Source organism: Neophocaena asiaeorientalis, unplaced genomic scaffold, assembly GCF_003031525.2.
Source record: "Neophocaena asiaeorientalis asiaeorientalis breed wild unplaced genomic scaffold, Neophocaena_asiaeorientalis_V1.1 scaffold742, whole genome shotgun sequence".
Lineage (NCBI taxonomy): Eukaryota > Metazoa > Chordata > Mammalia > Artiodactyla > Phocoenidae > Neophocaena > Neophocaena asiaeorientalis.
In genome coordinates this window covers 60840-125000 of record NW_020173724.1, presented here as the reverse complement: position 1 = coordinate 125000, position 64161 = coordinate 60840, and the positions used below count along the sequence as shown (strand labels likewise).

The window sequence follows — 64161 nt, the reverse complement described above, 5'->3', positions numbered from 1 at the left end:
TTCTCCCAGTTTAATACAATTACGTCATACCCGTTTTTACCCTACCACATTTTTCTACAACTCCATTCTTCACCAAACCTAGTTCAAAAATGCTAGGTGTTTTTTTAAATCAGTTTAGCTCTATTGATAGGACTTCACTTTAATATAAAGACTCCCAATCACATATACCACATAATAAATATTTACATTATTTTCTCTTGTTATTGTGTCTTTGTTTACAGGGACCCCAGCCAAGAACTTAGAAGAGTAAAAAGAAATGATACTTATCCTCCCCTACACATACATTACAGTTTTCTTTTTTCTGTCTCTCACTTAGTGTAATTTAGCTTTGCAAGGCATGAAAACAACCATTTTATATAAAGCACAAATAGTTTACGTGCATAAAATATTTCAAACAAGGAAAACATCCAAAGTTAATTATTACTTAAAACCAATTAATTATTAAAAATTAAGATGTCTTAAATGAACAATCTGAAATTTGGAGATGACAATCTTCAGAATAATATACATTCCTCTTGCAAATATAAGTTGCTACAACCATTTTGGAAAATATTTGGCATTATACAATAACCTTGACCATTTTAATACACTATGAACCAGCAACTTCACTCATATATGTATATCCAATATAAACTCTTGTACATGGGAAACAGGAGGTATATACATAAATATTTATAAATGCACCACATGTAACTGGAAGAAAACTGGAAAACTGGAAAAAGTCAAGCATCGATTTACAAAAAAACAAACAAAAAGAAGTGTTTGATAATATAATAAAATAGAATGCTATCTAACAATGAAAAGTATAGATTGCAGTTATAGCTAGCTCTATAAATATAGCAAAATAATGTCAAGTTAAAAAACATAAGTTCTAAAAAACATGACCTACAGCACAAGAAATTTTTATAAAGTTCAAAATTCTAATGGTAAAAATTCTATAAACTTCCAAGAATACATATATTTGGTAATATTATAAATATTGCAAGGGAATAATACTCTAGAAAATCAGAATAATGGGGGAGGCATGAGATAGGATAGGTGAAACTCTGAAGAGCTCTAACAATTTTACTGTTGTATTTATTTATTTATTTTGGCTGCATCGGGTCTTGCTTGCAGCAGGTGGGATCTTCATTGAGACATGCAGGATCTTTTGCTGCAGCATGCGGGCTTTTCATTGTGCTGCGCAGGCTTCTCTCTAGTTGTGGCTTGCAGGTTTCCTCTCTCTAGTTGTGGTGCGTGGGCTCCAAGGAGCGTGGGCTCTGTAGTCGTGGTGCATGGACTCCAGAGTGCATGGGGTCTGTAGTTTGCGGAACACGGGCTCTCTAGTTGAGGCACGTGAGCTCAGTAGTGGTGTGCAGGGGCTTAGCTGCCCCATGGCATGTGGGATCTTGGTTTCCCGACCAGGGATTGAACCCACATACCCTGCATTGGAATATGGATTCTCTACCACTGGACCACCAGGGAAGTCCCCAATTTTACTGTTTCAATTCTTGGGTTGGTGGTGGGCTTATGGGTGCACATTATATTGTAAACAAATAAGCTAACTAAAGAAAATCCAATTTACTGGATTTATTTAATAATCCTAAGATTATTAAAATTGTAATTAAACATATTGACAATGGACACAAAGTTGTTGTCAGTGATTCTCTAACATATTTCACAGGAAATATACTTTAAATTTAGCACCAATTCATTGCATTACCTACACAAAAACTTAGGTGCTAAGAAGTTTTCATATACGCCTAGTTGGAATATTAGATACCAATACCACAATTTAAATGTTTTTTTAAACTTAAACGTATAACTTACCTATGGTCAAACAATTTCATCTCTAGGTATATAATTAAGAGAACTGAGTGCATATGCCCATAAGAAAATATTTGTATAGGAACGGTTATAGCAGCTTTATTCATAATAGCTAAAAATATCCAACATTCCAATAGAAGCATTAGCCATGTATGTATACAATGGAAAGCTAGTCATCAATAAAAATGACATCATCACTGAGTCCTTACCGAGGCAAAAATATGGTTGAATTTCATAAGCACTGAGAAAAAAAGTCAGACACAAGATAAATTCCTCTTTGATTCCATTAATAAGGGCTTCTACTCAACATTGATGGAAGTCGTAATAATGACCACTACAGGGACAAAGGTGCTAACAGTGAAAGAGCACAAAGATACTGGACGACGGAAATGTTTCTCCTGTGGTTTTCCTGAAAAGTAATGACATTTTTTTTTAACTTCCAGTTGACTAGTCCAAGATCTTAAATCAATTCTGCACGCTTTTAATTGCCCTTCAATTCACATCATATCTGTTCTTAAGCCATAAATTTTGCCTTATACTAATCTCCAGAGATTGGTGATTTCATGCTCCTCCACTGTTACCACCTTGGTCCAAGGCAGTATCTAGTCACAACTGTACTAATGCAATGACTTCCCAATTGCCCGTTTCAATTCTCTCTGCAAACACGATAATGGTTGCCAATTATTGGATTAAAAGCCCAAATCCTCACAATGGTCATCCTTATATTTAAAATTCTGGCTCCATTACCTCTACTCACTTTCTACAACCCACCAATGTAATCCTTGATTTTCTTTGAACTGCCAGGCATGCTCTCTCTTCAGGACATTTTCACTTGCTTCTTTCTGTGCCCAGAACATTCTTCACCAGAACTCCATTTGACTTATTAACTCCTCTCATTTCAATCTTTGACCAAATATCACCCTCATATTTGCCCTTTCATGGACAATTTTATGTAAAATTATAAAACTGTCAGGCTTTTCCTATCCCAATTTCCGGCCCTTTTCATTACAATTATTAGGGTTTTTTGTATATTTTCTCAATTTTTCTCTCTTATTTTATTAATTTTATGTGTCCCCACTCTGGGGACCTTCATGAGATCAGAGATTTCTGTCAGTTCTTTATTTTCTCCCCTATCCCCAGTGCCTATACTAGTGCCACACAGAGTAAAGCAATAAATCAGTTGTTGAGTGAATGCACAAATGAATGAATGATGTATTTTGCTCTATACTGCAGTTTACCTCAATGTTACAAAGATTATCTTAATGTTATGTGGTCGGATAGATTGGATTTCCTGTGTGTTGCATTTCAGGTGATAAGGAGGACATTACAAAATGTGTTGTGAGATGTGAAGACTGAATTGACAGGGGTGGAATCTATTGCTTCAGAAGACAAACAAGGTTAACAACACTCTTTTTCCAGATTCCAGATTTCAGATTGTAAATCCATCTAGTTCCAATAACAATGTTTAAGTAAATTCTGAAACCCCCCAAAATCAAGACATTTATCAATTTTTATTTTATTTATATTGCTTAGCTTTTATATATTCTAAAACAGTATTCTAAGGACAGGTTTTACTTGTGCTTAATCTCAATCAGTAAGGGGTTCTTAAAGTCACAGTTCCTGTATAAATATGCATGCCTCCAACAATCTCTTCGTGACCCCAATAACCCCTTTATTCCTCAGGGTATAAATAAATGCATTCAAAACAAGGCGTGATAATGATGTAAAACTCTGCTGCTCCCTCGTCCTTTTATAAGCCTGCCACAATCAGGTGAGAAGAACAAGTGGAGATAGCTTTTTTCTGTCCTTTTCCTGAACTCATCTGGAATACTACAGTAAGTACACAGGCATAGGAAGCTAGAATGGCCATGAAAGGTAACAACAGTATAATAAGGTCACTCAGGAGAACTGTATATCCATACTGGGAAGTACCCTGAGACACCAATAGCAAGCACCAGCGATGGAACTTCACAGAAAAAGACATTAATGAGTCAAGAGCTACAGAAGGGAAGTTGAAATGCCAACAGCATATGTATTAAAGAGTTGACAGAACACATGGCCCATGCACATGTGACCACGAACCAACAGATCATCTTGCTCATGAGTAAAGTGTAACGTAAAGGATGACAGATGGCTACATAGTGATCATAAGACACGAAACCAAGAAGAAGGGCTTCAGTTCCACCAAGTGTCAAGAACAAAAATGTTTGAATCTTACAACCTAAAAAAGTAATGGTCTTACTATTGGACAGAAAATTAATTGCCATCTTGGGCATGGTGGTGGAGAAGTACATCATGTCAATGAAAGAGAGCTGAGTAGAAAGTACATTGGACTGTAGAGTCAGATGTATTGATACAGTTGGATGGGAAGTATCACTATATTTCCCCTTCAGAGTCACTGAAAAGAAGTTTGCAATGACAACAAAATGGCAAGTGTTTATTTGTCCCAATTGGAAAAGACAGAAATATAAAATCTGGATATTTTGCAATTATCTTTTCTTGTAGTGTTCTTACCAAATCTGCTATTTTTTGGAAGAATTTGAGAAAGTTTGGCTTTAATTCTTATTTAAATGTTTAGTAGAATTCACCCATGAAGACATCTAGTCCTTGGCTTTTATTTGTTGAGATTATTTTGATTATTACTTCAATATCCTTACTAGTTATTGATCTATTCAGATTTTCTATTTCTTCATGATTTCAGTCTTGGAAGATTGCATGTTCCTAGGAATTTATCCTGTTCAGGATATTCTTTTCTGGGTTATCCAATCTGCTTTCAAATAATTGTTCACAATATTTTCTTATGATCCTTAATATTTCTGTACAATCAGAGTAATATCACTTTTTCCATTAATAATATTATTTATTTGATTTCTTCCTTTTTTATGGTTGTCTAGCTAAAGTTTCTTTCTATTGTGTTCCCTAATCTCCATTTTATTTATTTTTGTTGTGATTCTTTTAAAAATATTTATTTCTGGTAATGTTGGGGTTAGTTTGTTCTTCTTTTCCTATGTCATTAAAATGCAAACAAAGGGTGTTTAATTTCTTTCTTTTCTTAACATCAGTGTTCATCACTATAAACTTTCCCCTTAGAACTGCTTTTGCTGTGTCCCATATGTGGTTTTTTAAAATATATTTTTATTTGTCTCGAGAGACTTTTTGATTTCCCACTTGTTTTCTTCTTCCTAGGCCCACTGGTGAAATTTTAATTTTCCACATATTTGTAAAATTTCTCATTTTCATTCTATTTCCTACCATTGTAATTAAAATAGATATTTGATATGATTTCAATTTTCTTAAATTGGTTCATACTTATTTTGTGACCATATATAAGAGCTATCCTGGAGAATGCTTCATGAGAACTTCAGAAGAATGATTTGTGTTTAGTTGCTGTTGTATGTCAGTACACGTCTGTTAGGTTCATTGGTCTAAAGATCAGTTTAAGTCAGTCATTTCCTCAGTCTGTGTTTATGATCTATTGTTTATTGTTGCAAGTGGGTGTTGCAGTCCTTGACTGTTACTGTACTGTGTATATTTCTCCCTTCAATTCTCTTAATATTTGTTCAACATTAGGACATTAGTGTTCTAATGTTGAATACATACATATTTACTATTGTTTTATATCTTGATGAATTGGCTACCTTTTCATTATATAATGACTTTATTTGTCCATTGTGACAGATTTTGTCTTAAAGACTATTTGGTCTGCTATATGTATAGCCAATACTGCTCTAATTTGGTTAATATTTGCATAGAATATCTTTTTCCAACCATTCACTTTTAGCCTAAATATGATCTTAAAGTGTGTCTCTTGTATGCAGCATATAGTTGAGTCTTAGGTTTTTGCCACTCAGAAACTCTATGTGTTTTGATTCTAAAATTTAATGTGTTTAGAGTTAAAGTGATTATTGATAGGCAAGGGAAAACTATTGCCATTATGGTCATTGTTTTTCGTTGTTTTTTTTTTTTTGCGGTATGTGGGCCTCTCACTGTTGTGGCGTCTCCCGTTGTGGAGCACAGGCTCCGGACGCGCAGGCTCAGCGGCCATGGCTCACGGGCCCAGCTGCTCCGCGACACGTGGGATCTTCCCGGACTGGGGCACGAACCCGTGTCCCCTGCATCGGCAGGCAGACTCTCAACCAATGCGCCACCAGGGAAGCCCATGGTCATTGTTTTCTGTTTTGTTGTTCTTACATTCCTTTCTTTTTCTTTACTGTCTTCCTTTTGTAATATGTTTATTTTTTGTACTGGTATGCTTTGATTCCTTTCTCTTCATCTTTTGTATATCTACTATAAGATTTTGCTTTGTGGTTACCATGAGGCTTATATAAAGTATCTTATAGTCATAACAGCCTATTTCAATCTAATATAACTTGAACTTCAGTAGCAGACAAAAATTCAACAGTTTTACTCCCCACTTGTGTTTTATTTATGCTACACTTTACATCTTCTTATATTGTCTATACATTATGGACTTTATTTATCTCTAGTTATTTTTAATACTGTTTTGGTCAGGCCAGTTACCAAGGTCTGAGGCAAGTGTGGATCTTCTGAGGTCTCTGGATGAATGGGACTCCCTCAGGTCCTTGGTCAGTAGGGCTGTCGCTGGTACAAGGATTATCCTCATGGTACACAGATAAGCCTACAGAAAGCAGGTCTGTTACAAGGTTTGTGGGTAGGTGTGGCTCCCACCAAGTCCCTGGAAGGGCTCCTCTTCGGAAACTGTGCAGTTTTTCAAGAGGTGAGACTGGCTCTCTACCACAATAGAGTAGGGCAGGAACTAAGTCACAGGGCTGCTTCAGTGTCCACAGTGAGGACAGGGCTCTGTAGACCTGCTTCATTGGGAATGGATGTGTGGCTTTTCCGAGAGCTCTTTGTGGAGAGTGCTGGTGACAGGACCAAGGTTAACAGGGCTGTAGCTAATCCACAGGGGATTGGGGTTTTTTCTGAGTCCATAATGAGGACCACTGTCAAAGACCTTGACAAGTGGGTCAGGCATGCCCTCTCAAAGATGTCTTTCTTGGTCTTGGGCTCCGCTGGAGTTTCACAATTTCCTACTGGGCTTACGAAACTCCTCTAAAGCCATTTTTGTTCTTGGATGGCTGCCACGTTCTTGTTGCTGTGGGAAATGCAAACAGAGGAAACTCTTATTCTCTCATCTTGCTCAATCATAATTCTTGTCAATTATAAAACTGTGCTTTTTTTGAGAGAGAAAATATTTACAAATGAGAATAACTTTGGAAAGGAGATAAGTAGAAAAGAGATTGTGAACTAAAATCACTAATTAAGGAGTTAACCTTTTTTGATTACCAAATGTTTGGTGAGCTAATTCACTCAAAGAAAATATTCTCAACACTTTCCTCCAGAGACAACCAAAAGTCTCATTTAGTCATGGGTGATGAGCAGGTATGGAGAAGGTATCAAAATGTCTTCACTTACCTTATGACTCATAAAATACAAGACATTGTAATACCTAACATAGTTGATGAATCAGGATCCTGAGAACAGCAATATACATGCCCATGTGGAAAGCAAGATTAGGAACAACACAAGAATTGTTCCATAGACATTCCCAAATCTCACTCATTTGAATGCACCCTATATTTTGGGTGAAGACCATTCATAAATAAAGCCAATTTTTTCTTGTTGAATAGTTTTCTCATTTTGTAATTATTGCTCCTGGATTTTTCCTCTAGAATAGTCTTCCTTTTCCAAGATCCATAGTGATTTATCTACCATGATAAGTGTAAAAATTATCTTCTGTGAGCACTGGTTTTCCCAGACAATTTCTTGTGGATGGATAGTTGGGGTCTGTGAGTGAAAGAATATGGCTTTACAAATATTCACTGCATTCTTCTTATCTTAATGGAAGAAATGACTTCCACATTCCACATATATGGACCTGGACATGTTCTTTGTTTTGCTCATTGCCATGTTACTGAAAGTGTCTGTGTACCATTATAACTAAACTCTCAAAAATCAATAATATAAAAAGAATCTTACAGGAAGCCAGGGGAAAAAAGTAACCCACAATGGAACCCCATTAGTCAATCAGTGAATTTCTCAGCAGAGAATCTACCAGCCTGGAGAGAGTGAAACGACACATTCAAAGTGTTAAATGATTAAAATTTCTAACCAAGAATACTTTATACAGCAAAGTTATCATTCAGATATATAGGAGAAATAGACTTTCCCAGGCGAAGAAAAGCTAATGGAGTTAGTTCATCATCACTAGACTTGCCTTGCAGGAAATGCTCCAACTAAAATGTTTCTGAATAGCAAAATAAAGGATCAATGAAGTTAAATATAACCTCCAGAATGGGAAAAAACATATCTTCAAACCATATATCCATATATTTAAGGAGTTAAAATATATTACAAAACTCACACAACTCAATAGCAAAAAAATAAAAATTTCAATTAAATGTGGGCAAAAGACCAGAATAGATTTTTCCAGAGAATATATGTGAAGGTCACCAAGTACATAAAATTAACGCTCAACATTATTATTTTCAGGGTAGTACAAATCAAAACCAAAATGGTATAATACCTCACTCATGATAGAATGACTATAATCAAGAAAACAATATGTAACAAGTGTTGAGGATGTGGCTAAAAAGGAACACTTGTGTGCTGTCATTGGGAGTATAAGTTGGTACAACCACTATGAAAAACAGTGTGGACTTTTTTCAAGAAATTAAAAATAGGACTTCTGTATGATGTAGCAATCTTACTTTTGGGAATAATCCAAAAGAAATGAAAAAAGAATACTGACGAGATATCTGCACTCCAACATTTATTGCATCATTATTCACAAAAGCCAATATATGGAAACAACCTAAGTGTTTGTCAATGAATGAATGGATAAGAAACTGTGGTACCTATATACACAATGAAATATTTCCAGTCATAAATAAAAAGAAAATCCTGCCAATAGGAACAATATGGATGGAACTTGAGGGCATTATGCTAAGTGAAAAAAAGACAGCGAAAAGCAAATACTATATGATATTACTTATATGTGGTATCTGAAAAAGCTATAATTGTAGAAACAGAGGTTAGAATGGTGGGTATCATGAACTGGAGTTTGAGTTAAATGGGGAGATGTTGTTCAAAGAGAACAAACCTCCAGTTGGAATAGGAGTAAGTTTTCAATCTAATGTGCATAATGTTTATTTTAGTTAATAGTATTGTATTATGTATTGAAAGTTGCTAAGAGAGTAGATCGTAAAATTTCTCATCTCAAAAATGAAATAATAGCTATGTGACATGATGGAGCTGTTATGGAGGAGCTACCGCTAGAGTGGAAATTAGGTGCACAATTAAATGACTTGTTCCATTTGTTCAGTTCATGATCTTAGCCTAATTCTGAGCTTTTAAAATTTCATCACATTTCACATCAGATCTGCCAAAAAACCTCAAATATGGAATCTGGCTACTTGTTGCTCCTCCTCAATTACCATTTTGGTCCAATATATTTTATCACAAGGAGACTGCTGCAATGGCTTCACAGCCCATTTCAATCCTCTCTGCAAAACCCAATAATGATTCTGGATCATCTTAAATTAAACACAAATTTTTTATATTAGTCTACTTTATAATCTGTTTTCACTATATCTACTCATTTCCTACAACCCATCAACTTACTTACATTTTGATCTTCTTTGAATTTGCCAAGCATTTTCTCTACATGTGACATTCTCATTTGCTTCTTCCTCTACCAGAAAACACATCACCAGCTATCCATTTGACTTACTTCATAATCTTCTTTCAGTCTTTGACCAAATATCACCTTCTTAGTGTACCTTTGGTGGACAATTTTAAATAATATTGCAAATTTCCCATTACAATTTCTTGCTTTATTTTTTCATTATTACTTTTTGATACACTGCAAAATTTGTTATATATTGAATATCTCCCCGAACTGGAATAGAAACATTATGAGATCAGAGACATCTGTCATTTGTATCTTTGATTACTTCATTATTACCAGTGTCACACATGTGATTAAAACATTACACATTTGTTGAATGAGTGGATTATGTACTTTGCTCCATTTGGTCACTTATAGATTCTCTTAATTTTATGTGTTTGGATAAATAATATTTCCCATGCATTGGATTTCAGTTTCTAAAAGGGCAATTAAAATATTTATAATATGAAAACTGTGGGGTAACAGAGTTGAATTCTACTGTTTAGTAGTTAAACAATTTGGAAAATCACAGTTTCTTTAGCTTCTATACTGAAAATTCATCTAATTCCAATAACAATGTGTGAGTTATTTCTGATATCAGGAAAGAATCAAGATTTTTATCACTTTATTTATTTAATAAACTTTTCATAGACTTTACATTTGTCTAGGCAGTATTCTTAGAGTATGCATATTCCAAAACAGTATTCTAGGCATAGCTTTTTATGTTGTTCGGTCTCAGTCAAAAGGGAGGTCCTACAGTCACATTTTCTGTACAAATATATGTGGTCCCAATGGTCTCTTCAAGGCCCCCATAACTCATTTATTCCTCAAGCTGCAGATAAATGGGTTCAGAAGAGGTGTAACAATGGTGTAAAACACTGCTACTATCTTATCCTCTTCAGGGGAATGCAAGGAGGGTGGCCTTGTATAGGTGGAGAGAGAGGTCACATAGAATGAACTTGTCACAATTAGGTGACAGGAACAAGTAGAGAAAGCTTTTTTCTGTCCATTTCCTGAACTCATGTGGAATACCATGGTAAGCACACAGGCATAGGAAACTACAATGGCCATGAAAGGTAACAACAGAATAATAAGTCCACTCAGTACTATTGTATATTCATACTGGGAAGTGTCCTGACACACCAATGGCAACATGGATAACAACAGAATAATAAGGCCACTCAGGACTATTATATATTCATACTGGGAAGTGTCCTGAGACACCAATGGCAACATGGATGGAACTTCACAGAAGAATGATTAATGAGTTGAGAGCTACAGAGGGGAGGTTGAAATGCATACACTGTATGTATTCAAGAGTTGATGGAACAACTGGTCCATGCACATGTGACCATGAGCCAACAGATATTCTTGCTCATGAGTACAGGGTAACACAATGGATGACAGATGACTACATAGCGATCATAAGACATGAAACCAAGAAGAAGGGCTTAAGTTCCACCAAGGGCCAAGAACGCAAATGCTTGAATCTCACAGCCTAAAAAAGTAATGGTCTTACTATTAGACAGAAAGTTAATTGTCATCTTGGGCACAGTGGTGGAGATGTACATGATGTCAATGAAAGAGGGATGACTGAGTAGAAAGTACGTTGGAGTGTGGAGTCTTCTGTCCAATTGGATGAGAAGAATCAGTATGATATTCCCCATCAGAGCCACTGAAAACAGAATTGCAATGGCAGCAAAGAGAAAAGAGTCGATTGGATCATATTGGAAAAGACAGAGAAAGTACAAAATCTGTTTAAACAGTTTGATTTCCTGTTTTCATGGCTTAACTAAAAATATAAAAGCAGATAATATTTGAGAATTTCATGTAGCATTTCTGATTTCCCTTTAAGAGAAAAAGATGATGATTATTAAATGTAAGAAAATTTTCTTGAATCACCTTAGGTGAATATCTCCCTCTACTCAATACAGTAAATCTTTTTCTGTTAAGCAATAGCCACTAAGCAAATTATAAAATAAAATTAAAAAACCTTTTTACTGAATGTAGAATTAAATATATTTTGAAAATAAAAATAAACATTGAGATGCCTTGCCAACATAAATTATTTTCCTCTTTTGTAAATATTAATATCTTCAGGGTGATACACTGTAGCTGAGTTCTTTTGTTATAAACATAGTCTTCTAATTAATTCACTTGTATAAACAATAAAGTTGTCATGACAGTGTTGGTCATATATATTATAATTTTTAAATGTTTACTGTACTTCTCCATTTTGAATTTATATTGGCTATGAAATAGTATAAAGTATAATAACACATGCAGCCTTTATGAATTAATTAGTGTTTACTTCTTCCTGTGAATGTAGAAGAGATTTAATCAATTGAGAAAAAAATATACCAGACATGAGGAAAAACTTGAGTATGAATTAATAAAATATAAATTTAAAACTTATTTAACTTTGACTCAAGTAGCATTTTAAAAATGGTTGATTCAAAGCTAATAAATTTAATTTTTTTCTCCTTTAATTTCTGACATAAACCTGTCCCTTGTGTAATTCCAGAGCAAATAATGTCTACTAACTAGAGGCCCCTTGGTCTCAAAACATTTAATAAAATTGCAGAAGAAAATATTAAATTTATCATTTAAATTTAGCATCCTAGCATTTATTGTGTATCTATATTATGGGCATGACACACTGTTTCTGAAACTCTAAATATGAACCAGACTGATTTTGTCCATCAAAAGTTTACAGCTATTCTCTATCACAACCATGTATGACTGTCAGCCTGTCTACATAAGGAGACAGCAGGGATGAGGCAAAGTGAGTAGACTGACACAGACAGATGTGTTAATAACAGGCTGCTATACTGAGAAATAATAAGGGTATTATTGAACTATGAGAAAAGGTTTTAATACAAGTGAATAAGTGAGAAACCATAGGACAGTTTGAGAAAAGCTTGGGAGATCTTATAAATACGTCATTATGCATACAAGAATTCATGTATACCCTCTTTACAATTTCTTTCTTAAAATACCATGAAGTATGTCAGGACACAAAAAGAAATAAGCATATAATAATATTAGCCTAAGAAGAGACATAATAAAATATTCCAGATTTATCTAAAATTATCTGCATATATAAAACTGTATTTAAACATAAAATAAAATACCTCCCAAGGTTAACTGCAAAATTCAGAACGGGAGTGAAGTATATGTCAAGGAAGCACCTCTACCCACCTTGTAAATTTGAGAGCACATGCTGAATGTGCAAAATGGGGCAGAAGGATAGAAAATCCCCATAGGAATCCTCCTGAACCATAGAATGTCAGAGAGCCATAAAATTACTGACCAAAGTCAATGCTTTTTAGCCTAGGTAAAATCCAAATTCTTCTATTTTAAACCCAACTGTGTTCTTTACTATTGAGAGGATGATTTTTTTTAATTTGAGCTATGCATGAAAGAAATAATAGTAAAAGACTATCAGTTACTTCTAAATCAAGATAGAGAATTAGAAAATTACTGATACCTCAGTAGAAATTTGAAAGTATTAGGTAAGACATTATAAAGCTATTGTGAAACAAAGATAAGAAATTCAAAATATTTTCAACAAAACTAACCAACACTGATATCAAAATATGACAAACAAGAGGACTGACAAAATCACTGCTGAATAAAACATGCAAATCTGAATACAATTATGACAAGCAGAATCCCATGATCTATTACAAAGCTATAGTTATCTGTTATCAGCCAAGCTGATATAAAACAGACAAGTCCTACTAAAAATAAACGTATCAGTAAGTTAAATAAGAATGATACTATACACTTTAATATATTCCAAAAATAATTTGATCTAATTGAAACCAATTCTTAATAAAAATATTATTAAACAGGCTATCATTATAGATCCTTACTCCAAAGAACAGTGTTTCTACCTGAAACAAAAAACACAGTGATATAAAGATGAATACTTATTTAATTCAGAAAACAAAATTAAAAATACATTGTACCATACTGTTAAATTTTTTAATGTCTTAGCCCAGAAATAAGAGACACAAAAAATAGCAATAACAACAAAAAAAGACAGAGCTAACAATTGCTTTTTGAATATTACTAAAACTAGTAATAATATTCCTATATACTTTCATTCTCTTTACAGTAGTCGAAAGTATTTTCACATTACTAATAACAAACGATGAGAGTTAAATACAATAATTTACATGTTTATCATAAAAACTGGCTTATGTTTTTTAAAATAAATGGAATAACAGACATAGCTTGTGATTTATGGGATATAATAAATATCATCAGATAGCACTTCTTAGTAAACTAATGAATGGAAATCTACCCTAAATTTCAAAGTTGTATATTTCATGTCATCATGTAATTATGGTGATAAATATCTGGAATTAAATAATCAAGCTTGAAGGAATCTGAAAAAGGTTGACAAGAGAGTAAGACGAGGAAATGCCACCTATGAGATTTTACAGAGATAAATTATTGAAATAGTAGAAAATTTGTCAGATATTGGTCTTTTATTACTTTCAGAGAGTAGGTCGTGGATGTTCTGGGTTTAATCAGAATCTTTACACACAAGACAAATTTTAGAGTGTGTAGTTAACTGAGCTACTTTCCCTTAGCTCTGATTTGTTTTTGGTCAAATGATGTATTAATCACACTTGATTCCCCATGAATTCATGGCAGTCTGGAATATAGTTTAAATTTGTGTCATGATTAAAACATATATTTATTATCCTCTTTATTTCTTTTAAATAAAGAGAGAAATCTTAAGTCTTTTGATAAGCGTATAAAAAGTTATCTAATTAGGTTTTCTATCAACTCTGATTCCAAGGATAATTAATTTATACTGTGGTAAGTATTAAAAACAATTAATGGTGTAAAACACTCTCCATAAAGTTGAAGCACTCAATTTTTGTCTATGCCACCTATTATGTATTATAAAAAATAAATCATTTAATAGATGAAGGAAAAGTGCTAAAATAAATGTTAAGTTCAGAAGTAGCTAAAAGACATCCTGTATCTCATATCCCCCATAAGAAGAAATCTCCCATGTCCCAGCCTCTTCTTCCAACATCCAAAGTCATTTCTCTGATTTTGACAAAATTCCAAATGAGAGGTTCAATTGGCATTAATAAAAAAGAAATATACTGAAGATTGGAAGATTTTGTGGTACTATATTTACCAATAGATTTAAACAGATTACAAATTTCAATCCTAAAAGAGTCTAATTATAATATAGCTCCAGTGCATTAGGTAACATCTAGCACCTTTTTTAAATTTTTTTTTTTAAGAAGATGCTGGGGGTAGGAGTTATTAATTAATTTATTTATTTTTGCTGTGTTGGGTCTTCGTTTCTGTGTGAGGGCTTTCTCTAGTTGTGGCAAGCGGGGGCCACTCTTCATGGCGGGGCGCGGGCCTCTCACTATCGTGGCCTCTCTTGTTGCAGAGCACAGGCTCCAGACGCGCAGGCTCATCAGTTGTGGCTCATGGGCCTAGTTGCTCCGCGGCATGTGGGATCCTCCCAGACCAGGGCTCGAACCCGTGTCCCCTGCATTAGCAGGCAGATTCTCAACCACTGCGCCACCAGGGACGCCCCCATCTAGCACCTTTAATGTCAGCTAGTGTCAAATTAAAATAACATCCACTTAAAGTGTGTTGTAAACCAAAACCAGAACCTTTGGCAGTGAGAGAAGAAGCAATATTAACATTTTTATTCACTATGGTAGATTTGAGAACTCATTTACTATTATTAGCTCTATAAACTGAAAATCACAAATTTCTACCTAAACAACTTCATCAAAGAAACAATTAAATGTGTACTTATTTTTATCATGATTCATCCTCTCCAGATCCTTATCCTTATTCATATATATTTTTTTGCATTGTTCCATTGACTTTTGAGTTCTGTTTTTATTAAAAATCTTTATTGTAGGGTTAATTTAAAGATATTTGTAACTCATCTCAGGGCATGGAAACAAAAAATGTGTAGAACTGAAAGCCATGGATATAGAGCATATGTCTACTCAATATTATCAGGCAACAATAAAAGTTTATAAAAATGGAACTATTAATAGCTAGCACTGTTATGGAGCCATACGACTTACAGAATATTTATTTGAATAGAACTGCATAAAATTCTCCCCATACATTTGTACTTTTTGAAATACTTTACCTCCTTTACACACTTTCATCATTCCCAAAATATTAAGGACTATAATTATATGCTAAGCATAACATAAAAACTTGAAGATAAAATAAGGAAGAAGAAGACATGTTCCCTACTGTAACTGGGAATACAAGGATGCTCTAAGGACATGCTCTCTTAGGTAGAGGATACACAGGACTAGTGAATCCTGGTCCTAGCTCACTGCACCAAGGTGCTCCCCAGCCCCTTTGCCCTTGTAACCCTGAGATGATTCAAATTCAATATAAGTAAATAAACTTCAAATACAGACCTTTATATTATTTTTGCATAAGTAATATCTGTGTAAACTTAGCCATCCAAGAAATAGTCCAAATTAAAAATATGTGCATGCAAGAAAAATAATAAAATTAATCTTAACATAATTATTGAAGTGAAATACAATATTTAAAATATAATGTCTAAGAGTAGTCACAGTTTTTGCTTTAAGTATGTGTTGCAGTAAACTCACCAAGGAACTAGTTTCTTTTGACTTCAGAGGATACAGCAGTCTAAACAGTTACATGATACTGAATGTGGTTTTTACCATGAATGAGACTTCTTTACCTTCATCAAGCCATGTCCCTGATGCTTACCTTGAAAGCATAGGTTATCCACTAGATAGACATATCAATTGTCTTTCATTTCATAAAACATTTAAAGTTCATTTCCACTGAGGTATATTGCCCCTTATACAGAGATAAAGATCATTCTTCTAGGATACTTTACCTGAAATAAAATAATAATCAGGGAATAAGAGATGGAGCTGAAAATCAGTATAAGAATGATTCCCTACTACCCCAGTTAGAGGTAGTAATTAGAATCACAGCAATTCCTTTTTCAATAATCTTTTAAAATAAAATTGTATTGCTTGAGGGTCATAGAAAGACCACATATATTCTTAATTATTAATCTATTTAATGTGGTACTACTGCAGAGGCATAAAAATACATTTTTGAAAAATCTATAATTTGAAACACATTTTCAGAACTATTACTATACTATGACTTTGTAAGATTATTGTTATTTTTTCCCCTTGAACAATAAGCCTTCAATCATTTAGCATGAAAAATTCAGTGGAGAATAGAATTTAAACAAAAAGGTCATTTTCCCAACCTTATGAAAGACTTTTAAAGGCTCAAATTAAAATGGGCTGATGGGGGCTTCCCTGGTGGCGCAGTGGTTGGGAGTCCGCCTGCCAATGTAGGGGACACGGGTTCGTGCCACAGGGCGGCTGGGCCCGTGGGCTGGGGCCGGGGCCACTGAGCCTGCGTATCCGGGGCCTGTGCTCCACAACAGGAGAGGCCACAGCAGTGAGAGGCCCGCATACCGCAAATAAAATAAAATAAAATGGCTTGATGGAAATTTATATGTTGTTTGCAAAAGACTTTTAGGGAAAACTTTGTCTCTAGTCTACAATTAGAAACATTGGCTGTCTGCACTCCAAAAAAAAAATGAGGTGTGTGTGAATATACAAAATAATTTTGTTCAAATGAAAACAATCAGATAAAAATTAGCATATAGTTGTTAAAAATTATCACATACTCCTATTTCACCTTTAAAAAATACATAGGTTAGACTGTACATAATGATAACCAACTGTTACATAGTTTGTTATATTTTGAACAAAATAAATATGATGTTTCAAGGAATTACATGACCCAGGCAATAAATTTTTGCCTAAAAGAATCTTAAGAAGATTACCATACTCATGGTAGCAGGAGACTTATTTCTGAAAGTCCACAGGTCCAATACGAATGTTATAGCAAGTTAGGGTTCACTGTGCCCAAGTTCATAGAGAGGAAGTTAGATAATGGCATGTTATTCACTTAACGTTATTCTACTGCAACAAGATTTACTTAGTCTGGGTAAATTAAAGAGAGGTTAGATTTTAATAAGTCAATCTCTCTAAAATAAGTATGAAATGAGATGACATAGGAAACACGTTTGCTCAGGTTAAAAATAAACAACGACAACAAATATATATATACATATATAATACATATACACACACAGATATTCACATATTCACACACTACATATGCAAACACACATACCTATTATATATATATATATATATATATATGAATACACACACATACACAAAATGCAATAACTTCAGAAGAAAAATGATATAGGTTACACTTCAGAGGATATAAACACAGTCTTATTACAGCCTGTATTAACTAGAGTATAACTTCCTATTGGATTAGCACATATCTTTATCTTCATTTTCCCCGACTACAATACGTAATATTTTTTATTTGGGACATGTTCTAACACTTTTCTCTAAAATGCCTTATAACAATTTCCTCAGGAAAAATTTCAATGAGCAGACAATCACTGCATGAGCATTTTAGGCAGAAACATGAGTATTTTTTTGGAATCTGAGTGTCATATTTTAAATAAAATTTTAAGTCCCTTTGATGGTTAACACTTGCCTCAAATCCAATTACTAATGTAAATGTTTCTAGAATACTAAGGAACAAATCTAACTTTGAGCGTGCTGAAACTTGTACAGTGTTGGATGAACTCCTTGAGAAAAAGAATACAAAAATACAAATACAAAATTCCATATGTCCTTAGAAAATTTCCCTTAAGTTTCTTGAGTTTCAAATCTGTTTTAAGTGGAGTAACTTAGCAGTGTCTATCAGTTTATCATTTTTTAAATTTTCACTTCATATTGTGTGAGAAAAATATTTTGTGTGTTATATAACAATAAAAGTAAATTATTTAGCATGTTTATGGGAAAATTAAAATGGTGGCCTTGGTATGAAAATGGAAGTATGTCCTTAGGTTTCTATACATTGACTCAGGGGGTAGAGGTGGATTGCAGTGGTGGAGGGGAGTTGGAAGAGAATAACTTACTTTGCCCAAAGAGTACAGAACCAGGAATTTACTGTTTGTTGTATTTAATCAGAAATATACTTCTATCTTTTGATCAGGATCCATGAGAGCATCTACTATTGAGGGCAATTTTTATAAACTATATTAGTTAATTCAGGTATGCAACTCACAGTGTTGCCTGGCACAAAACATGCACTCAATAGGTATTAGTTTTAATGATGGCTATTATAGTCATTGATGTTAATATCTTTATTATCATTCTATATAAACTAAGATGAAATCAGAAATGGAGCCATCTCTACTGCTTTGCTCCAATGTGGACACAAACCCTTTCAATATTTATCCACATCCAAGTGTGACCTAGTTCTATTAAAGACTCATAATCAAACAAACAAACAAAAAAAGAGCCAACCATTCCAACAGAGAATTTAGTAAAATTAAGATTGTAAAATGACAACTTCACTGCCCACATGATCAGCCCAACACAACCACAAGGTCAATGATCAGGGATGCGCTCTTCTTAGCTAGAGGGCAGCCTCCCTGTCCTCAGCTCACCATCCCATACAAGGCAAATGCCTATTTTCCACTACCTGGGAAACACTGAGTCCATATGGGTGTCTGAATCCAAATGTGGACTGAGAAAGATTTAGGAGGTCACTTTACCTTCAGATTTCAACTCTTTAGTTCACACAAATAAGGAAAAAAAGCATAAGAAATCATTCTGCTATGTGTAATCAAATGTAAAATGTAGTTTAAGCAAATATGTTATGAAGAAAATGGATTAGATGAATTGATATGCCAGATAGCTGTCATTTAGACATATAATCACTCTATTAGCACTTTTGTCCCTTAAAATTCACGACAATTTTAAGTTCAGGATTGGATCAAACTGGAGCTCAAAAACAAAAGTGTTATCATGTGGTAAAAATAATTAAAATCAAAGATTTTGTTTGTACAGAGCTGTACTCCGAATTAGGTTTTGCATTTAATTCACTTAATTTTTCAGAGAAAATCTTATACAATTATTCACTCATTTGATGATTTATTTATAATCATTAGGAAGAATACTAACCCCCTGAAATATAAAAATTTATATGTAATCCCTTCCCTCAAAAAGTCCACAAAGAATCAGGTAGACAATAAGGTCATTATGATACAGTTACAGAGATATGCATGGGTGCATCGTGTTCAGGAGGAAGTGCATCTAACCCTTTGTGGGGTGGGGGTAGTTCAAGTGGAAAAATGGAGGGGAGGTGGAGTAAGCCTGTATGAGAAGGCAATACTTAGGAAGAGGAAAAAATTATGTGGAGCCCTTAAAAATGACTCAGATTTATTGCTAAGCAAAGATGTGAAGATATTCCAGGCAAATTATTATTTTGGCTGTCCTCAATTCAACATTGTAAATACTCCATATTTATTTAGAGGAAACATGAGTTACTACACCGAGGTAAATATAGAGAAAGTTAGTTACTGGGGTGTAAAAATCATTCTATTAAAAAGTTCTGATCTCATATTTCAATTTCTCATTTTAAAAGGCAGAGCAAAACACAACAAACAACAACTACAAACTTGGCAGTTAATTAAAATCTTCTTCCTTGGAAAGAATTTGTTCATGTGGTGACAAGTACAAACAGCCTCCTCTCTGACATGACACCAGTATCTACATACACATCTCAGCAAATTGCCTTTTTTAATCCATATTCAATAGTCTTCGTGGTATATATCCTGATGAATACAATAACCTCTCCACTACAAAATAATTATAATTATATTGTTATGGCTAGATACACTGACATCCTATATGTCTTCCCAGCTCTTATGCATTTTTTAAACATCTTTATTGGAGTATAATTGCTTTACAATGATGTGTTAGTTTCTGCTTTATAACAAAGTGAATCAGTTATACATACACATATGTTCCCATATCTGTTCCCTCTTGTGTCTCCCTCCCTCCCACCCTCCCCATCCCACCCCTCTAGGTGGTCACAAACCACCTAGCTGATCTCCCTGTGCTATGCAGCTGCTTCCCACTAGCTATCTTACGTTTGGTAGTGTATATATGTCCATGCCACTCTCTCACTTTGTCACAGCTTACCCTTCTCCCTCCCCATATCCTCAAGTCCATTCCCTAGTAGGTCTGTGTCTTTATTCCTGTCTTACCCCTAGGTTCTTCATGACATTTTTTTTCTTAGATTCCATATATATATGTTAGCGTATGGTATTTGTCTTTCTCTTTCTGATTTACTTCACTCTGTATGACAGACTCTAGGTCCATCCACCTCACTACAAATAACTCAATTTCGTTTCTTTTTATGGCTGAGTAATATTCCATTGTATATATGTGCCACATCTTCTTTATCCATTCATCCGATGATCGACACTTAGGTTGCTTCCATCTCCTGGCTATTGTAAATAGAGCTGCAATCAACTCTGCAGGGAATTAAAATTATAAATTTTGGAGAAGGGTAAATGTTACTTCAAACCATAGCATGTTTAAGGACAGGGAAACATATGATCATATGTGGAAATTTAAATAGAATTATCATACCATAGCATTCCAGTCAGCATTCAGTCCATAAACATATAAAGAAGCCAGATATGTGCATTTATTCAGCAGCCTGTAGTTCTATATCATAAGTTTTTGCTGATGAAATTATATTTCCATGAGGTACTGGATAATATGTTATGATTAATTCCACTGAAATATCTCCACTTTTTTGTTGTTGTTTTTCTGTTGTTTAATCTGATAATTATGCAAGCAATAAATATTATATTGGAGTAGAAAATGTTAACACACATTGAAAAACAAAAAAGCATAGAACTATAATCTATATGATAAAATGCATCACTCTGTTTAAAAGGATTGTTTTACAGATGCAATTTACAATCAGTGATCATACAGTTTAGAATGGTGTTTTCATGCCATCTGTTGGAATAATTCTTCTCACTCTCTGGAATGAAGATATAATTTTCAGTTTACAGATTCATCAAGCAAAACACAGTATTACAGTCACTAAAAGAAGAGAAATCCTAAACACTTTCAGTTTTATAGTCTTCCATAAACAAGTATATTGCTGAAATTTTCCAAAAGAAAGAGAATTTAGCAACATGACCACAGATTACTGTTTTATTTTACAGCCTTAAAATAGCACCAACAGTTCAAATAGCCAAGAATGGTTATCTAATTTTAGTTTCAATATTTGAAATGTGACTTCCATTCTTTTAGTCCATTTATGATTTTTATTAACTTAAAAACATGTCTGCCCTGTGCCTAAGCAAGTTATGACATAATGATGGTGGTAAAAGTTAATAAATAACCTGTCCATTGGGACACATTCCTGTTTGTTATTAGCTTATTAAATGCAAATCAAATCTGTGGGGGTGTTTAATAGACTAAGTGTGCTAGTTCTCTATATGTATGCATTTACAAAGCAAAACTTTTCCACAATTAATTTTCGGGAATTACAAAAGTTGACCTAAAATTCTAATAGAGAATGTAAGGTGCATGCTACACATGAAGAAAACAAAAAAGAAAAAAATAACTCATGAAAATTGCACTATGAATGAAACAGCAAGAGTCCAAGCGGGAGTGCAATTTTATATTGCAAGAGGTAAGATCAATATGGTCTTGTTTCTTGGTTAAGACATCAGTTGTTAGTATCAAACAAAACCTGTAAAGAAAGTCACTGCTTTTCGCAAAATACAGTATCAGGACCGAATTTCTTTTTTTTTTTTTTTTGCCGCACTGTTGTGGCTTCTCCCGTTGCGGAGCACAGGCTCCGGACGCGCAGGCTCAGCGGCCATGGCTCACGGGCCCAGCCGCTCCGCGGCATGTGGGATCCTCCCTGACCGGGGCACGAACCCGCGTCCCCTGCATCGGCAGGCGGACTCTCAACCACTGCGCCACCAGGGAAGCCCGAGGACCGAATTTCTTAATGCTATCTATTATATCTATGGTGCTCCAAAAAAAATACAAAGCAAAACCACCAGGAAGAAGAGATTTCTTTACTAAATTTAGACGTCTTTGAGATTCTCTTCCTTTGATACTCCATTCAAACAGTCCCAAATGACAAGAAGTCACCATTAAGATATGAACTTATGCGTTACAGTAATTGCCCCAAGTAACTAATGGCTCTCTCTGTTATATCTTAGAACATCTGAAAGATGAAAGTACACACACACCACCACCACCACCAGATTAAAAAAGAACCAGGTCAAACAGGGACATTATCCAAGATTCCATTCTATATGTAGTGGAAAAGGGGTATTTTTTTCTTTGCTCTTTTTGGGTTTAGTTTCCCTTCTTTGAGAAGACTAACCAATAGGACTCCAGATTTACTCAAAATCAGGTAAACCATACTAATCTACAATTTTCCCCCTTCAGAGATAGGTAGAATTTCAAGAACCTTTCATCTGAAATAAGGTCCTTGGCATGTTTTTGTCAATTGCCAGGATCTACTTCAACCTCATTTTGCTTCCTCCTCTTCCTATTCCACCAAACATCATGGATTCATCTATTCTCTGCTATCTTTTCTTAGTACAATTAGGAATGTTCCCAAATTTTCTCCCAGATTTCCATATTTCCTGTTCCACTGAATGCCATGGGAGTAGTTGGTAGGTTCTATAGACTTATATTGCTTGCAGCGGGAAATATCACATCCAGTAGTAGTTCCACTTTTACGTAAATAAAAACAAATTACTTTCTTCCTTAAAACCGACATTCCAATTTGAGAAACAAATCAAGATTGCATTGAATCTATAATTCAGTTTTTGTTTATAAGTCCTCTTTACAGTATTGGTCTTCTAATTCATGAGCATGAAGTATCTTTCCATTTAGATTACTTTCATTTTTTTCAGCAATACTTGTAGGTCTTAACCGGATTTTTTGCTAGTTAATAGGTGGAGTATTAGAGCCTTGAGACCTGGAATGAAGTATAAACATAACTTTAATTTATTAAGCTGTCCAACTAATGCACCTACAATTTTCCTCTCCATAATCCAACGTGTAAGAATTCTAGGGATTATTTGTGATAAAAACAAGCAAATAAAACTAATGATAATATGGAATCTCATTCAGAATGATATGGAAATCAGCCCAATTTTCTACTCTGCCTTGAGAACAAAAAAGAAGTAATGATACAACATGGATGTTGAACATGAAATATATGATACAAGATTGATGAACCTCAAAAACATTGTGCTAAGGAAAGAAGCCAGACTCAAGAGACTGTATTTTATATGATTTAATTTATATAAAACCTGCAAGATAAGCAATTCTATAGTGACAGGAAGCAGATTCGTGGTTACCTTGGGTTGGGAGTGGGAATAGAGTCCCTGGAAAAGGTTTATTCTGGGGATGATGGAAATGCACTAAATTTAGACTGTGATGATGGTTACACAACCCTGTAAATTTACTAAAATTCATTGAATTGTACACTTAAAAGGAATGTAAATTATACATCAATAAAGCTATTATAAAAAATATATAGTAAATCAAAATGTCAATTCAGTGCTACATATATAAAGCTTGAAGTGCTAGTTCTTTCACTTGAACCAGATTTCTTGCACAGTGTCTGTGAGCTAGTTTAACATGAATAATATCAGAGTTTTCCCAACCAAGCTTCCTGCAACTGAGGCACACATCCCCCATACTGAATACTGATCACCAAGGGATATTTATTTTCCTCCCTTGGTAGATGCCTCCCCTCTTAGTCTCTTTCAGCTGATGCAGAAGCAATGATGCACACATTGATCAGTCCTGACATGTCTAAGGAATTGACTCATCTCCTCACTTTCAGTCACCATCTTTATTTCCTCCTTTTCCTTTCTTTCTGATGTCATGCCCTTTGACCACCTTGTATTTTCCTTTAATTCTGATGTCATGTCCTTTGACCACCTTGTAGAGCAGTTGCTTCAAGCTTTCAGCTATCTTCACCTAATCTACTGACACCTCACACAATGCCACTCCCCCTAACTGTGTAATGGTAGGTGAATTTTCTCTTCCCAGTTTAAAGATACATGGATTTTGAACAATGAAAAAAGATTATTGTATTTTAAAATAAATAAAGTGTTTCTGCTAATATTTTTTTTAAAAGATTTCTGGCTTTCCCTATCCCAATTTCCAGTCTTTTAATTGCAGTTGTTAGTTTTTTATGAGCTCTAATTTTTCTCATTTATTTTATTAATTGAATGCATCTCCACACTGAAATGTAAACTTCATGAGATCAGCTCTTATCTTTGTTTACTCCCTCATCACCGGTGCCTTTTCCAGTGCCACACACACAGTTAAAGCAATATGTCCATTGTTGAGTGAACACACAAATGAGTGGATAATGTACTTTGCTCTATATTACAGACTATCTTAATGTTATGCATTTCGATAGATAATATTTCCTATGTGTTGCAACTTAGGTGTTAAAGAGGACATTACAAAATATTTGTTTTGACATGTGAACACTGAATTGACAGGGCGGAAACCTATTGCTTTAGAAGATAAACAAAGCAGACAATAACACTATTTCATCATATTTCAGAATGGAAATCTATTTCCAATAACAATGTTGAAGTAAGTTCTGAAACCAGAAAGAAAATCAAGACACATCAATTTTCTCAATTATCAAATTTTTCAATTTATCAATTCATATTTATTTCTTAATGAAGTATAGTTGATTTACAATATTGTGTTAATTTCAGGTGTACAGCAAAGTGAGTTAGTCACACATATATACATATACAAATGTATATATATATATACACACACATTTTTAGATTATTTTCCATTATAGGTTATTACAAGATATTGAATATAGTTTCCTGTGTTATACAGTAAATTCTTGTTGCTTATCTTTAAGCAATAAGTATTTGTATATATAGTAGTATATATACAGTATTTATATATATAGTAGTATATATATAGTAGTTTTATATATAGTAGTTTGTATCTGTTAATCACATACTCCTATTTTATTTCTTCCTCCTTCCCCTGTGGTAAACATATGTTTGTTTTCTATGTCTGTGACTCTGTTTCTGCTTTGTATATAGATTCATTTGTATTATTTTTTAGATTCCACATATAAGTGATATCATATAATATTTGTCTTTCTCTGACTTACTTCACATAGTATGATAATCACTAGTTCCATCCATATTTCTGCAAATGGCAATATTACATTCTTTTTCATGGCTGAGTAGTATCCTATTGTATATATATACCACATCTTCTTAAGCCAGTTATCTGTTGATGGACACTTTTGTTGTCTCCATGTCTTGGCTATTGTAGATAGTGCTACTATAAACATTAGGGTGCATGTATCTTTTTGAATTACAGTTTTCATCTTCTCCAGATATATGCCCAAGAGTGGGATTGCTGATCAGACAGTAGCTCTATTTTTAGTTTTGTAAGGAACCTCCATACTCTTTTCCATAGTAGCTGCACCAGTTTATATTCCCATCAACAGTGTAAAGGGGTTCCCTTTTCTCCACACCCTTTCCATCATTTATTATTTATTATTTTATTTTCTCCACACCCTCTCCAACATTTATTATTTGTAGACTTTTTTGATAATAGTCATTCTTTTTTAAATTTTATCAAATCTAGTTTATTTACAATGTTCTATTAATTTAAGCTGTACAGCAAAGTGACTCAGTTATACATATATGTGTTATTTCTTCATATTCTTTTCCTTTATGGTTTATCACAGGGTATTGAACATAGCTTCCTGTGCTATATAGTAGGGCCTTGTTTTTTATCCACCCTATATATACTAGTTTGCATGTGCTAATCCCAATCTCTCAATCCTTCCCTCCCCGCCCCCCCACCCCACCGGTAACCAGAAGTCTGTTTTCTATGTCTGTGAGTCTGTTTCTCTTTCATAGATGATAGTCATTCTGATCGATGTGAGGTGATACCTCATTGTGGTTTTGATTTGTGCTTCTCTAATAATTAGCAATGTTGAGCATCTTTACATGTGCCTGCTGGACATCTGTGTGTCTTCTTTGGAGAGATGTCTATTTACATCTGCCCATTTTTTGATTTTTTTGTTTTTGGAACATTGAGTGTATGAGCTACTTGTTTATTTTGCATGTTTATCCCTTGTTAGACACATCATTTGAAAATACTTTCTCCCATTCACTGGGTTGACTTTTCCCTTTTTTGATGGTTTCATTTTTTGTGCAAAAACTTTTAAGTTTCATTAAGTCCCATTACCTCATTTACTGTGACTTAGGAAGAAGATCTAAGAAAATATTGCTATGATTTATGTCCAATAATGTTTTGCCTATGTTCCTTTCTAGGAATTTGATGATGCCATATCATAATTAGGACTTTAAAACATTTTGAGTTTATTTTTGTATATGGTATGATGGAACGTTCTAATTTCATTGATTTATGTGTAACTCTCCAGCTTTCCCAACACCACTTGCTGAAGAGACTGTATTTTCTCCATTGTATATTCTTGCCTCCTTTGTTGTAGATTAATTGACCATAGGTGTGTGGGTTTATTTCTGGGCTCACTCTCTGTTCCATTGATCTGTATGTCTGTTTTTGTGCCAATACCACACTGTTTTGATTACTATAGCTTTGTAGTATTGTCTGAGGTCTGGAAAGGTTCTGCCTCCAGCTTTGTTCTTTTTACTCAGGATTGCTTTGGCAATTCTGAGTCTTTTGTGTTTCCATATAAATTTTAGGATTATTTGTTCTCGTTCTGTGAACAATATCATGGGTATTTTGATAGGGATCTGATTAAATCTACAGATTGCTTTGTGTTGTATGGCCATTTTAACAATACTGTTCCAATTCAAGAGCATGGAATATCTTTCAATTTCTTTGAGTCATCTTCAAATTCCTTTATCAAGGTTTTATAATTTTCAGCATATAGGTCTTTCAGCTCCTTGGTTAAGTTTGTTCTTAGGGATTTTGTTTTTTTGATGCAATTTTAAACATAATTTTTTTTAAACTTTCTCTTTCAGGTATTTCATTGTTAGTGTAAAGAAATGCAAAAGGTTTCTGTATACAAATCTGGCATCCTGCTATCTTTCTGAATTCATCTTTATTTCTAATAGTTTTGTTTTAGGGTTCACTATATATAGAGTATCATGTCTGCAAATAATGAAAGTTTTACTTCTTCCCTTCCAATTTGGATACCTTTTATTTCTTCTTCTTGTCTGATTGTGGTGGCTAGAACTTCCAACACCATGTTGAACAGAAGTGGTGATAGTGGGCATCCTTGTCTTATTCCTTAATTTAGCAGGAATGCTTTCAGATTTTCACTGTTGAGTATTATGTTGACTGTGGATTTGTTGTAAATGGCTCTTATTATGTTGGGGCATGTTCCCCCTACACTCACTTGGGTGAGAGTTTTATCATAAATGGAAGTTGAATTATGTCAAATGCTCTTTCTGTGTCTATTGTTTTCAGCCGTAATTTCTTCAAAAACAGTTTTGCTCCTCTTATCTCTCTCTCTTCTCCTGCTCAAACCCCTATTGGGCATGGTTTGGCATGCTTTATATTATGCCATAAATCTCATATGTTGCTTTCATTTTTTCATTTGTTTTTCTGTCTGCTGTTTTGACTGGGTGATCTCCATTTTTCTGTCTTTCAGATTACTTATCCTTCTGCTATTCTTTGCTTCTAGCTTGGTTTTTATCTTGGTAATTGACTTGTCTAATTTTGATTAGTTCCTCTTTATAGTGTCTAGGTCCTTGTTACTATGATCTGCATTTCTATCCATGATCTTTGTTAATTATTTTATTAAGCATTTTATGACCTCCTCTTTGAACTCAGGTTCTAGTAGACTGGTGAGGTCTGCTACATTATCTGTTCTTTCAGGATATTTATCTTGTTCTTTTAATTGGAAGTTAGTTATTTGCATTTTCATTTTATATAACTTACTCTGTCTCTATGAATTTGGGAGAAATGGTTATCTATTCTGGTCTTGAATGGGTGTTTTTATATGTGAGTATCCCTGTGTAGAATGAGTGAGTCCAATATTTTTGGTGAGAGGACTGTTTTTGGTATGGATGATGGCCATGTCTTTCCTCAGAGTTTGCTGGTCATTATCCCCTTGTTGGGGTTGTGATTGGTATTGTGGTGTTGTAGTGTCAACAGCCTGCACTGGATGTTGAACAGGGTCCCTTCTTTGATGTGTGTCTCTCACAGTCAGTTATGTTTCCCAGTATTTTGGAAGTGGTGTTATGTAGGAAATATCTTATCAGGTCCAGCCACACACTTCTGTCTAGTCACCAGATCTGTATGATCTAGGGTTGTGTCCTATGTGGACTGGGTCAGTCATTCTGTTGTGGGGGCTACTATGGGCACACTGGTAGACATGGCTGTTCCTTGGCCAGTTGACTACCAGGCCCTGCCTCATACAGATGTTGCCAGTCTGCTGGTTTGTGGGACTAGTTCTATGTGGGGCTCACTGAAAGGCCTGGGAATCCCAGCGATGGAGCCAGCCTGCTGGTGGGCAGGCCCCAATACCTGGGTAGCTGGCTGGGGGACCAACCCAGAGTATAAAAGGGTTGGTGCTGGCCAGCTGGTGGGCAGAGTTGGTTCCCAGCCTGGCTGACTGTGGGCCTGTGTGGTCCTTGGGCTACTGCAGGTGCACGTTGGGTTCCTTTTAATGAATGTTTACCTTTGCTAACTTTCTTGCTTGTTCATGTATTGTGTTTCTTACTTCTTTAAATTGTCTTTATTTTTGCAGTTTATCCTTTCTTTAAAACTGCTATTTTGAAATCTAACTAAAAATTGTATATTTCCATGTCTTTGTGTTTTTTTACTAGAAAATTATTGTTCTTTTGGAGATGTCATTTTTTTTTCTTGTTTTTTTTTGGAATTGTGTGTCAATGTTTGTACATTTGAGGTAACAGTCACCTTCTTCATGTTTAGTAACTGTCTTCAGGTTAGAAATCCTTTTGTCAGTCCAGTCATAGATTCTGAGGCTTTCTCAAACCTTGTATGAATACATTTTCTCCATGTATCTTGCTTCTGTTTGTATGAGAATTCTTAAGCTTTTTTTTTCTTCTCTTGATACTGCAAGGGGCCAAGCCAGCTGCTGATAGTTACTTTTATTTTCCTGAAGGTGGTGCTAGAGCTCAAGTTTGTAGTTTTTCCCTTGCAATGGTGAACAACTTTCTGTGTATGCCAACTTTCTAACAATATCTAAATATCCCCAATGCCACCAAAGTACACAGAAGAATCTGGCTTCAAATTGGTACTAGTGTGGGTATGGCATATGTTTTGCTGGCAGTGTCCATAGATGATTTGGGGGATCTGTATATTAGGTTGCCCCATGACTCAAAGAGACTATCTAGTCCTGATTCACAGGGTTTTGCATATTTCACAGATCATATCAAGGTCTAGCTACCTATTATACAATGCACTAGATTGCAGACTTCTCTTGGGATATTCGGGATGAGGTTCTGGATTATAATACTCCCACAGAGGCACTTTTTTGTTTGGTAGATGAATTCTAATATATGTTATTAAGGGGGTGGACAAAAACAAATGATGTCTTATGCCATCATGATCACGATGTCACTCTAACATAATTGTATATGCAGATTTTTTTTTATTTTACCAAAAAAGGAAAAAAAAGTGTTAGAACCAATGAATTAAGGTGACGGGATATAAAGTCAACACACAATAATCAGTTCTGTTTCTACACACTAACAATAAGCAATAAGAAAATAAAATTAAGAAAATAATTCCATTTACAATATTATCCAAAATAATTAAATTCTTAGGGATAACCAATGAGGCAAAAAGACATCTATAGTAAAAACTATAAAATATTGCTTTAAGAAATTAATAAAGACACCAGTTACTGCAAAGACATCTTGAGTCTATGAATAGAAAGATCTAAGATATCAATATTCATAAAGTGATTTAAAGATTGAATGCAATTTACATCCAAAACCCAGTAAAACTTTTACAATTAGAAAAATCCATCCAAAATTCATATGAAATATGAAAAGACCCTGCATTTGCCAAGGTTTTCCCCAAAATATAATATATATATAATACAAAATTGACTGAAGCAGTTTGGAGGGTGAGAATTTCCATGGTCTGCCATCTGAAAATTTGAGATCCAAGACACCAAGTGATATAGTTTGAAAGGCTGAACACTAGATAGCCAGTGATCTAGATTCTAGTTGGAATATGATGACCTGAGAACCTGGACCACCGAGAGAAAAATGCTGATGCCCCAGGTGAAGTGTTAGAAAGAGAGCTAATGTTCCTTTCCTTCACATTTTTGTTCTGTTCAGGCCTTAAACAAATTGAGAGAGGCCAAACCACATTGGAGAGGGCAATCCTTTTTACTCCATCTACCAGTTCAGATGCTAATCTTTTCAGAAAACATCCACACAGATGCATCTAGGAATAATGTTCAAGCGGATATCTGTACATCAAACAATCTCATCAAGTTTATATATAAAATTAATTATCACAGAATCTGATAGGCTAAACCATTTTATTAAGAAACAAAGTTGGAGGTCTCACATTTCCTTAATTTAAAATCGACTACAAAACTACAGCAATCAAAACAGTCTGATACTGGCATTAATAAAAACATACAAACCAATAAGGTGGAATCGAAAGTCAAGTAATCCTCCTGTATATAATAAAATTACTTTTGACCAGAGCACTGAGACAATTCAATAGGGGAAAGGATGATCTTGTCAACAAATGTCTTTATGAAAACAAGATTTCTACATGTACAAAAATGAAGTTGGATTCATAACTTACACCATATATAAAAATTAAAGTTGATAAATGAGAGGAGGTCAAGATGGCAGAGTAGGAGTACATTAAACTCACCTCCACATGCACATAAAAAGTACATCTGCAAGTGGAGTAATTCTCACTGAAAACAAACTGATAGTGATGGAAAGACTCCTATACAACTAGAGTTGTAAAGAAAGATCTTTGTGGAGTTGGGTAAGAAGGGAAGGGAAGAGAATCAATTGGGTTGGGACCTGTGCTCCTAGGAGGGAATACAAAAGAGGAGTATTGCATGGGCTCAGAGATCTTCCCTGGGGAGTGAGCAGTTAGAACCACATATTCAGCACCCAGTCCTGGTGTCCAATGTGGGAAAGATGAGTCCCCTTTGGGGGTTTGAAAACCAGTGGTACTTACAGGAAGGCTATAATAAACCTAGCCATCACCTGTGAAGAATGTGCACATACTTGCTTTCTCCCAGGAAAAAGGTGGAAGAAGCAGATTGAAATTGCACGAGGCTCTGTCCAGTTTCCTGCAACTGTCACAGAATGCATACGGGCACATACTGAGATCCTACTCCAGCACCTCTTGATACATACAGTGCTGCTCCCCCATCGGCAAAGGTGTCATTGACCGGAGAAAATAGAGTGCACACTTAGAGGGAAAGAAACCAGCTCAGAACTGACTCTCAGCGTTTCTGCTTCAACACTTTGGGTGAAGCAGAAAAAAAAAAAAGGATAGAAAAAAAAAAAACCAGCTAACATCTGTCTCTGACTCTACACCTCCCATCTCCAGCCCTACCCCCCAACATGGTGATGACAGCTGTCAGCATACCCTGGGTTAAGACAATTCAATTCATATTCAGCACTCCTATCAAGGCCCCTGGGAACATACAGAGTGCATAGGAATGCTCCCACACATGGATATCCCTTCAAGATCAGAATAGGTAATTTTTCAGCTAATTTCAAAGTGACAGAGAAAGTTAAACAAAAGGAGAAAACAGAGGAATTGTTTTGAATGAAAGAACAAGAAAAAAACTGAAAAAAACGACTAATGAAACAGAGATAAATACTTTTTCTGATAAAGATTTCAAATCATTAGTAATAAGAATGTTAAATGCACTTGGGAGACAATAGATGATCACACTGAGAATTTCAACAAGGAACTAGAAAACAGAAAAGAACCAGTCAGTGGTGAAGAGTAAAATAAGTGAAATGAAAAACACAGTAGAAGGAGTTAACAGCAGACTAAGAGATATAGAAGAATGAGTAAGTGATCTGGAAGATAGAATAATGGAAATCACCCAATCAGAAAAAATAAAAACAAATTAAAAACATGAGGACAGTTTGAGGGACATCTGGGACAACATCAAGTATAATGACATTCACATTATAGGGGTCCCAGAGGAAGAAGAGAGAAAGGAGTCAAAAACATTACATGTTTGATAAAAGTATGGCTGAAACTTCCTGAACCAGAAGAAGGAAACAGATATCCAGGTACTGAAAGCACCTGGGAGTCCCAAAAAAGATAAAACCAACAGATACACACAAATATATATTTTAATAATTAAATTGGCACATTTAAAGATAAAGAGAATTCTAAAAGCAGCAATAGAAAAACAAAGATCCATATACAAGGGGATCCCCATAAGGCTATCAGCTGTTTTCTGTGCAGAAACTTGGCAGGCCAGAAGGGCACTGTACCACATATTTAAAGAAATGAAAGGGGAAAACCTGAAATCTAGGATACTCTACATAGCAAGATTGTCATTCAGAGTTGAAGGAGAGATAAAGAAATTCTCAGATAAGCAAAAACTAAAGGAGTTAATCAATACTAAACCAATCAGAAAAGAAGTGTTAATGGGTCTTGTATAAGTGGGGGAAAAAGTTAGAAAAAGAAGTAAGAATTTATAGGAAAGAAAAAAATCTGACTACTATAAGCAAATATATAGCAAAAGCAGTGGATTTGTCACTTTAAAAAAACTAGTACCAATACTGATAGACACAAAAATTGTAAAATCAACTATTCCTACAATAATCAGTTAAGGAATAACTATGAAGAGGTAAAATATGAGATCAAAAACACACAGCATGGGGAAGAGTTGTAAAAAGAATATTGATCTTTTAGAATATGTTTGAACTTAAATGACCATTGGTTTAAAACAAGTAGAAATAGTTATAGGTCAACATATATAAACCCCACAGTAACCACAAATCAAAAACCCACAATAGATACACAAAAACAAGAGAGAAAGGAAAACAAGCATACCACTAAAGAAAATCATCAAACAACTATGAAAGACTCTAAAAGAAGTAAATAACAGAGAACTACAAAAACATAGAAAACAAGTAGCAAAATGGCAATATGTTCATACATATCAACAACAACTTTAAATATCAATGGATTAATGCTCATGAAACACATCTAGTGGCTGATTGGATAAAAAATGAAACTCATCTATATATTGCTTAAAAGAGACTCATTTTGGAACTAAAGACATACACAGAGATAAATTGAAGGGATGTAAAATATATTTCATGCAAATGGAAATAACAAGAAAGCTGGGGTAGCAAAGCTCATATAAGACAAAGTAGACTTCAAAGCAAAGTCTACAATAAAAGCCAGAGGTCATTATATAATAATAAAGGGGTTGATACAAGAGGAGGATATAACATTTGTTAATATATATATATATATGAACCTAATAAAGGAGCAAATATTAACAGTAGAAGGAGTTAATATAAAGCAAATATTAACAGACATAAAGAGAGAAACTGACAATAATACAGTAATAATTGGTGACTTTAACATCACACTTACAACAATGGACAGATCATCAAGGAAGAAAATCCATAAGGAAACAGTGGTCTAAATGACACATTAAAGCAGTTAGAATTAATAGATATCTATATGACATCCCACTCCAAAACAGAAGAATACACATGCTTTTCAAGTGCACATAAAACTTTCTCCAGGATATATAACACACTAGGGCACAGAAAAAATCAAAAAAAATTTAAATAGAAATTATATCAAGCATGTTTTTTCTAAACACAATTATATGAAACTAGAAATCCATTACAGAACAATGGGAAATAAACAAACATGTGGAGAATAAACAATATGCTACTAAAAAACCAATAGGTCAATGAAGAAATCAAATAAGAAACCAGAAAATACTTTGAGACAAATGAAAATGGAAACACAACTTTCCAAAATCTATGGGAAGTAGCAAAAGCAGTTCTGTGGGAAGATTATAGTAATACAGTCCTACCTCAAGAAAGAAGAAAAATCTCAAATAAACAACCTAACCTATCATCTAAATAAATTAGAAAATGAAGAATAATCAAAGCCCAAAATCAGCAGAAGAAAGAAAATATTAAAGATCAGAGAGGAAATTAATAAAATAGAGAACAACAACAAAAAATAGGAAAAGATCAATAAAAGCAAGAGTTTTTTCTTTTTAAGTCAAACAAAATTGAGGAGTCTTTAGCCATATACTTAAAAAGAGAGAGAGGATTCAAATAAACAAAATAAGAAATGAAAGAGGAGTAATCAAAGCTGATATCATAGAGATACAAAAATCAAAGGAGAATACTACAAACAGTTATATACCAACAAATTAGAAGGCCTAGAAAAAATGGAAACATTTCTAGAAACATACAATCTTCAAAGACTGATCCAGGAAGCAACAGACAATCTGAACAGACTAAAGACTAGTAGTGAAATTGAATTAGTAATCAAAAAGCTCCCAGCAAACAAAAGTCCAAGAATGGACTGCTTTTCAGGGGAATTCTACAAAACATATAAAGAAGAGCTATTACCTGTTCTTCTCAAACTATTCAAAAAATTGAAGGAGACAGAGGACTCCTAAATTCACTCAACCAAACTACAATTACCCTGATACCAAAATCACACAAAAACACTGCAAACAAAGAAAATTAGAGGTGAATTATCTCTTATGAATATAGATGCAAAAATCCTCAACAAAATATATGTAAACTGAATCCAATTATATATATATATATAAAGGATCATACACCATGAACAATCAAGATTTATTTCAAGGATGTAAGGATAGTTCAATACCCACAGATCAATCAATTTGATACACGATATTAACAAAACAGGATAAAAATCACTTGATCATCTCAATAGACACATAAAAATCATATGACAAAATTTAACACCCAGTCATGATAAAATTTCTCAGCAAACTTGTTGTACAGGGAATATATCTCAACAAAATAAAGTCCATTTGTGACACACCCACAGCTAATATCATACACAATGGTGAAAAAAATATGAAAGCTTTTCCTCTAAAGTCAGGAACAAATGAAGAATGCCCACTCTTGCTACTCTCTTTAACATAGTATTAGAAGTCTTAGCCACAGAAAAGAAAAAGAAATAAAAGGTATCTAAATTAGAAGGGAAAAAAGTAAAACAGTCATTATTTGCAGATGACATATACTGTGTATAGAAAATTCTATGTATCAACCAAAAACTATTGGAACTAACAAAAAAATTCAGTAAATTTGCAGAATACAAGATTAATATACAGAAATCTGTTGATTTTCTATATAATAATAATGAACTATCAGAAAGAGAAAGCAACAAAACAATCCCATTTAAATCAAATAATAAACATAAGATACCTAGAAATAAACTTAACCAAGGATTTGAAAGACCTATACTCTGAAAAGTATAAATTATTGATGAAGGAAATTGAAGATGATACAAGTAAATTAAGATATCCCATGCTAATTTATTGTGAGAATTCATATTGTTAAAATGTCTATACTACTCAAAGCAATCTTCATTATTTAATGAAATCCCTATCAAAATACCCAGGGCATTTTTCACAGAACTAGAGCGAATAATCTTCAAATATGTATGGAACCACAAAAGACCACAAAGAGCCAAAGCAATCTTGAACAAACAACAAACCTGGGGTTATCACACTCCCTGACTTCAGAATGTACACCAAAGCTACAGTAATGAAAACAGTATGGTACTGGAACACATAGATCAATGGAACAGAATAGAGAGCCCATAAATAAATCCATGCACCTATGGTCAGTTTAACTATGACAAAGTAGACGAGAATATAAAATGGGGAAAAGAAAGTTTCTTAAGTAAATGGTGCTGGGAAAACTGGACAGCTACAGGTGAAAAAAATGAAATTAGAATATTTTCTCACACAGTATACAAAAGAAAAACCTCAAAATGGATTAAAGACATAAATATAAGCCAGGAAATCATAACAAATATAGAAGAAGCATAGGCAGAATACTCTGAAATAAATCATAACATTATTTTTTATCATTTTTCTTCCTAAGGCAAAGGAAACAAAAGCAAAAATAAACAATTTGGACCTAATTAAATGTAAAAGCTTTTTCATAGCTACAAAAAAAAAATTGACAAAAGAGAAGACAACCTAGTGAATGGGAGAAAATATTTGCAAATGATATGAACAATAAGGGGCTAAAATTGAAAATATATAAACAGCTTATACAACTCAGTATCAAATAAAACAAACAACACAGTTAAAACTGAGCAGATGATCTGAATAGACTTTTTCCAAAGAAGACATATATGGCTAATAGGTACATGAAAATTTGCTCAACACCACTAATCATCAGGGAAATGCAAGTCAAAGCCATAATGAGATATTACATCACACGTTTCTGAATGGCTATCATCAAAAAGGCTGCAGATAATAAATGTTGGTGAGGATGTAGAAAAAGGAACAATAGATCACTGTTGGTGGGAATGTAAATTGGCATAGTCACTATACAAAATATTATGGAGGTTCATCACAAAACTAAAAATAGAACTACCATATAATCCAGCAATTCCACGGCTGGGTATTTGTCCAACAAAAAAGAAAACACTATATTTGAAAAGAGAAATGCAGCCCAATGTTCATAGCAGCATTATTTATGATAGACAAGGTGTGGAAGCAGCCTAAGTGTCCATCAACATATGAATGGATAAGAAAGATGTGATACACACACACACTTACATACACACACAGTGAAATATTACTCAGCACTAAAAAATTAAAATTTGCCATTCGCAGGAAAATGGATGGAAATAAGACAGTGAGAAGAAAAATACTGGATGTTATCACATATATGTGGAATCTAAAAAATAGTGTATCAAATGAAAAAAATAGGGCTTCCCTGGTGGCACAGTGGATAGGAATCTACCTGTTAATGCAGGGGACATGGTTTGATCCCTGGTCCAGGAAGATCCCACATGTCACGGAGCAATTAAGCCCGTGCGCCACAACTACTGAGCCTGCGCTCTAGAGCCTGCAAACCACAACTACTGAAGCTGGTGTGCCACAACTACTGAAGCCTGCATGCCTAGAGCCCGTGCCTGCAACAAGAGAAGCCACTGCAATGAGAAGCCCGTGCACCACAATGAAGAGTAGCCCCCGCTCGCCGCAACTAGAGAAAGCCTGCGTGCAGCAACGAAGACCCAACACAGCCAAAAATAAATAAATAAAAAAAAAATTTTTTTAAATGAAAAAAATAACAAAGAGAAACAGACTTCTAGTTATAGAGTACAAACTTGTGGTTGCCAGCAGGGAGAGGGAAGGGGGAAGCGTATGTTAGGGTTAGGGTATTAAGAATTACAAACTGCTATGTATAAAATAAATAAGCAAAACATATATATCTTACAATGCAGAAAATATAGCCAGTATTTTATAATAACGTTAAATAGAGTATAAGCTATAAAACTATTGAATCATTGAGTTGTACACCTAAAACTAATATAATATTATAAATTAACTATACTTTAATAAAAAATAAAATAATATGGAAAGCAAAATTCCATTGGAAAAGAAAAGCTCAACCAAAAGTTAGTTCTTAGGTAAAATTAATAAAATTGACAATTATCTGGAAAGACTAAAGAAAAAAGGGAGAATGCACTAATAATCAATAACAGGAATGATAAAAAAATGATAATTACTAAATATGATTCAGTCTTCAAATAGATACAATTATATTATAAACAACTTTGAATATTTATATGAAATTGGTAAATTCCTAGAAAATATATAACTTATCACAACTGACAGAAGAATAAACAGTAAATTTGAATAATAATGTGTCATTAAATAAATTGAATTAGGAAACATAAATATTTTCACATGGGAAACTCTGGCTTCATGTGGTTCTATAGGCAAGTTCGACCATATATTCAAGGAAGAAATAATTCTAATCTTACACAAACTATTCCAAAGAATGGAAAGAAATGGTAGAAGTCCAACGCATTTTTTGAGAGTAGGATAATCATGATAGGAAAACAAGGAAATTACTGGCCAATTTCTCTTTTAAACCCTTATCCCTTTTGTTGGATCAGAAATGGGGGTCTTGTTTCTAAAAGGCAAGAGCTATTTCATACAACCCCACTTCTCACTTAGTACTTATTAAAATATAAATACTGCTCTGGTGTCTAATTCTTTCATTTAAAAAAAGGCAAATTAAACTTTATGGAGAAACTAGTAAAAATAAATATCATCAATGTCTTATATACTAGATTTTCCTCCTGAGAACCTTTTACTTTTTTAGTCAAAATCTGTATATATATATATATATATATATATATATATGAATACCAAAAAGAATTATAACTTATGACCAATTGTGTTTATAAGGAATAAAAAATATGCTTATAATTAGAAATAAATCTAGTCTTTCAACATATTAGAGAGTAAAGAAGAAAGTTCAAAATCATCTCAATAGACACAGAATTTTTCTCATAAAATTTTGTATCTATATGTTTTTTTTCTAATTTAGCAAACTTGGAACAGAAAAGAAATTTGTTAATATGATAGTATCTACAAAACAAACAAACAAAAAATTTCAGCAAGCTTTTTTAGCCCAAGTCCTCTTGAATCCAAACCCCATGAACTTGGCCAAATTTTAATGCTTCCTTTTCAAATAAATCCAAGAAGTTGAATAGAGCTGGAGAGTAGCATGAAAGAGTAAGGAAAAACAAACAAACAACAAAAAAGTGAAAAAATATCTAAACACTTGAACTAAAATGATAAAACTCCCAGGAAATAAACAGTGAAAAGCCACATGGTATTGGATATTGATCTACTTTATTGGATATGACAACAAAATAATAGACAACAAAAACAAAAAATATATAAATTAAACAGCAAACAAACAACTAAATGTCTGCATTAAAAGACACAGTCAACAGGGCTAAAAATGAGCCTATGTAATTTCAAAAATATTTGAAAATCCTGTATCTGCTAAGAGGTTAATATTTAGAATATATATAAAAAACTCCTACAACTCAACAACAGATAAACAAATAACCCAATTAAAAAATTAGCAAAGGATTTACACAGACATTTCTTCTAGGAAAATATACAAATATCCAACAGTCATAAAATGCTGTTCGACATCACTAATCATTAGCAAATGCCCGTCAAAACCACTATAAGGTAACATCTCATTCCAAGTAAGATGGCCCTTATTTTTTAAAAAAGGCCAAAGATGTGGAAGAGTTGGAAGGCTTGTACACTGTTGTTGGGAATGTATAATAAGGCAGCTGCTGTGGAAACAGTATGGAAGTTCCTCAAAAAATTAAACATGGAATTACTCTATGATCCACTGATTCAACTTTTGAGTATACATTCAAAAGAAATGAGAAATGAAAACAGAGATCCAAAGAGATATTTATACACATGTGTTGTAGCATTATTCACAATAGCTAAAAGATGGAAGGGACACAAGTGTCCAGCGATGGATGAATGAATAAACAAAATGTTGTATATACACACAATGGAATATAATTCGACTTTAAATAGGAAGTAATTCTGACTTACGCTATAAAATGGGTAAATATTGAGGGCAATATGCTAAGTGAAATAACCTGTCACAAAAAGACAAGTATTTTATCATTCCACTTATATGAGGTACCTAGAATTTTCAATATCATGGAGACAAAAAGCAGAAGTTGATAGTCAAAGGCTGGGGAAGGTAATCATGAGGAGTTATTTAATGTGTATATGGTTTCAGTTTTGGAAAATTAATCATTCTAGAGATTTGTTGCACAACAATGTGAAAGTGCTTAACATGATCTGTACACTTAAAATTAAGAACTAGTAAGAATGTGAAGTCCCTAAAAGACAAAGATGTATATGTATGTCGTTCCTTTCTTCAAAAAATCCATAATGGGAGAGAGACACTCAGATCACTATTATTTATCATGGAAAGTATAGTTACAGAGATAGCTACTGCGTGTATTGTGTCTAAGAGGCTGTTCAATTAACCCAATCAGTGATGGCAAGAGTGAAATTTAAGGCAATATGGAGTAGCAGGTATCAGGGGAAAATACTACAGAAGATGTAACACCTCAGCCAAGTTCTTAAAGATGACTCACATTTAGAGTTAGGCAAACATGTGAAGATATTCCAGGCAAGATAATATTCTGGTAGCCCTCAACTCAATAGTGAAACTATCCTATATTTATTTAAAGGAAAAACGTGTTATTACAATGGGATATTCATAGAGAAAGAAGGTTACTAGGGTACACAAATTACTTTAATAAGGAGCAATTTAGCTCTGATCTCATATTTCCATTTCTAATTTCTCATATGCAAAACCATACAAACAATAACAACACACTCAGCAGTTCTGATCTTCTAATCTATGACCATGGAGCATCTTCCCATTTAGGTAAGTCTTTCATTTCTTCCAGCAATATCTGTAATTTTCTGTATATAGGTCTTGCACATCTTTTAATAGAATTTCTAGCAGTTATTCATATTCTAAATGCCATCGTATATTAAAACTGTATTTTCTAATTTTTGCTAATGGATTATTCACCTTTATCCAGTGCTCACATTACATGTTCTTCCCTGTTCTGTTTATTCTATGAAATTAGTGAGCTTCTGGTGTCTGGTGTGGTTAAACTAATGGGAGAAAGTAGCAGGGTATTTGAGGGTAATGCAACCACAGCCCACAAAGGACAGATTATAAATTCTAACCTGAACAAAACAAAGTTAGTGGCCTGCTTAAACAATACAAAGCAAATCAAAATGCATGTGTGTGGTAAATTAAGAAAAGACAAAGGCCTACCAGGAAGATGGAAGAGCTCCCTAAAAGGCATCTTACTCATACTTAGGTCATTGGCATAATATTTTCAAACCATCCTCAAGTGTGCCAAAATTAGTAGATAAATTTTCTATAGTTAAAGATAATAAATTTCCTGGTGGCATAAAATATAACCTTCATATAAAAATACATTTGTGTTTGCACATTTGTCATAGTATTAAACAAGATTCATAACATAATATTCAACATGTATAATTCAAACTATATATGCAATAAATCTTGCTGCTAGCTTCATATTGATGAGAATGTCTATTTCTACTCTATATTCAGGAATTAAAGAAATTACTATAGTGTGGTGTCATGAACACACTATTCCCACTGGAATATATCCAGGTCAAGACTCCATTTATAGAAGGAGAGTCAAGATGGCAGAGGAGTACAAGGACATGGAGTTCATCTCTCCCCACAAATGCATCAAGAATATATCTATGAAACAATTCTCACAGAGCACCGACTGAACACTAGTAGAGGAGCTCAGACACCTAAAAGGACAAGAAAGATCCCTGTATAACCGGGTATGACAAAAGAAAGAAGAAAAGAAGAGGAGAGGAAGCGGGGTGAGACCTGTGCCCCTGGTGGGGGAGCTGAAGGAGAGAAGAGGTTCCTGCATGTGGGGAAGCTCCCTCACAGGCGGGGAGATCAGTTGGGACAGAAGGGGAGTCTTGGGGGCTATTGGAGGGGATCCCAACAACCAGTCTGTGGCAGACAGGACAGAGTGAGACCTACACAGAAGGTCTGTGCCACAGCCCTGCTTGCCTCAGCCTGAGACATACATCTGCTTGTGCAGAGAGTGGCTAGGTGCTGGAGTGTGGGGTTTGGAGAGCACCTGGGGAAAGGACTGTTGTTGGCTGTGAGGAGACAGCCTGAGAGGATGTAAGTGAGGAAGTCTGCAACCAGGAATACTTGTGGAGGAAACCCGGACTGCCATAGGAGCAAAGCACCATTGTTGAGTGACGTGCAACAGGCAGGGCCACCATTGCAACCTCTCTCCCCACATTCCCACCTCTGCCTCCTCAGGCACTTAGGAAGGGCCCTTGCCAGGGCAGGCTCTCTTGCACCTGTGGCCTCTGGCTCCCCGGCATGCCCTGTCACTGCCAAGGCCAGCTCTATTGTGCCCGTGGCCACCGGCTACCCTGTGTGCCCTGTCCCCACTAGGGCTTCTGCGACCCTGGCCACTGCAGTCTCCATGCCCCCTCCTTACCAGGGAAGACTCAGGAACAGACATCTGTGGGTGGCCCACACACAGAAGTGGGGCTGAAACCAGAGTTGAGCCCCAGGGGCGGTGCGACTAAGGAAGAAGAGCTGAAATCTCTCCTTGCAGCTGTGCAAACAATGAATTGACTCCACTATGCCTAGCTTTGTAAACTCAGCACCTACAGAACATCTGGACAGACAATGAGTGCTCCCACAGCCCAGACAGTTCTAGCTTTAACAGCTGTAGACTTTGTGGTAACATACACATGGGGGTTTGGCAAGGCCAGAGACTCAGCTGCCCCCATAGTGCCCACAGTGGGTCCAGACACATGATTACTGCAAACCTGGGCCTGACTTCAGTGAGTCTACGCTGGTGGCCTGGTGAAAACAACAACTGAGAGACAGCAGGGTCAATTGCTGCATACCCACAGTTAAGGTGAGGCTGAGAGCTGTGTCAACAAGAGTACAATCTGAGAGCTTGCACAATGGGTAAAAGTGACACAAAAGAGCACACCCACAGGTAAACAGCTCCAGAGGAGGAATACTCATTGGCTTCCCTCCCAGTGGGAGTGTTCCAATTCTGTCTACCTCACACTACAGATCACAGATAAGCTAAGAAACAGATATGGGGTCCTCTACTCCAACAACTAGGGAGCAAACCCCACTTCTGACAAGGCAATGACAAGCACAGAGCACAGGGGAACACAGACCTGCCCATCAGTAGACAAGCTGTCAAAAGTCATACTGAGCTCACAGTCACCTCAAAACACACCACTTGACAAGGCCCTGTCCATCAGAGGAGCAAGGCCAAGCTCCAACCACCACTGGCAGGCACCAGTCCCTTCCACCAAGAGGCCTGCACAAGCACCCGGACCAACCTCACCCACTAGGGGGCAGACACCAGAAGCAAGAACTATGATCCTGCAGCCTGAGGAAAGGAGACCACAAACAGAAAGTTACACAAAATGAGACAACAGAGAAATATTTTGCAAACAAAGGAACATAATAAAACCCCACAAGAACAGCTAAATGAAGAGGAGATAGGTAATCGACCTGAAAAATAATATAGAGTAATAATAGTAAACATGATCCAAAATCTCAGAAAAAGAACGGAGGCACATATCGAGAAGATGCAAGAAATGTTTAACAAGGAGCTAGAAGATATAAAGAACAAACAGTTGAACAATACAATCATGGAAATGAAAAATACACTAGAAGGAATCAATACCAGAATAACTGAGGCAGAAGAACAAATAAGTGAGCTGGAAGGCAGAGCAGTGGAAATCACTGCCACAGAACAGAATAAAGAAAAAAGAATGAAAAGAAATGAGGACACTCTCAGAGACCTCTGGGACAATATTAAACACACCAACATTTGCAATATAGGCATCCCAGAAGGAGAAGAGCAAGAGAAAGGGCCTGAGAAAATATTTGAAGAGATTATAGCCATAAACACTCACTCAAGTCCAGGAAGCACAGAGAATCCCATACAGGGTGAAGCCAAGGAGGAATGTGGCAAGACACATATTAATCAAACTGAGAAAAATTAAAGAAAAAATACTAAAAGCAACAAGAGAAAAACAGCAAATAATGTACAAGGAATTCCCATAAGGTTATCAGCTGATTTTTTTCAGCAGAAACTCTGCAAGCCAGAAGGGAGTGACATAATATATTTCAAGTGATGAAAGGAAAAAAACCTACAACAAAGAATACTCTAACCAGCAAGGCTCACTTCAGATTGGATGGAGAAATCAAAAGCTTTACAGACAAGCAAAAGCTAAGAGAATTCAGCACCACCAAACCAGCATTGCAACAAATGCTAAAGGACTTCTCTAGGCAGGAAAGAGACCAGCAATTTATAACAACCTTGTAAATATATACATTGCTATATCAAAATCCCACGGGAACAGCAAACCCAAAAACTACAATAGATACACAAACAAACAGGAAAAAGCAACCCAAACACAACACAAGAGAAAGAAGAACAAACAAAGCCTAAAGTTAGTAGAAGGAAAGAAATAATAAAGATCACAGCAGAAATAGAGGCAAAGAAAACAATAGCAAATATCAATGAAACTAAAAGCTGGTTCTTTGAGAAGATAAACAAAATTGAAAAAGCTTTAGCCAGACTCATCAAAAAAAAGGGAGAGGACTCAAATCAATAAAGTTATAAATGAAAATGGAGAAGTGATAACTGGCACTACAGAAATAAAAAGGATCCTAAGAGACTACTACAAGCAACTATATGCCAATAAAATGGACAACCTAGAAGAAATGGACACAATCTTAGAAAGGTACAACCTTCCCAGACTGAACCAGGAAAACATAGAAAATATGAATAGACAAATTATAAGTACTGAAATTGAAACTGTGATTTAAAAAGTTCCAAGAAACAAAAGTCCAGGACCATATGGCTTCACAGGCCAATTCTATGAAACATTTAGAAAAGAGTTAACACCTATCCTTCTCAAACTCTTCCAAAATATAGCAGAGGGAGGAACACTCCCTAACTCATTCTACGAGGCCACCATCACCCTGATACCAAAACCACACAAAGATGTCACACACACAAAAACGAAAATTATGCACCTATATCACAGATGAATATAGACACAAAATTCCTCAACAAAATACTAGCAAACCGAATCCAACAATATATCAAAAGTATCATACATGGGCTTCCCTGGTGGTGCAGTGATTGAGAGTCCGCCTGTCAATGCAGGGGACACGGGTTCGTGCCCCGGTCCGGGAAGATCCCACATGCCGCGGAGCGGCTGCGCCCGTGAGCCATGGCTGCTGAGCCTGCGCATCCAGAGCCTGTTGCTCTGCAATGGGAGAGGCCACAACAGTGAGAGGCCCGCGTACCGCAAAAAAAAAAAGAAAAAAAAATGTATCATACACCATGATCAAGTGGGATTTATCCCAGGTATGCAAGGATTCTTCAGTATATGCAAATGAATCAATGTGACACACCACATAATAAACTGAATAATAAAAACCATATGATCATCTCAATAGAAGCAGAAAAGCTTTTGACAAAATTCAACACCCATTTATGATAAAAACTCTCCAGAAAATGGGCATAAAGGGAACCTACCTCAACATAATAAAGGCCATATACGACAAACCCATAGCAAACATCTTTCTCAATGGTGGAAAACTGAAAGCATTTCCTCTAAGATCAGGAACATATCAAGGATCTCCACTCTCTCCACTTTTATTCAACATAATTTTGGAAGTCTTAGTCACAGGAATCACAGAAGGAAAAGAAATTGCAGGAATCCAAATTGGAAAAGAAGAAGTAAAACTGTCACTGTTTGCAGTTGACATGATACTATACATAGAGAATCCTAAAGATGCTACCAGAACACTACTAGAGCTCATGAATGAATTCGGTAAAGTTGAAGGATACAAAATTAATACAGAAAAATCTCTTGCATTCCTATACACTAACAATGAAAGATCAGAAAGAGAAATTAAGGAAACAATCTCATTTACCATTTCATCAAAAAGAATAAAATACCTAGGTATAAACCTACCTAAGGAGGCAAAAGATGTGTACTCTAAAAACTAGAAGATGCTGATGATAGGAATTGATGATGACAAAAACAGATGAAAGATATATGGTGTTCCTGGAATAGAAGAATCAATGGAAATGACTCTACTACCCAAAGCAATCTACAGATTCAATGCAATACGTATAAAATTATCAATGGCATTTTTCGCAGAACTAGAACAAAAAGTCTTGCAATTTGTACGGTGACACAAATGACTGAATAGCAAAAGCAATCATGAGAAAGAAAAAGTGAGCTGGAAGAATCAGGCTGCCTAACTTCAGACGATACTACAAAGCTACAGCCATGAAAATAGTATGGTACTGGCACAAAAACAGAAATATATATCAATGGAACAGGAGAGAAAGTCCAGAGATAAAATCACACACCTATGGTCACCTAGTCTATGACAAAGGAGGCAAGAGTATACAATGGGAAAAAGAGTCTCTTCAATATGTGGTGTTGGGAAAGCTGGACAGATACATGTAAAAGAATGAAGTTAGAACATTCTCTAACACTATACAGAAAAATAAACTCAAAATGTATTAAAGAACTAAATGTAAGACCAGACACTATAAATCTTTTAGAGGAAAACAGACAGGACACTATCTGACATAAATCGCAGCAAAATCTTTTAAAATCTGTCTCCTAGAGTAATGAAAATAAAAACAAAAATAAGCAAATGGGACCTAATTAAACTCAAAATATTTTGCACAGCAAAGGAAACCATAGCAAAACAAAAAGACAACCCACAGAATGGGAGAAAATATTTGCAAATAAAGTGACCAATTAGGGATTAATCTAAAAATATACAAACAGCTCATGTAGCTCAATATCAGAAAACAAGAACCCAATCAAAAAAATGAGCAGAAGATCTAAATAGTCATTTCTCCAAAGAAGGCATAAAGATGGCCAACAGACACATGAAAAGATGCTCAACATCACTAATTAGTAGAGAAATGCAAATCAAAACTACAATGAGGTATCCCCTCACACCAGTCAGAATGGCCATCATCAAAATATCTACAAACAATAAATGATGGAGAGGGTGTGGAGAAAAGGGAACCCTCTTGCACTGTTGGTTGGACTGTAAATTGGTACAGCCACTATGGAGAATAGTATAGAGGTTCCTTAAAAAAATAAAGTTGCCATATGATCCAGCAATCCCTCTCCTGGGCATATGTCTGGAAAAGATGAAACTCTAATTAGAAAAGATACATGCACTCCGATGTTCATAGCAATGCTATTTACAATAGCCAAGACATGGAAGAAACCTAAATGTTTATCGACAGGTGAATGAATAAATAAGATGTAGTATATATATATATATGTGTGTGTGTGTGTGTGTGTGTGTATATATATATATATATATATATACACACACACACAATGCAATACTACTTAGCCACAAAAAAAGAATGAAATAATGCCGTTTGCAGCAGCATGAATGGACCTAGAGATTATCATACTAAGTGAAGTCAGACAGAGAAAGACAAATACCATATGATATCACTTACATGTGGAATTAAAATATGATAAAATGAACGTATTTACAAAACAGAAACAGGCTCACAGACATATACAATAAACTTATGGTTGCCAAAACATATGAAAAACTATCAATGAAAATATCTGAATCACTTTGCTGTATACCAGAAACTAACACAACGTTGTAAATCAGCAATACTTCAATAAAAACTTTTTTTAAAAAGAGTAAGTTTGGGGCTTCCCTGGTGGCGCAGTGGTTGAGAGTCCGCCTGCCGATGCAGGGGACACGGGTTCATGCTCTTGTCCGGGAAGATTCCACATGTCGTGGAGCGGCTGGGCCTGTGAGCCATGGCAGCTGAGCCTGCACATCCGGAGCCTGTGCTCCGCAACGGGAGAGGCCCCAGCAGTGAGAGGCCCGCGTACCACAAAAAAAAAAAAAAGAGTAAGTTTTTCTTGCCTTTGATGTGCATTATTTTCACCAATAAATAACCAGTGATAATTCAATTAACTTTTTTTTTTTTTTTTGGTCACAGTAGAGTCTGGAATACTTGTTCCATCTTCCACTGGCAATTATTGTACCATTCTATTGTCATCTGATCAGATTAGGAGATCCATTTCCAATTCCTATTTTTGAATTTCTATCTCCTAGTACATTTTTTGGCAAAAAAAAAAAAATGCTGTGTATAAAGCATTTGTATTATATTGTAAATAGAATTCACTCATTATTTTCCAGGTATAATTGATTTTTACCATAGGAAATTAGATGCTTGTTTATATTTTAGAAGGGCTGGAAGAATGAAGGCAATTTTGGGGTGGCCTTAGAAACTCACTTGGAAGGTGCTACAAATCTCAGGATTTGTGTGATGGTCCTACTGATGGTCTCAGTCTCTAGCACCTATATAGTATATTTCCTAGAAGCTCACCAGGAAGCTAATTAAAACTCATGTTTGCTTATACATCTGCCTTCCTCCAATAATAACTCCTTTTATTGTCTTCTATTTTTCAAATCATGTGTAAATTCCTCTCATTTGTAAATGTTAGCCATGAACCATACAGGTAATGGTATTCTGGGGAACATGGGTCGAGTTGATGCCAACCTAATAACAGTGAGCCTGGTATATAAAGATTGTTACTCATGTTAGAAGAAGTGTGATTTTTTGGGACCTTATGCTTCTTTAATAGAAAGGAGATCTTACTGAATGGTCCTTATATTCCTAATTATTTTCATTGATAACAAAACTAGATGAAAACTTTGAGTTACCTTTAAAAGAATTCTAAAGTATTATTGTGCCTATGCTATTCTAAAGCCCAAAGGAAACTTTAAGACTGAATTTAAGAAAAAAAAAACATATATTAATTCCAAAATTGTTTTTACACTTTGCCCTTTTTAGTAATTATAATGCTAATAATTGGGGTTTTTTTTACCCTTTTCCTGAATATTTTGGTAAGTTTGCACAAATGAGCACAGTTGTGAAAGGAGAGATGGGCTTTCTAATTACATGGTGGTTGTAATGATTTTGAGGTGTGTTCAAGTCCCTCTCAAATGCTGATTTCTGTTGAATTTAGATTTTCACACTATATTTAAAATTTTTCTAAGTAGAGTAAAAAATTCTAAATCAAAACTTTAGTGATATTAAAGTTGTGTGTATGTAAAACATGGTGGATATGATCACAGGCACTGAAGCAGTATTATTCACAGTGCCTTACTGGTAGGGACATTAGCAGGCCTGAGGATTTAACATAAAGGTAAAGTACTTAGAACTCGGGTTGACACATAGAAAGTAATCAATAAATGATAACACTAGTTTGATATACAAACACACACTAGAAAAATCCAATGGCTAACACTACAACCGATACGACATCAAACGAATCTCACCATGTGACCTAACCTAACTAACCTCACGGTGTGACCTAATTATCTCCCAGGTAACTAAAACTCAGCTAGATGTATCATTCCCAAATTAAGCTCAACTTCTGAGAAACATTATATATGCCTCTCTATATATAGAAAAATGAGAATAATTTTGCAATTAAGAGTGCACAGGGTTACTTTAATAAGATATGTGCAATACGATCACAAATGTACAAAATTCACAAAGGTAGATGCATATTTCTAGTTGAAAAAGACCCAGAAACTTACTGTACATGGGTGATATATAGAGTCACACATGTAGTTCATTAAAAATATATGTTGGCTGGGCTTCCCTGGTGGTGCAGTGGTTGAGAGTCTGCCTGCCGATGCGGGGGACACGGGTTCGTGCCCCAGTCCGGGAAGGTCCCACATGCCGCGGAGCGGCTGGGCCCGTGAGCCATGGCCGCTGAGCCTGCGCGTCCGGAGCCTGTGCTCCGCAACGGGAGAGGCCACAACAGTGAGAGGCCTGTGTACCGCAAAAAAAAAAAAAAAAAATATATATATATATATATATTTAAAGGCTGTTACATAAGTCTCTAGTTTGTGATATGACCAGAAGGTAACACAAAACTATATAGATCAATTCATAGTCCTAATTATATTTAGTCATAAAATTCAAGCTCAACTCCACATCGTGAAACTTTTATTCTCTCCTGTGCATCTTTCACTGTCCTAATAAATTTGCAATAATTAATTAACATTATCCTCACAAAACCCTATACATGTATCCTCTTATTATCCCATTTTATACATGAAAAACCAAAGGTCAAGTAACATATCTGAGGTCACTAAACAATGGTGAAGTCAGGAAAGAAGTACACTTGCTCTGGATCTTAAATGACAGATATTCTATAGTCACATCTATTAAATTCTGAACTGGGATATTGACATGGCAATTTTTGAACTGTCAAGGTGGAGGAATCTGGTGCTGATAAACAAATGATTATGAAATTGACTGATATTATTGTTTGTTTCTAAGGGGACAGGCTTATTTATTTGGGTATTTGAAGGACAATGGAACGATTATGCTACTGTCTATCTAAAGGAGGAGAGAGGCAAACAAGGGACATTTTCTCTGAGGACAGTACAGGTGGAATTATAAGTTGTCACAACTCTTTATGGTAGAGAGATTTTTGTGGGCTATTTAACCTCCTTAGTTCATTGATAATGTATGCACCTGACATCAAGAGATGAGTCACTCTGGATACTTCTATGTGCAATGCTTCCGTCTACATAAAGAAGTTTCTGGTGATATTTTGAGGGAAAAAAATTACAATTTATAGCTAGTATTTCTGGGAAAAAAATGGATTTATTTGATGTCAAATAATTAGTTGAAAGGCTTGATGTTGACCAGGAACTTTTCTTTACAAGACACAACATCAGCCTTGTTTTGCAATACAGGTAAAAATAAAATTACAGAATGATTTATTCAAAATTGTAATTCAATATAAATAATAAGTGAAATAGAGCAATACTTTTAAATACCAGATTTATGTACTTACCACATGTATCTGATGTGATATATCCTTCCATTAAAAAAAAGAAAAGAAAAACTTGGCTCAATTTTTGAATTAAAAAATATACATACCCAGAATGTATAGCCATTGAATATCTTTTAACATGGACAGTGGGATTTATCTATTTGTTTACTTACTTACTTATGTATTTATTTGCCTCTGAAGATTCAAATTAGGAATCTTTTTAAAATTTGTAAGTGTAAAAATTTTGACTTTATCAAAATAAATATAACAATTTAATATATTTTGTTGAAAAAAGATACATTAGGGAAAATGCATCTTTTACTCCTAGTCTTAATTAAGCACAAAGGACTGCATATTTGATATGCTTCTTATTCATAATACTTAAACAGTGTAAAAGGTAAGTATTTGAGTTAAAACTGGTTAAACTTTGAGCCGTTTGGATTTTAAGATCCTACCAGTTATTTCAGTTGAATAAATTGACTCTTCATGTAAAAAAAATCTATGCAGTTTTTTAATAAGTTGTCAGTCACATCTGTAAATGTGTTTTTAAAAAGTCTTCAGTACTTAAAATATTGAAAGTATAATTGACATATATACACTAATATGTATTAAATGGATAACTAATAAGAACCTGCTGTATAAAAAATTAATAAAATAAAATTTAAAATTTTTTTTTAATTTAATTTAAAAAAAGAAAATATAATTTTCATCAAATTATGGACTATTATATGTCATTTGTGGAAATCATTTGAAGAACATGAGGTAAAATAACATTTTATATTAATACTAAAACAACAGTCTATGATTATGTCTACTTTCTTGCATGTTAATTTTCACTTTGGAGTGGGTAAACAGAACAAAATACTCACTTCATGTGGTCTTGGACTTCAAGAAATCACATACCAAGTTATTTGGTTGTAAACAAGAAGAGTAGCCATTGGAAGTAACTCAAAATTTCAAAATTCTTACTGAGTGTCTAAAGTCTTTATGGCACTGTAACATATAGAAGGATAGCCTTTTAATAAATTACTTACTATTTTATAATTCCCTTATCCTATCTAGGTTACATCTGCATCTGCCAACAGTAGTAACATGCACTACTGGTTTAGGATAGCTGACTCTGTAAAATATACATTTTTATACTAAAAGATGCATTTATATTTAGAGACAATACAATTAATTTACCATCAGGAATTAAAATACTTCGTGTTTTTTTTTAAATTTTCTCATTGAAGCATTTTACTCACATCTTTTCCTTCAAGCAAAGTGTATGTAACTTCATAGACACTGTTCATAAAGACTTGGGATAAGAAGAGATACCAAATAAATCCTGAGTGAAGGTAATCTTTTTTTTTTTCCTAATTGAGTTGGCTTGTTTAAAGAAATTCTTGTTCAGGAGTCAATGCTAATTTTGGTGGAATTTCTTATATAGAACAACATATAAATGGTCAAGTTTCAAGCCATAAAAGCAAGTCACTATAGATCGTGACAGCCACTAACTACATTCTTCAAGGAGCAAGTCTAATTGTGTGAAATTTAATTTTTGGTATTATTGTGCTTTATTATGTCACAATTTTGAGGGACACCTTGAAAAATGTAATGCCTGTACATAAGCAAATTACTTCTCAAATTGCACTTGAAACCTATCAATGGAGCTTCTCTCCAGTTTTTTCTCTACAGAATAGGTTATTTTCTCATTAGATTAGGTGCTGTATGTTTTCTTACACCCAGAGTTTTACTGAACTACACCACACATAAAGAAAATTACCAAGCCCACTGGCTAGAATAGATCAATAACAGTCATTTGATTGCTACTGTTTTTGTTTTTCATACTATCAACAGTCTTGTGATTATGTGACCTCAGGATTTAGAATCTGACTCAGCAAGCAGCCTGTTTGAGCTTTTTTCTGTACTTTCTGGATGGTCTTAGATTGTCAGTTGTCAAATTTCAAAAAAAGTTCTTATACATTCTTTATTTAAAAACAGAACACCTTAAACCAATTTCGTTTTTAGAGAATTAGGTAACAGCTAAGACTAGATCAGAACACTTGCAAACATTTACATCTAATTATAGTTCTAGTTCCAGTACTCTATATCTGCACGTATTAGTTGATCTCTGTGAGAGTCTAATCATATTTTGAAAACAAAGAAAGTAACCCTTTGAAGACTGTTATAGTGGTCAAAATGACATATGTAAAACACTGAAAAGATTTTGTGTAGGTGTACAGAAGATTACTTATTTACTTAAGACTGAAAACTTATCTAATCTCTAGTACTTGAAAATCAGAACTATGCAAGGCCACGGAATGACTTTAAGTATGTGTTGGATATTTTTTATAGATAAATAGATAGATCTATAGAGATATATATTTAATTTTTTATTCTTTTAATTAAATTGTACTTAGAAAATTTCAAAGATTTTAAATACATTTCCTTAAAATACTGAACGTGTCCAATCCTGAGAATTATTTATAAATCTGCCTTAAGAAATTTTGCACTAAAGTTGTGAGAGTGACAACATTCTGTGATAAACACATATAATTAAATGTAGTCAAACCACATTATATATAAAATATATCATTGATATTGCTAAGAAGAAAATGAAAGTGACACATTGTAAAATAAGAGTGGTACAAAAGTGGATAGAGAGTGGATCTAAAGATTTTTGTAAACTCTATCCAAGGTAATGAATTAGGATGGACAGAAGGGAGATATGGAAGAATAGGACCACCGGGACTGCCTTTGTTCTCCTGGGATTGTTTTACCAAATCCAGACCCCCAAGCTACTTTTTACTTTCATCTTCCTAGTTTTTCTTGTCGCCCATATTGTCAATGTTATGATGGTGATTCTCATTTGGTTGGACTCTCACCTCCATACTCCTATGAAATTTCTTCTCAGTTAACTTTCTTTGACGGACCTCTTGTATATCTCTACTTTTGTCTGGAAAAAACAACATTTCCTATACTAATTGTGTAATTCAGCATTTCCTCTTCATGACTCTGGTGGGAGCAGAGTGCCTTCTCATGGCAGTCATGGCTTACGACTGCTATGTGGCAATATTCCATCCCCTCCACTACTCAGTTCTCATGTGCCCTACAGTTTGTATTTTCATGGTGGTTGGCACTTGGCTGGCTGCACTTCTCAATGCCTTCATCAATGTTGTCTATGTTCTGAATCTTCCTTATTGTGGCTCCAAGGACATCCATCATTTCTTCTGTGAGATCCCAGCTCTCCTGAAACTTGTTTGTGCTGACACTTCTCTTTATGAAAATAGTCTTTTTGTCAGTGGTGTTGTGTTTCTCCTCTTTCCAATATCTGCCATCATGGCTTCATATGGGCAGATTCTCTACACTGTTTTGAGATTAGGATTAAACATGGGGATGAGGAAGGCTTTGGCAACGTGTTCTTCCCATATGATTGTGGTGACTCTCTTCTATGGACTAGTCATCATCAAGTATTTTCTCCTCAAAGCCTATCACACTGCTGAGCAGGACAAAGTGGTCTCTATCTTTTACACCATCCTCACTCCCGTGCTCAATCCCCTCATCTACAGTCTGAGAAACAGAGATGGCTGGAGCCCTCAGGAAAGTCTTCAGAAGAAAAGTAACCATAAGAAGTTGATATCTACTGAGAATAGGAGAAGAAAGGATAGACCTTAGTTACAGAAGGATTTCACTGTAACAGAGATGAGCAATATACAGCCAGCAAATGGTACTTCTCTGTAGACATCTCATGGCCAAACCACTTCACCCTATCCCCTGTGGACTACTAATGAAACAGAGCATGCTTTGCTGCTATGCCACATAAGATCTTCACACATTTATTAAGAAAAATGCAATGTCAGAGATCTGCCAGTCGACAATCAATATAAAAAACAACTCTTTTTTTTAATTAGGGAAGAGAAAAAATGTGAATCCTAAGTAGTATTGACTCTATACTACATTTTAAACTCATTTTCCCTAAACCACTGTATTGTAACAATATTTGTCAATACTTATTATACATTGCTCAGAACTTTGTTTTCCAATTCTTATGACAACATATTTAATTTTGAATATATTATTCAAGTGTGGCTCACAAACACAAAATTTTCTTCTTGTTCTTACGACTTTATATTGGAAGTGATGTTGTATGTTTGTTTTTTTTTGTTTTGTTTTACTAATTTCTAGAACCACAATAGTATAGCTTTGATAATATTTATCTAATTATCTATAGTAGTTTGACTTTATAATTATAGTCTATTTAACTATTTTTAAAATTTATCATACCATTTCCTTCCAAATTATAAACTTCTTTCTATGAAAGGTCCCACTTTGTGAAAAATAGTTTTTTCTTGCTAAATCTTCAAAAGTGAAAATAATGGGTCCAAGGGAATAATTATTTTTTGATGTTTATTTCTTATCAAATTGATGAGTCATGTACATTTATAACATAACAAATAGATATGTATATGTGTGTGCATAGTTTATGTGTATACAAACCAATTCATAAAATTGGTATATATGATTTTATGCTTTTTATTTTATTGAGTTAGTAAATGATGAGTCCTCATTGTAATTGCAATATATATTTATTCATTTAGTTTCAATTGATTTTGAAAATTTTCTTGTGTGTGTGCTATATTAACATTCTTGCTTTGGATTTTTTTCATGCTACACTTACCCATTTATTATTTCTGATCTTTATATTTTTTACATATTTGACTTATTGACATATTTGAACTTTAACAATTTATTCTTAAAAATCCATTAATTCTCTTATAGTTCAATGCTGTGGCCATAAATTACACATTTGAATTTACACAACTTTCACTGAGTAATTTTGGTTATTAAGAAATATTATCACTCCACATAATTTGTTTTGTACTTTCATTTATCTTTTTACTGGTTGTTTTTGTCTTTTAAATGTAAATTAGAATTACATCTTCAACTAGATTAAAAATATTTTATCTTTGTGTCTACATATAGTCCTGCAGCTGTATTTAATAAGCAATAAATTGTCTCTCATTCTGAAAAGATACTTAATTAGATATTATGTTCTCAGCTAGACCTGATTCACCACAGCAATGAAAGTAAATATAATTGTTCTCCAGAGATAACAACTGTTCTCATTTTTATAGTTTTATAATATACTCTAATATTTGAATTTTTTTATCCCTGCTTATATTTTTAATAAACACACTCTATTAATTGCATGATAATGGGTCCTATGGAGATTTTCAGGAGTAAGTAATGATTCTTCAATAGAGAAACTCTGACAGGAGATGTTTAATAAATTGAGCAAAAATAAACTGAAATGAATGTAAAAAGTGTGCATGTAAAAATTATTTCTTTTTTTAGGTGACCATCTTTGTTCACTTACTTATTTAAAAGAGAATTATTTCTCTTTTCTCACTTTTCTAGTTAGCCAATATTTTCAAACTGTGATTTTTTCAGGTAACAAAGCACCAAAATTTCATATACTAATATACATTAAATTGTCCCAGTATTTCAGTCACCCTATAGATAAATGTTTTACCTCTCCCATAGGTTTAGCCTATCCCATAGCATATCTGGACTCTCTACTTCAGGAAAATGAACTATACAAATTGGGTATATTGAACAGATAACCCCTTGTTGCAATATTTCTGGTAACCACACATCTGTATATTCAGAAAATACATCTCCTTCATTTTCATTGTCAGGGTCTTGACTTGTCTGTCCATCACAGTATCCTAACCCTTAGTGATATGTGCAAACATGTGATTCAGGCCCAGACAATATTGCTCCGTCTTTGGCCACAAATACTGACCCAGCAATGTGCATACATTCAAATCAGGATCACCCATTCTCTTCCTTTCGATTTTTAGAAGTTAATCTAGTTGGCAAATCAAGAAGTAACAAATTTCTCTTTCAGGTGAAATATTCAACTTAGCAAAGACGTCTGTTACTCTTCATAGTGTTTGAAAACCCATTGAATCAATATTTAAAATTAGTTGTCACATACAAATATTAACACTAATAGAAAAATCCCTAGATTTTGAAATAACAAACATACATTTTCCCATGGATTATCAGATGGAGCTGAGCCACTCCTGTGTTTCTCACCCAGGAATGGCTTTCTACCATTGGCCACCCTTCTCAACTGTACGTTTTCATTTATGTGCATTAGCAGACAGGTCTCTGTGAATACTGAATTTGCTATTCTTTTAAAGAGAAGACTTTACTATGTCCTTAGTAACCATTCATATAGTTTAACTAGGGAGTGCTATTATATGTATAATGTTAAGATTTTTGATACCTATGTACAGGAAGACTGAAATTGTATATGGATTTATAATCCATTTACCAATGTACAAGAATGTGCATTCTCTTTCCTGCTTTGCTAACGTTGTCCAGTTAGTTAACTTAAAAAATATTTTACTTACCTTGTACCAATGATGAGAAATTTTTAAATGCATTTTTCTACATTTTAACATTGTGTTCTTCAACTTAATCAGTCTTTATATTAGAGTGTTTGTATCTTTTTGACAGATTATTTTTTTAACATTGAACATATTAAATTATTTTGTATGCATATGAGAATTGTGTTTATTTTTTCTGCTACCTCATAGTATTTCATATGTCAGAATTTGGAAGTAGCAGAGATAAAAGCAGTGGATTACAAAAATAGTAAGTTGTGTTTATTATGCATATAAAAATGGTTCGTTATCTAGGAGCTTTTAAACTAACAATGGAATGAGGCTCAGAGGAATATTGTTATAAGACAGCCTATAGAGTGGGAGCACAGAGGCTGTTTATTATTTACAGTGATTGGTTATAAAGTTAGAGCTTTCCAAGAGGTAGATAGAGGATTGGTTAAAGTGGTTACCTCATAGCTATTTGGGGGAACAGTTTGTTTGGGTTATGATTTCCAGAGGCATTTAAAAGAAGTGGTCTATGATAAGTTTTGCTTGCTGTGCAGAATAAGCTAAATTAAGTTTTGCATGTATGTCTTAATTGGTTTTGCCTGCTCAGGTAATTTTCAAGTCTGGTATCTATTTGTACTTGATTTTAACACTTGGTTTGACTTCAGATATGGACGTAAGGCCACCAAATATATATTTACAAGTTATTACAAAGAAATAGCTTAAGAAATAAATAAATGTGAGCTTAAGAGATTCTCTTTTTACCCGTAACTTAGATATAAAGAAAGAAGAAAATATCAAATCTCAAGAAGAGATTGCTGAATTTTAACTATCACTTTACAATGCCACCACTAAGTGAACACAAAAAAATTATATGCATTCATGCTTAAAAGTGCGGGCACTTAATTGTATTTAAAATGTTAACATTTAATCACACTCTGAGTCATATCATGTAGGATGACCAGTGTTCAACAAATGTTCAAATTAAGATTTATCTCTCTGGAGAGTATTTTGTTCCATTTAGTTTTTAGTATCTTATTGTTAATTTATTTGGATATGTTTTGAAATTTCTCTTCTCTAATTTGGATGTTGACACATCTGCTTTTGCTATTATTTATTTTTGTTTTATGAAAGGCTATTTACCTAGGTACAGCTTAACTATGACCCTTTCATTTTTATATATTGCTTGGAATTAACTCCTTAGTCCATAGATATGTAACTATGCCATTAAAAGTTATTACTCTTTTACTAGAAAACTTTTACAGAGAGTGTTTTTAATTTTTAAGATGTTGACAACTTTAAACTTCAAATTTTTACTTGGGAGAAATGTTCACCATGTTTCTGACTATTCATGCAGTTTCTAACTTTATAGAAAATAATGTGACATGAATTATAATAATTTGTTGAGAATTTGGAAAAAATAAACAATTCATTTTTTGTGAATATTTCTTAGATGTTAGAAAATGTACAACTCCCATTATTTTACAAAATGCTTATGATTTATTATTCATTTTGTGTATCACTTAAAATAACAGGTATCTTAATTAAAAAGGAAGAAATAGAACTATCACTATTTGCGTATGACATGATTTTATATATAGGAAACCTTAAAGACTCCATCAAATACTATTAGAAATAATAAATACAGTAAAGTTGCAGAGTACAAAATGAATAAAAATCTGTTGCATTTATATATACTGATGATGGTATAGCAAAAAGAGAAAGTAAAATCCCATTTACAATCACAACAAAAAGTATAAAATACCTAGGAATAAATTTAGCCAAGGAGGTGAAAAACTTGGTCACTGAAAACTATGACATTGCTGAAAGAGATTTAAGAAGACACAAATAAATGGAAAGATATTCTATGCTCATGGATTGGGAGAAGTAATATTGTTAAAATGCCCATAGTATCTACAGATTCAATGCAATTCTTATCAAAATTCCAAGAATATTTTTCAGAAAAACAGAAGCAAAAATTATAAAATTTATATGGATTCACAAAACACCCTGAATATACAAAGTAATCACACTCCCTGATTTTAAGCATGTTATAAAGCTACAGGAATCAAAATAGCATGATATTGGCCAAAAAAAGATATACAAATTAATAAAACAGAATTGAGAGCTCAGAAATAAGCCCACACGTATATGGACAATTAGTTTATGATGAAGGAGCCAAGAACATTAACGATGAAGACAGGATAGTCTCTTTAATAAACGATGTTAGGAAAACTGGACAGCCACATACTAAAAAATAAAACTAGACAACTATCTCACACCATATACAAAAATCAACTCAAAATGGATTAAAGACTTGAATATAAAACCTAAATTTTAATTTTTAACCAAATATAAATTGAAAATATATGTATCTATTCTGTCTTGTTTCCTTCTACTTAACATTTTGCTTGTGAAATTTTCCCCAAAGTTTTTATTTTAATTATAATTTATTTTTTACCTTTATAAAGTTTTATAGCATTAATATACATAAATTATTCAACTTTCAAATGTATTGGACTTTGGAGTGTTTTCTGTTCTTAACTATTGTGAACAACTTCACTATCAATACTCGTATACATATATCTTGGTACAAATAGACATGAATTTTAAAAAATTATGCCTGTGAGTAGAATTGCTAGGGAGAAGGTACGCACATCTTAAAATTTATGATGTGTATTAAATTTCTAAGGTTACCATAAAAAGTCAACACACACTTTGATGAATTAAAACAATAGAAATTTATTCTCTCACAGTTCTATAGGCCAGACATTCTATTTCAAGTTTTTGACAGGGCCAGGCTACATGTAAGGGTCCTAGTTGTCTATCCTTCTTAGACTCTTTCAGCTTCTGACTGCTCCTCATGTTCCTTGGCTTGTGCAGCATAACTCCAATCCGTCCTTTTCTTCACATGGTCTTCATTCTTCTGTACATTTTAATGTGTTCTTTTCTCTTATAAAAACATTACTCATTTGATTTAGAACCTACTCTAAATCCAAGATGATTTCCTCTTAAGATCCCAAAGTAAGTACATATGCTAAGCCCTACTTCCAAAGGTCCCATTCTCATGTTCTGAGGGAACATGAATTTTGGGGGGAAATATTTCAACCCACTATACTAGGTAATATCAAACTAGTTTTCAAAATTGTTTTACTAGTTCAACACATTCTAGCATGAGTTCCTTTTATTTCACAACCTTAAAACATGCATGATTTTTAAAATAATATATTTCTGCCTATATAGTGAGTGTATTTGTATGATATTGTTGCTATTTATTTTGCCTATTTTTGATTACTAGTGAAGTTGTGCAATTCCTCACATGTTTACTGTATGTTTTTATTTCCTTGTTTCAGAGTTGCATTTTCAACAGTTTGCCTCTTTTTTTTTTTTTTTTTTTTATATTTATTTGGCCGCGCTGGGTCTTAGTTGCGACATGTGGGATCTAGTTCCCTGACCAGCGATCGAACCCGGGCCCCCGGCATTGGGAGTGTGGAGTCTTAGCCACTGGACCACCAGGGAAGTCCCCAGTTTGCCTCTTTTTATGGTTTTTATTCTTTTTTAAGTTTTTAATTAATTTTTATTGGAGTATACTTACTTTACAAAGTTGTGTTAGTTTCTTGCTGTTCAGCAAAGAGAATCAGTCATACATGTACATATATCCACTCGTTTTTAGATTTCCTTCCCATTTAGGTCACCACAGAGCACTGAGTAGAGTTCCCTGTGCTATACAGTAGATTCCCATTAGTTAAATATTTTATACATAGTAGTGTATATATGTCAGTCCCAATCTCCCAGTTCATCCCACCCCCTTCCCCCCTTGGTAACCATAAATTTGTTCTCTACATCTGTGACTTTATTTCTGCTTTGCAAATAAGTTCATCTCTACCATTTTTCTAGATTTCATATATGTGATATTATATATTTTTTTCTCTTTCTGACTTACTTCACTCTGTATGACAATGTCTAGGTCCATCCAAGTCTCTGCAAATGGCACTATTTCATTCATTTTTATGGCTGAGTAATATTCCATTGTATATATGTACCACATCCTCTTTATCCATTCGTCTGTCAGCTGTTTCCATGACCTGGCTATTGTAAATAGTGCTGCAATAAATATCAGGGTGCATACATCCTTTCAAATTATGGTTTTCCCAGGATATATGCCTAGGAATGGGATTGCTGGGTCATATGGTAATTCTATTTTTAGTTTTTTTAAAGGAACCTCCCTACTGTTCTCCATAGTACCAATTTACATTCCCACCAACAGTGTTGGAAGGTTCCCTTTTCTCCACACCCTCTCCAGCAATTATTGTTTGTACATTTTTTGATGATGACCATTCTGACTTGTGTGAGGTGATACCTCATTGTAGTTTTGATTTACATTTCTCTAATAGTTAGTGATGTTGACAATTTTTTCATGTGTTTGTTGGCCATCTGTATGTCTTCTTTGGAGAAATGTCTATTTAGGTCTTCTGCCCATTTTTGGATTGGGTTGTTTGTTTTTCTTTTGATATTGAGCTGCATGGGTTGTTTGTATATGTTGGAAATTAATCCCTTGTCAGTCACTTCATTTACAAATATTTTCTCCCATTCTGAGGGTTGTCTTTTTATTTTGTTTATGGTTTTCTTTGCTGTGCAAAACCTTTTGTTTCATTAGGTCACATTTGTTTATTTTTTAAAATTTTCACTACTGTAGGCAGTGGGCTGAAAAAGATCTTGCTGTGATTTATGTTAAAGATTGCTCTGCCTATATTTTCCTCTAAGAGTTTTATAGTATCCAGCCTTACATAAAGGTCTTTAATCCATTTTGAGTTTATTTTTGTGTATGGTGTTAGGGAGTGTTCTAATTTCATTCTTTTACATGTAGCTGTCCAGTTTTCCCAGCACCACTTATTGAAGAGTCTGTATTTCTCTAGTGTATATTCTTGTCTCCTTTGTTGTAGATTAGGTGGCCATAGGTGTGTGGGTTTCTCTCTGGATTTTCTATCCTGTTCCATTGATCTGTATCCCTGTTTTTGCACCAGTACCATACTGTTTTGATGACTGTAGCTTTGTAGTATAGTCTGAAGTCTGGGAGCCTGAGCTAATCTCCTTTAAAATGTATGTGCCTATCTATGTGTGACAAATACTGATAGAACTGCAAGGAGAAATAGGTGAATCCACTAACATAGTTGGAGGTTTTAACATGCCTGTCTCAGAAAGGGAAAGGTCCAGCAGGCAGCAAATCAGTAAGGACTTAGTTGAACCCAACAACAGCAACAGTCAACTGGATATAATGGATATCTACTGATTACTTCATACAACAACAGCAGAACACACATTTTTTACAAGCTCATATGGAACATGAAGCAAGATAGACCACATTCTGCAGTGTAAAACACACATAAGCTAGGGCTTCCCTGGTGGCGCAGTGGTTGAGAATCTGCCTGCTAATGCAGGGGACACGGGTTCGAGCTCTGGTCTGGGGAGATCCCACATGCTGTGGAGCAACTAGGCCCATGAGCCACAACTACTGAGCCTGCGCATCTGGAGCCTGTGCTCTGCAACAAGAGAGGCCGTGATAGTGAGAGGCCCGTGCACCGTGATGAAGAGTGGCCCCCGCTTGCCACAACTAGAGAAAGCCCTCGCACAGAAACGAAGACCCAACACAGCCAAAAATAAATAATTTTTTTAAATATTAAAAAAAAACACACATAAGCTAAAGAAAGAAGTTCATATTAAATCCAAAGTAAGCAGAAGAAAATAAATAATTAGAATCACAGCAGATGTCAATAAAATTGAAAATAGAAAATCAGTAGGAAAGGTCAATGTAACCAAAAGCTGGTTCTTTGGAAAAAATCAATAAAACTGATAAGTCTCTACTTAGGCTAACTAAGAAAAAATAGTGATACAGACATTATTAATATCAGAAATGAAAGAGCGTAGGGCATTGCTATAGAGCCTATGTACTTTAAAAGAAGAATAAAAGAATACTATGGACAACTCTATGACCACAAATTTAATAACTTAGATGAAATGGGCCAATTCACTAAAAGTCACAATTTGTCAAAACTCATAAAAAAAAGAAATCGACAGTCTGAATAGACTTATCTTTGTTACAGAAATTGAATCAATAACAAATAACCTTTCAAACTACAAAGCATCAGACCTAGACAGGTCTGCTGTTGAAGTCTCCCACACATTTAAGGAATAAATTAGACACGTTCTCTACAATCTCTTTTAGAAGGTAGACGCAGAGACGATACTTCCGGGGACTTCCCTGGTGATGCAGTGGTTAGAAATCCTCCTGCCAATGCAGGGGACATGGGTTCCATCCCTGGTCCGGGAAAATCTCACATGCCATGGAGCAACTAAGCCCATGTGCCACAACTACTGAGCCTGTGCTCTAGAGCCCTTGAGCTACAACTACTGAGCTCATGTGCCACAGCTACTGAAGCCCACATGCCTAGGGCCCGTGCTCCACAACAAAAGAAGCCACTGCACTGAGAAGTACACGCACTGCAATGAAGAGTAGCCCCTGCTCACCACAACTAGAGAAAGTCCACACGCAGAAATGAAGACCCAATGCAGCCATAAATAAATTAAATAAATAAATACATTATTTATTTACAAGAAAAGAAAACTTCATATCTCATGAATATAGTTTCAAAAATCCTCAAGAAAGTATTAGCAAATTAAATCCAACAATGTATAAAAAGAATTATACATCATATCCAAGTGAGCTTTTCCCAATTTATGTAAGGCAAGTTCAACTTTTAAAACATAGTTAAT

General features: G+C 34.5%; 1 protein-coding gene and 2 pseudogenes across 1 annotated transcript; 1 reads left to right on the top strand and 2 right to left on the bottom strand.

Annotated features, from left to right (window-relative positions):
- Positions 1–3417: 3417 nt before the first annotated feature.
- On the bottom strand, positions 3418–9484 carry LOC112403293 (olfactory receptor 2AK2-like; annotated as a pseudogene).
- Positions 9485–10255: 771 nt separating this feature from the next.
- Positions 10256–11281, bottom strand: LOC112403308 (olfactory receptor 2AK2-like; annotated as a pseudogene).
- A 42419-nt stretch (positions 11282–53700) lies between these two features.
- Positions 53701–54664, top strand: LOC112403292 (olfactory receptor 2T27-like). The gene is given in 2 exon segments (XM_024750693.1): positions 53701–53945; positions 53947–54664. Coding segments are annotated over 2 exon segments (963 nt in total).
- The last annotated feature ends 9497 nt before the right edge of the window (positions 54665–64161 follow it).